The following is a 60,948-nucleotide window of genomic DNA, read 5'->3' as shown; positions in this document are numbered from 1 at the left end:
CCTTCTTGTAGATGGGCGTCACATTTGCTAACCTCCAGTCAGCTTGGACCTCCCCCGTTAGCCAGGACTGCTGACAAAGGATTCAAAGTGGCTTGGTGAGCACTTCCGCCAGCTCCCTCAGCACCCTTGGGTGGACCCCATCCGGCCCCATAGACTTGTGTGTGTGTCTAAGTGGTGTAGCAGGTCGCTAACCATTTCCCCTTGGATTATGGGGGCTTCATTCTGTTCCCCGTCCCTGTCTTCGAGCTCAGGGGGCTGGGTACCCCGAGAACCACTGGTCTTACTATTAAAGACTGAGGCAAAGAAGGCATTAAGTACCTCATCCTTTTCCTCGTCCTTTGTCCCTGTGTTTCCCCCCGCATCCAGTAAAGGATGGAGATTCTCCTTAGCCCTACTTTTGCTGCTAATGGATTTATAGAAACATTTTTTATTGTCTTTTACGGCAGTAGCCAGATTAAGTTCTAGTTGGGCTTTGGCCCTTCTAATTTTCTCCCTGCATAACCTCACGACATCCTTGTAGTCCTCCTGAGTTGCCTGCCCCTTCTTCCAATGGTTATAAAGTCTCCTTTTTTTCCTGAGTTCCAGCCAGAGCTCTCTGTTCAGCCAGGCCAGTCTTCTTCCCCACTGGCTTGTCTTTCAGCACATGGGGACGGCCTGCTCCTGCGCCTTTAAGATTTCCTTCTTGAAGAATGCCCAGCCTTCCTGGACCCCTTTGCCCTTCAGGACTGCCTCCCAAGGGACTCTGTCAACCAGGCTCCTAAACAGGCCAAAGTCTGCCCTCCAGAAGTCCAAGGTGGCAGTTCTGCTGACCCCCCTCCTTACTTCTCCAAGAATCGAAAACTCTATCATTTCGTGATCGCTGTGCCCAAGACGGCCTCCAACCATCACATCACCCACAAGTCCTTCTCTGTTCGCAAACAGCAGGTCGAGCGAGGCACCTCCCCTGGTAGGCTCCCTCACCAGCTGTGTCAGGAAGTTGTCTTCCACACACTCCAGGAACCTCCTAGACTGTTTCCTCTCCGCTGTATTGTATTTCCAGCAGACATCTGGGAAGTTGAAGTCCCCCACGAGAACAAGGGCTAGCGATCGTGAGACTTCTCCCAGCTGCTTATAGAATATTTCATCTGCATATCTTTAATAAGGAAAGAAAGAAACAAAATAAAGTATAAAATCTGTCCTAGAACATAGCACATAGTTTTTGTTTGGATAAATCAGGATGCCTTCTATATTGCAAGTCTGTGAGATAAATTACTTGTTACTGCAGCTCCAATATCAAGCTACAATCCTTACCATATTTGTTATCCCCTCTATCCCCCTTTTCATTTGACAGCATTCTGTAAATATCCAATCTGCTGTTTTCTTGTGATCACAGTAACGAGGGATTTTAGGAATTTTTTTGCCTATATCACTGTGGAAACAAGATATGTGTATGCGTGTATGATGATTGCTCCTTGTCTAGAGTAAAAGCCTGCATTATCTGTACAAGCTTATGGCTAACTGTTCTGCATAAGATATGGATATCTTATTCCTAGTCAATTCAATTGCATTGATGTAGTTGCACATAACTATCTGTAAAGTAGGTTTTATGAAGCCAATAATGCACATATAATACTTGAGGAATTGCTTCTGGTTTGGTTATATTTATTTTTCCAAACATTTTGTTTGAGAGAAAATGAGATTGCTATCTGCTGTTTCCTTATTTTTTGCAGGAAAGCAAAGGGTTGTTGACTTCCTCTCCCCTCCCTTCCTTCCTTCTTTCTGAAGGTACTGTACTCATCTGAAAAAAAGAGAACGAAATGATTGTTCCTGTTCTCTTTCTTAAGTCATTTGAAACACTGTCCCTGCTAGTTTTCTAAGTTTACTGCAATCTCTGCACAGGGGGGAGGGGGGAGAGAGAGAAAGATCGATTACCAACATGAGAGCAGGTAGAGAGTTTAGGGCAAGACTCATTCCAGCTTCAATAACTGGTAAGTTAAGTAAAAATGCTTTTATAATTAACTCTTTAGCAGTGCAATATATATGATTTTTAATTAAGAAAAGGCATTTATCAGATACACATTTAACTGATAAAAAGATAATAACCATATGCATTGACAAGCAGTATATTTATGCTATAGATATCTATAGCCTGGTTTTTAGATACTGGTGCTAATAGCATGCGGTTTAACCAATGCAGACAAGAAAATGTTTTCCAGTGAGGCTGATAATATTCATAATATAATCTGCTGTGAATTTTGCATATAGGGCTTCTCCTAACAGAATCTTGTTACAGGCTTCACTAACTTTATCCTGAATGTTTTGGCAAGCTTCACTGGGCCATTGCTCAAATAAAGAGAGAAGCTGTGTCATATGCAAATTGATATATTTCATATATCATCTGCCACTACTGAAGTCTGCACCAACCTGTGCTGTAGTGGGAGAAAAATTACTAGTGGGTGTTTTTTTTTTTTTCCTTCAAACGGTATTGTGTTTATGATTACATGTGTTTATCTCTACTCATCCGTGTATACAATTAGTCTAGAAAAAGTGACATTTAAGACATGCTAAGACAGTTCCAGGTTCTCACTTGAAGAAAAAAAGAAAAAAAGTTCATGTTGCATAGTATGTAACAACACCAAGGTTGATCACCAGCATCAGTAATAGGATGGACTCAAATGTTGTCTGTTTATTTGTCATTTACATTGTTGTAGATACCAATAATATTTTTCATGTTGGGCATAAATATATTAGAACGATCAGAAGTGGTGCATAAAATGAGTGATTGAATGTAAGAGTATGTTTCAAATACTGGAAGAGAAAATCCCCCCCCCCCAATGCTTTTATAAAAGCAGAATGTAGAGGTGGGGGAAGAATTAGGACAGGTGATCATTTCTCTGCAGAAGGAGAGCTTGGTCATCTTTCGACCCAGTATTTCTTCAAGCCACGGCTTTCTGAAGTGCAAGGTCCTCTACAGGATGCCTGGAGCCCGGACAGAGCAGCTCCAAATGGCAGGTAGGCATTGCAGAGACCCGGCGGGCAGCTCGAGCTGCCCCTCTCCCACTCCTGCTCCCACTCCTACCAGGGCACCTGGGCTGCGCTTCCACCTTGGGACAGCCCTCTGCTCCCACTCCTTGCTGAACCAAGTAGTAGAATGGATTTTCTTCCCCCTCTATTTGGTGCCTTTCTGCAAGTTTTTCCATAGGAAGGAGTGATCTACCCCAAATTCAGCCCGATTTCTGGGTAAATTGTAAATTCCCTTCGCTTTAAGAGCAGCACATGGGTTCTGCCAAAGGAGGTGGAAATAACCTGTTTCTCAAACTCCGTAGCTTAATGTTGCAGCTCAGTCTAGTTTGGTACCAATTATTAGATTCACTTGATAATACTTAACCCATAAAGAATTCTCTGCTAATAGCAAGAAAATTCCAGATGTTGCTGTGAAAACCACTTGCCATATCTTTCGCTCGGGATACCTGGGTTTATGTTTTACGTGACTAAATACTGATTCAAATTAAGTAGATGATTTGGACAGCTATTTTGGCAGTTATGTGTCAAACATCTGGAAAACCACTTTTTACTTCAAGTGAGAAGTAGAGGAGTCTCCTAAACATTCAAAAATATTTAAGCTCTGTATTTGTTGTAGTATTTTGCTCAAATTGCAGAGTGTTAGTCTGGATTGCAGTCACTTGGAAGTTTTGATCTGGTTAGTTCAGAAGTTCAGTTTACCATGTAGGTAAGAGTCAGTTGCAGCATTTAAGTACAGATTTTGTTTTTGAAGATACTAAACATTAATGTATTATTGATTTAGACCATGTATACGATAAATACTTTCTCTGAGAGATTGTCTGAAATACATAAATAAGAATATATGTGTTCATATTCATAGTAGGTGGTCAAAAGCGGTAAATGCTATTTTTAAACCCATTCCCCAATAATGAGCACACAGAAAGAGCATTTTTAAAAGAATGCTTAATAATTTGACGGTAAAAAATAGACTTTGAGTTTTGAACTTCATTCTTAGATTTCACCTTTCAGGTTTATTTTTCCTTCAAATAATACATTTTTGCAATCATTTGGAGTTTATTTGTTTTCATGTTGTATATTTTATTGCTAGGATAACTGTAACATGATTTAGTATAATGGTAATTTGTTACACAATTAATATCTTTCTCCAGGAGTCAGGAAGAGGAGATTTTTGGCTGGTGTGTTATCCTTATCCCACATTGCTGAGATATTTATAAGCAGAGAATGGTATAGTCTGAGGCCAGATTGAGTACAGATCCACTACCAGCTTATGGCACAAATTAAATGTTTGTGAAATCAGTTTTCAGTTATTCACCTCAACGTTATTAAAAAAAAAAAAATCATTGAAGCAATAAACCAAGAATAAAAAACAAGAATGAAAAGAGATACTCTGTTTATTTTGCTTAAAGTCTCATTGCTGCTATTGCTAAGAGCCATATTTATGTATATAGCACATATATATATTATATACTATATATTTATGTAAGAAGCACAGAGGGATGAATCATGGTAGAATACGGTTTACCCCAGATAGCACTTATATTGTTTCCAATCTTTGATATTGCAAAGCCTCAATGATGCAGAAAGACATCTATCTGAATGGACCACGCCACTCACCCAGATATGTCAGCAGAATATGCTGACATATGCTGAGAAACAAAAGCGGTAAATGCTGCATAAGATAATAGGGCTTTTTTGCGCTGATGGTTTAAGGATACAAGTGAGGCAAAGGTGCATAAGGATAGGTAGCCTCTTATTAGTTGATGAGAAATAATCCATAGCTTCTGAGCACTAATGAATGTTCCCCAGTAGTAACTGATCTAATGAAACAAACTGCTCCTTCAAACAGACCTTGCAAGTGCTGTGTAGACTGCTACAGATAGTTGTAAAATTATTCATTTGTTTGATGGACTAATTTTATACCCCAACCAATTTTTTAAAATAGACCAACTGTTAATACCAAATGAACATTTTCTTCTTAAATGCAGTAGTTTTCCCCATTCTAGTTTACCATCCCAGAAGACCAATGAAAAGGAAGGAATGTCAGCTTGGAGAAGAAAGAATTATAGAGAGACAAATAATGTGAAGCCTTTAAAAAGAAAGAAACAAGTCTGAAAAAAAGATGACTTACGGCTATCCTCTTTCTTGCTGAAAAGCTAATATTCTGGAACTGAGACTGCAGCTTTCCACTGCTGTAAAAAATTCAATGGAATTTTATGGATGATATTCAGATTTTCATCCAGTAAAGAGGTCTAAGTTAATACTTATTGGTTATTTAAAACATGCACTGAACTGCATGCTGGATGTCTGATTTTTCTTTATATCTATCTGGCAAGGACCAGTCCTTCTTGCCTGGTTTCTAAAATACTAATGAGCCAATGAAAAATATTATTTAATCTTTGTTTTAGTTCCTTCCAAACTTAATACCTTTGTGACTTGTTTTTGTAAAACAAATGGTTTTATACTAGTGTTACCCTGATCTTGATAAGCAAAACACAGCATTTTCCTTCTAAACCAACAATGCTTAATGTATTGTAAAGACTTCCACTGACACTGGAAGCAATTAAGCTAAGTGATCAAATGTTAAAAGAAAATATTTTCATGCTCTGGAGGTTACAGGAAGAAATTATGTGAATATTTGCATTTTTTTTACTTTCGCTCCTTATTTCCTGCTTCATATGTTAGAAAGACATATTATTAATTATTTGAATGAAGGATGAAAAAATTATTATTCTTACTTTCTCTCCCCTCCCTCTTCTACTGTGAAAGCTGAAACACTGACACGTTTTCCTTCTACTTTGTGGATGTGCATGAATTAATGTGTATGATTTTTGGTTTGATTTAAAAGAAAAAACTTAGGATATAAAGTGTGTTTCCTGAAAACCTATTTTCCCCTTGCCAATATTCATAAAAAGTAAACCTGAAAATATCCAACTTTCCAGCTGCTTATGCTTATTAGAAACACCAGAATTCTGGGAACACTGAAAAACACAAATGGTCATTGAATCTGAAGGTTCATTTAATTACAAAAAACTACAAGGTAAACTGAGTCTCATATATTGATAACATCACTTTTCTCTAATGAATTAGAGAAAGGTGCAACTAATTTGAAATTGAAAGCAAGGCTATGAGAAGGGTCATACATTTTTAGTTATTCTTAGACAATGCTGTACTACAAGGAATACTAATGCATGGCAAGCAGGCATTAACCACACAGTCCTCTGTTTGGAGGCCTGATGAAGAATAGAAACCACCTAATTTCTCTGCATAGAAAGAATTTCACAGGGTGGTGTTCCCAGGGTGGAGGAGCAGGTGTGAGCTCTGGGATGGGAGCATATGGCTTTACCCCTTATCAGGGAACAGCTTATTCTGACACCAGGTGCTCTGATAAGCCACAAGTGTGTTGGCTGGAGTGACAAGATGACTTCCAGTCTTCCTCTTTCTCTTCCTCAACTGTGCAAAAGCCACTTATGCTTTAGCCTTCTCTGATCGGGGTTGCAGTGTAACTGTTAGACTTTTTGCAGCGATGAAAGACCTTTTGTTTTGTGGAGTGCTCTATGCTGGATCTGCTACTACTCCTCTGGAAATGGTTAAAATCCAAAGGTTTCCTAAGGTCTTTGTAAATTGGAATGAGTCTGTCTCTTACTAACATCCAATACACTAGATTTAAACCAAATTTAAATATACCCATTCTAAAGATATCAGGGAAGAACACATTGTGGAATATAGTCACTATTTCAGGTTTAGTCCTCTCTCTGATCTGCTTTCTAAAGCAAGTAGCTCCTTGGTGTTTCAGCTCTAGATAAAATTATTTGAAAGTGTTATTTGAAAAGGGGGTGTCTTTCATATAGTACTTCCAGGTAGCAGGATATTTTTCTACCTGTCTAATTTTTCTTAAAAGTATTTAGAATATATGTGTAATGAAAACAATATCAGGAGGTGAAAAGGAAAGGGATGACCTGTTTTTAGAGTATCAGTCAGCTTCTAAGGAACAGCAGAACTTCTTTGAACCATCTGGTAGGCACCAGCCCACGCTGGGTTGATTCTCTAGTGCAGGTTTCTGAAGTCATGAAGAGCATCCTGTATTAGTCCAAAACTACTGTCCTGTGATAGGAATTACAGAAAAATGTAGAGAACCTCCTGGAAGAGCAAGTTGACAACAGGGTGCTCATAGGTTTACCAGAAACTAAAACCATCCTTTTATAAAGGTGCAGGAAAATAATTTTTTTTCTGCAGCACCACAGCAAGGAATCACACCAGCATGAATGTTATATCAAACAGTTTTTCTGCATAATGCTCCACTCACAATATGAAGTCACCAAGGTTTCCAGAACCATTTTATATGTCTGTAGGTAGCATTTTGCCAAGATGCTATGAAGCAGTCACATGCATCAGAGAAATGGTGCTGACCGACTCCTCCTCCATATCTCCTCTCTGCCAGAGAAATCAAAATACTAATTAAAGTCTTTTAACCCTTTGGGGGGTTTTTCCTATCCCACAAAAAGGGACACCCCCCCCAAGCTTAAGCCACAGGTAAAGAAATGTGATTGAACAGATGTCACTGGATTCTGCAGGCAAATGGTCAGGACTCGGGATTCCCTCTAATGACTGCAGTGAAGATTTTCACTAGTTTGTTCACTACTAGACACAGAAAAAAATCCATGAACAAGCAAGCACCCAGTGGAAGGCACTGAACGTGGTTAGGCCAGTAAGAACAGTATTCACACGACAGTTTATCCTTGGGTATTGTCCCCCTGCCCATAGCACAGCCTCGCCTGCCATTCCTCCCAAAACACAGCAATAATTTCTATCAAATCTTCTAGGCTTTTGTACGTGGCACTTGGCATTTTTCCAGGGAAAAAGCTCTGAACAGAATGATTTATTTAGTTAGTTATTCATTGGGGGGGGGGGGGAACTGAGAGAAAGAGTTATATTAATATACAAGGGTTTTTTTTACAAAACTTCATTTTATATTGCTGCTTGGCCATTCTTAGACATGGGGTAGAGTCACAGTGGTTTGATGTTTTTTTTGGTTTCCTTTTTCTTGCGATGAAAATCTGAATTGAGTTAGTATCCAGAACAAGCCTTTGGCATCACTAATGGTAAAGGATTAGTACTAGAGTGGTTTGGGAAACGTTCAGAATTTCAGATTTCAAATTATGTTCAGTTTCCTCTCTCTTTTTTTTTTGGGGGGGGGAGGGGGCAAAAAGTAATTTCCTATTTGTTTGTAGCTCTAGTCTCTATTCCAGTATCTGCTGATGACATTTGGCTAAGTCTGATCTGCCATTCCCACTCTGTATGCTAGTTTATTGAATTCCGTAAAACTGGCATTTTTAAATCTGTTTCAATTTAAAATAATTAATCTCAGGAATTTCTCCCTGTTAGTTGATTTACATAGAGGTTTGTTTTCCAAATGATCAAAATCACAGAAGCAATATAAAATTTTTTTTAAATTTCAGATTTCCTTTAGTTGTCGCAACAAACTAATGCTTATTTTTAAAACTTTTTAGAAGTTAACAGAATAATTAAGTGCTATATACAGGATGCATTTTGGGGATCAGAGAGGGAAAGTATTTACTTCTTGCTGTTCAGTCAATGCGAAGATTCAAGTTTGGCATCACAGGTGAAGGGCAAAGCCAGAGAGGAAGTTACCTTAAATTACTTCCTTGCAGGCACTTCATATGATCAGTCAAAAAATACCATTTTATGCTGGAACTGAAGAACTAAGCACATTGCTCTTTAAACAAAATAAAATAAATTTATTTTAAAAAATGAACCCTCATTTCGATGCAACTGTGAGATGTATGTGAAGGTGATCTTTTTTCTGAACAATAAACACATATTTTAGTTCAGCATGGTTTGAATGCTTTAAGACATATTTTATGCTGTGGCGGTCTGGAAAGCAGAGCTCCTTAATCACAGTGCAGACATATCAAAAGTAGTTTCCTCCCAATGCCCCAGTAATTTGCCTTAAGAACCATTTTTAACTGTCTCATTGCCCATGCTTCTTAGTTTTTTCTACTCTTGTTTGGGTATCAACGGGATAAATACAGTGGTGTCCTAGGAATGGCACTGACATCTCTAATTCTTTTGCTGTGTTTCCTATTGAACTTCTGTTCAGAGGGAAATGACTAAGTCACTACTGAGACAGCTTAATTGCAAATAAGTAATAGAGGTTAACAGGGATTAATTAGTCTTTTCAGCCAAGCAGCTTTTTCAGTAAGAAGTCTGCTCAAACTTCAGCTGAAACCAAATTTATTAATCTTTCTGAAATGACTAGGAAAGCATCTGGTAATTCATTTTAAGGAACTGGACACCAAGAGAAGTGTTCAGTAGCAGATACATTTTTCCTAATTCTGTCAATTTCTGGATGAAATCCTCTTCTTTTGGTTCTTGTAGGATATAGCATGTCTTACTGGAACACGATACCTACCACTTCAGCAACCTTCAGTTTCACTATGAGTTTTGAACTGTGTGAAACAAATAATTGAAAGCAAAATAAACACAGAAAGCAAAATAAACACAAAAAGCAAAATCTTGGTCCTGCTGAAGACTAACAATACTCCCCATGTTTAAGTAAAACTAGACTTTCATTAAAAAATTAATCTGTTTTGGAGACTTTATATGAAAACTCTCCCATACAATCCTCTTCTCCTCCGCCCTTCTCCAAGCATATGCACACATTTTACCTGGTACTTACCTGTTGCTTTACACATACAATGCTCAGAAGGTGCAATTGCTTTCCCATACATTAACTTCTAATGGTGTGGGAGCATGTCAGTGGGCTGGCTTGAAGAACCAAGGCTGAAGGTGGCCCTCAGCTACCCTTTAAGATAAAGAGGTGGGAGGAGACCAGACCATCTCTCTGGCCTCCATAGAAGTGATAACGACACTGGGACTATAGTAGGAAGGAAAGCTAATCTATTTCCTTTTTGAAGGTCATGAATGCCATTGAAAGGTTTACTTTCAAAACAACACCCCAAGCAGGACAGCATGAGGGTCATGGAAGGGCATGCTTTTTTTGATCATTCTAATTCTGGGTGTTCTGCATAGCTCTGTTATTTGTTTTAAAATAATGCTACTGCACAGCTCAAAAACCCTCTCTCTCCACTTCACTGTATAGTGTTTAATGATTGTGCTTTGGAGGTAGAAAGATTCTGTCCAAAGTGTTCTTTCAAGGACTTCAATATTACTATTTTACCACCAGATCCCTTCTTATATTTATATTATTTATTTGTTCTTCAGTTCACCATGTCTCATAATATCTGAATGGTGAGGAAAAAAAAAATCCTAAAACTGCATTAGTGCAATTTTTTAATATTCCAGAGGAAAAATTATTTAATACATCGGATTGCCAAAAATGCACTATTTTAATTTGCAGTGGCAGATATGGAAGTAGACAGGAAACAGGGATGGAGTGATAGGACTTCTATCAACAGTGATTAAAGTGACTCCACATACTTTATAAAGGCAGGGGCAGATTCATGGTTCCAGCCTCTGACATGAGAGCTCTTTATCCACTTAAGAAAAGGAAGAAATTTGTCTTATTGGCATCACCTCATAACAGCCAAATCCTAAATCTTGTTCTCAACTACACCCCAGATTTTCCATAATGATTTCAGTACAATGTGGATGATGCCAGGGAGAGAACGACCTAGTTGCCATTACTGAAACTTGGTGGGACGAATCCCATGACTGGAGTGCGGCTATCGATGGCTACAGGCTGTTCAGAAGGGACAGGCGAGGAAGGAGGGGCAGAGGGTTTGCCCTCTACATCAAGAAATGGATAGACTGTGAAGAGCTGTCTCTCAAGAATAGACATGAGCAGGTTGAAAGCTTATGGGTAAGAATTAGAGACCGAGGCAACAAAGGGAACCTTGTGGTTGGTGTTTACTACAGGCTGCCCGATCAAGGGGAGCCTATTGACGAAGCCTTCTTACTCCAACTACAGGAAGCATCGCACTCACAGGCTCTCGTCCTGCTGGGGGACTTCAACCACCCCAACATCTGCTGGAAAAGTAGCACGGTGAGCTGTAGGCAATCCAGGAGACTCCTGGAATGCATTGAGGATAACTTCTTAGGCCAGGTAATAGACAGCCCTACAAGAGGGGATGTGTTACTGGACCTGTTGGTCACCAATGCAAGTGAGCTAATCGGTGACGTCAAGACTGGAGGCAGCCTGGGCTGCAGTGATCATGCACTGGTGGAGTTGGCAGTCCTGAAGGATATGGGTCAGGCGAAGAGTAAAGTCAGGACCCTGAATTTTAGGAAAGCAAACTTCCAGCTGTTCAAGGAGTTAGTCAATGGGACCCCCCGGGAAACTTCCCTCAGGGACAAGGGAGCAGAACAGAGCTGGCAGACCTTTAAGGATGCTTTCCATAGAGCGCAAGAGCTCTCAATCCCCAGGTGTAAGAAATCAGGAAAGGAAGGCAAGAGACCAGCATGGATGAGTGGAGACCTGCTGGTCAAACTAAAGGGCAAGAAGGAAATGCACAGGCAGTGGAAGCAGGGACAGGTATCCTGGGAAGAGTATAGGGACGCTGCCCGGTTGTGTAGGGATGGGGTCAGGAAGGCCAAGGCGCGGCTGGAACTGAACTTGGCAAGGGACGCAAAGCATAATAAGAAGGGCTTCTACAGGCATGTCAGCCAGAAAAGGAGGGTCAAAGAAAGTGTACCCCCCCCCCCCGATGAGCACGACTGGCAAACTGGTAACAATGGACGAGGAGAAGGCTGAGGTACTCAACAACTTTTTTGCCTCAGTCTTCACTGGCAACCTTTCTTCCCACACCTCTCGAGTGGATGGACCGCAAGATGGGGACTGGAGGAGCAAAGTCCCTCCCGCTGTAAGAGAAGATCAGGTTTGAAACCACCTGAGGAACCTGAACATGCACAAGTCTATGGGACCTGATGAGATGCATCCCAGAGTCCTGAGGGAACTGGCAGATGTAGTTGCCAAGCCAATCTCCACCATATTTGAAAAGCCATGGCAGTCAGGTGAAGTCCCTGGTGATTGGAAAAAGGGAAACATTGCACCCATTTTTAAAAAGGGTAGCAAGGAGGACCCTGGGAACTACCGACCTGTCAGCCTCACCTCTGTGCCTGGGAACATCATGGAACAGATCCTCCTGGAAGCGATGCTAAGGCACATGGAGGACAGGGAGGGGATTCGAGGCAGCCAGCATGGCATCACCAAGGGCAAGTCCTGCCTGACCAACCTAGTGGCCTTCTATGATGGAGTGTCCACATCAGTGGACAAGGGAAGAGCTATGGTTGTCATCTATCTGGACCTCTGTGAGGCCTTTGACACGGTCCCCCACAACATCCTTCTCTCTAAACTGGAGAGGTATGGATTTGATGGGTGGACTGTTTGGTGGATGAGGAATTGTCTGGATGGTTGCATCCAGAGGGTAGCATGGGAAACTAAAAAGTCCTTGGCTAGTGTAAGCATTACCTAGCAACAACTAAAACATCGGTGCGTTATCAACTTTGTTCTCATCCTAAATCCAAAACACAGCACTGTACCAGCTACTAGGAAGGAAATTAACTCTATCCCTGCCGAAACCAGGACATGGTCAACGGCTCAATGTCCGGATGGAGATCAGTGACGAGTGGTGTCCCGCAGGGGTCCATATTGGGACCGGTACTGTTTAATATCTTCATCAATGACATAGACAGTGGGATCGAGTGCACCCTCAGCAAGTCTGCAGGTGACACCAAGTGGTGCGGTTGACATGCCAGAGGGACGGGATGCCATCCAGAGGGACCTGGACAAGCTTGAGAAGTGGGCCCGTGTGAACCTCATGAGGTTCAACAAGGCCAAGTGCAAGGTCCTGCCCCTGGGTCGGGGCAACCCTCGGTATCAGTACAGGCTGGGGGATGAAGGGATTGAGAGCAGCCCTGCCGAGAAGGACTTGGGGGTACTGGTGGATGAAAAGCTGGACATGAGCCAGCAATGTGCGCTCACAGCCCAGAAGGCCAATCGTATCCTGGGCTGCATCAAAAGAAGCGTGGCCAGCAGGTCAAGGGACGTGATTCTCCTCCTCTACTCCACTCTTGTGAGACCCCACCTGGAGTACTGCGTCCAGCGCTGGGGCCCTCAGCACAGGAAAGACATAGACCTGTTGGAGTGGGTCCAGAGGAGGGCCACAAAAATGTTGAGAGGGCTGGAGCACCTCTCCTCTGAAGAAAGGCTGAGAGAGTTGGGGTTGTTCAGCCTAGAGAAGAGAAGGCTCCGGGGAGACCTTATTGTGGCCTTTCAGTACTTAATGGGGGGCTTATAAGAAAGATGGGGACAAACCCTTTAGCAGAGCCTGTAGCGATAGGACAAGGGGTAATGTTTTTAAACTAAAGGGGGGTAGATTTAGACTAGATATAAGGAAGAAATTTCTTTACGCTGAGGGTGGTGAAACACTGGCACAGGTTGCCCAGAGAGGTGGTAGATGCCCCATCTCTGGAACCATTCAGGGTCAGGTTGGACAGGGCTCTGAGCAACCTGAGCTAGTTGAACCTGAGCTCATTGCAGGGAGGGGTTGGACTAGATGACCTTTAAAGGTCCCTTCCAACCCAAACTATTCTATGATTCTATGAATTACGACAGTTACTTAGGATGAATTACTGCCATTGTTTAATTGAGTAATTAACTGAGCTTGCCAACCCATCGTTCATTCTAATAAATAGTGAGGGCAGGATGAAATTGCATTTCCACCTGGTCTGCTGGTTCCAGTTAAGCTTTGCGTGTGCTCCTGATGTCACCATCCTGGCCAATCTGGTCTTGTCAGCACTGAAGTCTGGGCAGGATCTGGAAATTCAGTATACCCATGCCCAAATGGGGACCCAGTCCTGTAAGAATATTTATATGAAACAGAATATACACTAACGGCATCAAATTCAGTGTAAAATATAACAGCCATGAAGTGGGAGACTGATTCATTTCCTTCCTCCCCCCTGAGGGATTTGGACCCCCATCTCTAGCCTCTTAAGGGAGTGCCCTAACTAGAGCCCTGGGCTGTGAGGGTAACCCTGCTCTCCTTTGGCTGGAGCTGGGCCATTATGCAGCCAAAAATGCAAGTGCCAAGGGGCAGGGAGCAGAGAGAAGACAGACGGGGTAGTTAGGGGCTGCAGACTCCATCCTCTCTAGAGATAGGTCTGGGCCCCACTCCAGGTGTCACTTCTGCAGGTTTATTGAACGTTCACAAAAGTACTTCACCCTCCTGTGTGATTGCACTTATGGCTTGGCTACGAAGTCAGGCTCCTTTCAGTTCATTCTTCCTGGTAACCCTTTCTCTGCAGTGCCAAAGCTCCAGAAGAAGGGACTCAGGGTCCAGTATGGGTGAGTGCAATTTGTTAAGGTACTTTTCTAGGCCTGGAATATACTCAGCCTAAACTCAGACCTATACTCACTTTCTGGACAAAAGCTCTCAGCACTCAGCCTTGCTTTTTTGTTTTCTTTTCAAAACAGATGAAACTAGTCTGGGGTACCTAAGACAATTTATTCTTGACATGAACACAGGAGCGCCTTCAAAAACAGCTGAGTGCCACATGCTGGTTAGCCTGCTTGTACATTAAAAAAAATGTAAGCAATTAAGACTATGCAGTTCAAGGGTTATCAGAAAAAATGATCCAGCTTTGCAGTGGCAAAAGATCAGTTTCAAAAGCTGGGAGAAATTTAAGCAGGATGGCATCAGCTGTTCAGGGAGTGATGGGGAGATGGAAAGTGGGGCATAAGTGAAATGACTTACAGTACACATGGGTTTCAGGGTACTTTAAGAAGAAACACCCAACTGTCTTGTTAGGCAACAAAAAAGTAATGGGAATGATAGCAAAGGTTTTGCTAAACTAAGGACAGAGCACACATAAAAGCAATGAGAGGGATAGCAAACCATTATGCTAAACTGAGAAAAGAGCACTCATACTGGAGAGAAGAAAAATATCTACAGCTACCTTACTACAGCACCAGGCAATTTTTTTAAAAATCTAATAAATGCCACCATTGAAAAGCAAATTATGCCATAACCCACTCTATAAGCATATCTGATGCCACCAACAGTGCCCCAGCTTTGGCAGCGTAAGTGGTGGGACTGCTCCAGATTGTCAGCGGAGGAAATCTCAGAATCTAGTTTAACATTTTCAATAACTATCAAAACAAAAATTATCTGTAAGTTATAGAAAAGTGAATGTGCATTCATTTTGATATTATTTTAAGCATTTTCTCTATTACAAGAAATACCAAAGTAACTATACTCCTGTAAAAGTGCTTATAGTGTCTTGCTCCCTGAAAATAGAGTAGAAAAAGAAATTACACATTTATCCAAGATGATTCCAAAAGCCACTCTGTAAGCAGTGCAGGCAAGTGGGTATGTTTCCTAAACATCTGTATTTCCCAGCTAAAATAAAACAAAAATGATATAAGTTAAAATGTTAAAATTTGGGAATAACAAATATTCCCAGGGAAGGTATTTCTCTTGCACAGCTTTTTGAGAGAAGACCCATTTCTTCATATTGGTATCATCTCCTAGACAATATGAATGCAGCTACACTGCATAGGAAGCCCTTAAAGCAGACGGAATATCTAAAATGATCGAACCTCAAACATGAAGCAAGGGAAAAAAATAAGGATTATTTAATATATGAGATATCTTTGAAAGTTCATTGCTTGTTGCATCTGTCTACTGTGTCATGTTAAGCTGTTTAAACATTTCAGATTTTTTAATCAATTAAGCTTCTTAGGTGTGTAATTGTATGATTTCCATTAAGTTTGTCTGCAAAGATTACCATCTGTTAACATATTGTCTCAGGATATAAGGTATTTTTTTCCATATTTATACAACAAATTTGTCAAAAGTATCAAATTTTGGTCATGGCATAGATGGGATCATATCTCATTGGACAACAGAGCCCATAACAAATTACAAGGAAATTTGGGAAGGATTAGTTTCAGAGTTCATTGGAAGTCTTCCCATAAGCCTTAGTGAGCTCTGAATTATGCCCTAGGAAAAGTTACCAAGGTTATCATCAGTTTTACTTTACCAAGCGTTTGCTGTTGGAAAGAAGTTGTTTTATCCTGAAGCCTGATATCAGCAGATGAAGGTAATTTCCCAGGGAGAAGTGAAAAGACACCGAGCTCCTCAGTACTATCATACTAATGCAGGAAGAAAACACCTGATCTGGTCCGCTTCTCATTTACAGTCATTCCAGATCATTTTCATGAACAATTGTTTACTTGTTTCCAATTCCAATTCTATTAATGATGGTAATCCAAAAGGGGAAGAGAATTACCTTTATCATGATAGCGTTCTCCATTTCAGCAGACATCTCTGCCTCATAAAAAGTATGGGACAAGAAGTCTTATCTCAGAAGACAATTAAGCTGATGATTAAATCATGGATTTCATTTGACACAAGGTCTACATGCATGTGAGAGAGAGAAAAAAATGTTTGTAGAAGTGGTATTGGAAAAGATCTGACTAAACTCCACAGTCTATTATTCCCAGCTTAGGCCTGTTTTTTTAAAGCCTCCCTAACATTTGTGTCTCCCTAATCAGTATCCTCACTCATTGATTTTGGATACTTTCCCTAAATCCATGCTTATTTTTGCAAAGCAGTCCAAATTTCTGCCTTCTCCCAGCTCCACACTGTAGCAGAATAAGTGCTCTCTTCATTTAAAATGTAAATCATCTTTTAGGTTCGCTTCAAATAATGTAGCATAAAGACTTCAAGGCTGATTTGGGTATGTTAACATATACTTAGTTTATATATAACATATACTCAGCTTGAGTATATTAACATACACTCAGTATATGTTAATGGAGTCCATTTTTCAAATTTGTGTGCTTGAAATGTGGCTATTGATGCCTGGAGAAAACGGATGGAAAACACACCTTGCACGGACTTCTCTAAAGAATAAGAGAGTAGGGTTGACACTGATTTTAGAGAAGTTCTGGTATGGATTTGAACATGATCTTTTACCTCCTGCCCTCCTCTAATGACTATAGTCACTCAAGCCTAGAGTAAATAAAATGCCTTAATTTGATAAAAACTGTACAAATAACCCATTATAGAATAACAATGGCAGTTTGAACTAATATCTAGAGAGCTTAGTATTGAAATAACTCTAAATCTTTTGAGCATATTTACAGCTTCTGCATAATTCACCAAGGCAGCACCTACAAACAAAAATCTGACTGTACAAATGACAAGCAGATGCATGGATTTTACAGATATGGAACATTATCATCATCTAGTCCAACTTCTTACTCAAGACAGGCCATAAAACCAGCAAAACAGACAAGATACACTTGAAAATTAGAGATGAAAAAAAAAATCCTCTTGATTATTTTCCAACTCTCTGAAATTATGAAACTCCCAATAGAAAAGGAAATGGGGAATGGCAACATTATTGTGGGACTTCACTCACACACAGGAAGCAGCATGAAAGAAGACATGAAAACAAGCAGAAGAGAAAGAAAAAAGGGGCTTATGAAGGGCTCATGTTGCCACTGAAGGAAACTAGCAGGGAAAATTGATCAGATGTGTACTAACTGAAAATACTTGGTTACCAGTGATGGATACATTCATGTTTGTACAGGTATTCCTGGCATTTTCAAAGTCTGAAAAATACCTCAAAGCAGTGTAGATTCAGTAGGGAACACTGCTTTGCTGATGAAATGAGATTAATTCAGCATAGTGAAGCCCCTTTGGTCAGATCCCGAGACTGATGCAAGTTTTGCATAAATAGCGACTGAGTGAAAACTAAGTGAAGACTTTGGTGTTTAGTTCAACAGCTGTATGACTGAATACATTTAAAACCAAAAACTATACTGAAGGGTGAACTGAATGAAGGAGATCCCATTAAACCTATTAAGACAAGCATAACCACCTCTATAATAAGAGTTTACAAAAGTCAGTGACTAGAAAAAACAGCTGGTTGTTCAATAAGGCTGGAGCTCTCCAACTGCTCAACTTTAGCTCAAGAAATGTAATAGTGTGTAATTTGTCACTGATCCTCACCACATCCTGTGCAGAAACAGCTGTTAGATTTCATTCTTTCCTTATGCCAATATTTCAGGCCTCAAGAGGAGAGCAGAAATCTACTCAGAGTGCACAGTTTCTACAGTCATATATGTTCATTTAAACACGGAATTTCTCTTCCAGCCAAGAGCAGCTGTTCAGCCTATTCAGCCACCTTTAGCCTTCCTACACTTTCCTCTGTTTCATCTTTTGAAATAGAAAACACAAGTGCAAACCTCATAATAAAGTAGCCTGTTTGTCAGAGGGTACATATCACTTTCACTCATCTTGGTCTCATTTCAGTTTTTACCACTGTGTTGCCCAAGAGCAAAATCAGAACAGTAGTAGTCAGTGTTTAAGCTGGAGCAACTTCATAACCTCCCATTTTTATTGCTGAGCTTATATTTATTCTATAGATAGAAGGCACTTTCATACTGGAAGCAGAACCTTGGTTCTATTGAAGTCTAAAGAAATTTTGCTGTTGACATCAGTACAGAATATTAACTGGGGACTATAACAATGTGTATGCTTGTAGAGTGAATAGCATGACACGTACTTTTTTAAAAATCCTTTGTCTGTAGAAATACGATGAGTGGAAATGAGAAAGTAAATGGTGATTCATATTCTGTGTTAAACTCTCTTCCCCTTTCATGGAAGTTAACAACATTATTAGCTGCTGCATAGATATTCTACTTTGGAAATACCTCAACAACTACCTGAACTCACTGTAGCCTTTCTTTTCTTTTTTAAAAGGGCAGGGAGAGAGATTATTTGTGGTTCTATTTTTCAAAATAGTGTATTTCCAAATATACTTATTTACATAAAGAAAGAAACTGTGAGGATGCTTGTCTGTTCTAAAGAAATTAACTTTTTTATAAGCTCTGGAGGTTTAGGGTTTTTTTATGTTTAAGTGCCAACATAGCATGGAAACATCTGTCTCAGTGAGGTTTCCAGACCAAGTTTTCAAAACTGAAAAGCTGAAATACTGCTGATAAAAGCTAGAATTTTTAATGTCTATCCAGGTTTAAACTAAATGTTTAGAATCACACACCGCTGCACTAGATAGCATTCCATCTTAAATAACTAGGTGCTGGAGAAAGAAAGAAGTTTTAAAGTGCTTATATAGGAAAGACAAAAGGTCCCCAGGAGATATTTAATACAAAAATCCTTCACTTCAACCCCCCTTATTTATTGTTGAGTACTAAAATGAGATCAGCTACTCCAGAGTCAGATAGAACAAAATTAATGGGGAACTGTGCTATTAAAAGCTTTAAAGTTATCTACTGAAGTTATTTAAAGAAGGGACTGCTCCTTATCTATTTCTCGCATGGTGGTCAAATCTGCAGTCTCTTCTATGGTTTCCTCAGGACTCACATTTTTATGGAATTAAGTTCTGATTAATGTGAAGATCATGCCTCCATTCAAATTAGCAAGGGTTTGCTACCAACATGAAAGGAGATGAGAAGAGAGGCTAGATTTAATCTTTCCTTGATGAATTTCTACATCATGGGGCTTGGCAGTTTGAAGGGAAAAAAAAGCAGCAATATTTAGACTGTAAATCTGTACTTTCCCTCCTCTTTTAGGTGCCCTTTTGTTGGATTATACAGCACCTCTCTGACTGAGCTGGTCACTGACTGTTTAAACGCTTTCCCTTGTAGGCTTGGTCCCGTGATATGTGTAACTGTGGACAGTGGAATAAAACTATACGCTCAGTGAAAGCAACCAAAGGTTAGTAGTGCAAGGAAATTATTTATTTCTAGTAATTTCAAGCAGTTCTACAGCCTCTGCCATAACTTCGTGTTCCAGATAGACTGAAATTTTGCATAAAACAGGCTGTGGAAGAAGGGAGGAACCGGCAGCCAAGAGACAAGAGAGCAATTAGACACAACACGCTGTCACTTCTGTGTATTTTTGGCAGCATTTCAATAATCTAACAAAGCCAGATACACAAGATGAAAGACATTTGAAGGACAGGTCCATACTTTGAAGGGGAGATTTTGGTCTACAGGCATATTTTATGTTCAAATTGTGCGAGTTTAACATTGCTCAAGATGAATTTTGAAAAACTTTTTTTCCCTTTTGGAAAGAAGTAGAGTCTTTTTTGGTATTCAGAGGATTCCCTTCCCCTTCTCCCTTTTTAATAAGTCAATCCTTTGTACCCAAAGAATCTTCAAGATCTAACTGTTCCTTATTTTGCCCAGGGAGTTAAGGTGACAAGGAAACATAACAAAATGCATACTCCCTAACAATCCTCTCTGATGGAACACACACACACGCGCGCGCGCTTATATATATTTTTTTATATATATACACACGCATAGACACACATATATATTTGTATATATAGAGTGTGTGTGCGCGTGTGTGTGTGTGTATACACACTACTGCCAATCAATGAGCTAGGGACTGAAAGTCACATCCTGGTATAATTATTAGATACTTATCCCAGTTTTAAGCATTTTTTTTTTAGGCTTTTGCCCTATCACAGGTGTTTTTAGAGTCATCATTTTAGAGATCCTACAATTTTCACTTCAATTACTATTCCTTCTTTGTGCATTGATTGATCCCTTTGTCTAAAGTTTCCATCTTAAAGTTTTGTCACTGAGCCTTTGGCTTCACACAGTATCTCAAAGATAATTCCACAGTCTACCCTATTAGAAGGAAGTAATCTGTTTGCAAGCAGGTTTTTAAGATGCCTTCTCTCGTCCACAGACTAACTAGGTCAGAGAGATGTGCTTTTATCTATCTTTAGAAGCAGATTTGTCCAGCACAGAGCTTCCTGAAATGAAACAGGAGTGTCTTTAATACTCTAACCACCTTCATGCTCTCCACTCAATATTTCCAAGAATGGTTTTATAAATAGCATCAACATGTCACAGGTAACAGAGGGAAAGTATGTCTAGTTTTCCAACCTAACCTCCACCTGGTTGGACAGATGCATGTACACAGACACACAGACACACACACACACACTTTCAGATAAGTGCATCCCTAGAGAGCCAAGGCAAAAGGTAGAAGCCTTATTTAAGATGAACCAAAATTCATAATCAATATTTTAGATTAACCCCAAATTCAGAAGAAGCTCCCTGTACAATCAGTGGAATATAAAATTTTGCCAGAGGACAATTATTATTCTGCCTTGTCACACTGTACCATAGAAAGGATCAGAGCATTCTTAGGTGCCAATTACTCTGGAGACCTGAGGGGTTGTTGACATTAATTCTATATTTAGTTTTAAAGTGGGGGTTTTGCCCACCTGTTTAGAAACAAACAAACAAAACCCTAGATTATGTCTACAAAACTGAAAGTAATTCAGAGAGTGGTCAAAGGCCTTTCCTCCCCCAAATCTGCCAGGTAAATATCTCTGGGATTAAAACAAAGAAAACTAATTAATCTCTGCCGCCTTATTACAATACAAAGTGAGAGAAGCCAGGAAACATGGCGCAAAACCTGATGGTACACAGTGTCCTTAGATCACTTGGCCATTGTTTTCTCTCACAGCAGCACATGTTAATGATACAAAAAAGTTTAAAATTTTTTGGCTTTGACTTTTCATGTCACAGCCATAATAAATGTGCACATTATTGTTTGTATTGCCATATTCTTTAGATGCGCCACCAATTTCTAGAGCCTGTGCATGCACAGCAAAGGACAGGATTTTGCCCACAAATAGCCTGGCTGAATTAAATTAAGCAGAAACATTGCCATACAGATTCATCTGCTAAGTAGTGTGTCATGGTACAGCATGTTTATGTTGCAAAGATGTTGTATGGGTCAAACTTGATTTAAACCACCAATTCTACCACAGGAAGACCAAAGCTTCTTTGTTCTCCACTAGCCAATTTAATTCTGCTTTAAAAGGCATTTGTCTTATATGGGCCTAAGACATCCTTAGCTGCATTTAATTAAAAAAACAACAACCTCCAAACCAATAAACTAGACAATAAAATGTTAACCCCAGGAGAACAGGAAGAAAAAAAGAGATTTGGGGTTTTTTTGTTTGTTTTAAGGAATTTGGGCAACACAGAAAAAATTAAATATGATGAAGAATGAAGAAACGAGTTTTAATGTGGACAGTACACGAGCCTCTCCCTTTTCCTGCTGCCTGCAGCCGCTGAGCCCTGTTACAAAGCCACACAGAACGACTCCATTTGGTAAAGAATTCAGACCACACCTCTCACATTTCCACTATGGCCCTCCTCCTCTTGGAGACGTGGAAACTTTCCAGGGGTCCTTGGAAGGAGGGTCTCGGAAACGCAAGAGCATGCCAACAAAAATGCCTCCTTCTATCACTCCTGAGGGTTCCTCATCACCACCAGACAGACCTGAAGATCACAATGATATAGGCTCTTCCAGTCTCCCCTTGGTGTTTCAACAGCCAGTACAGCCCAAATACAGTTCCCAGATGATCGACCTCTGCAACTTTGGTTTTCAGTTCTACAGAACTCTGGAGCACTTTGGAGCCAAGCCCATTAAGCAAGAACCAGTGAAGCCTAAGATGGCATGGCCCAGTAGCCCAGCATTCATGCAGGCTCCTTACCCTTATTATCCTAAAGTCCATCCTGGCTTAATGTTTCCTTTTATTGTGCCCCCAAATTTTCATTTCAGGAACCCCTTTCAAATGAAAAGGCCTCCAGAGCCACCCTTCAGGAGGGCTGAAGTAAGAGGAAGTGGTGAAAATAAACAGAAAGTGGAAAGAGTAGATGTCAACCTTCAGATAGATGACAGCTACTATGTTGATGTGGGGGGTGAACAGAAACGCTGGCAATGTCCCATGTGTGAGAAGTCCTATACATCCAAGTACAATTTGGTCACCCATATCTTGGGGCATAGCGGCATTAAGCCACATGCTTGCACCCGATGTGGCAAACTTTTCAAGCAGCTGAGCCACTTGCACACGCATATGTTGACACACCAGGGCACTAGGCCACATAAGTGCCAGGTGTGCCACAAGGCTTTCACTCAAACCAGTCACCTTAAGAGACACATGATGCAACACAGTGACATCAAGCCTTACAACTGCAGGATCTGTGGCAGAGGTTTTGCCTATCCCAGCGAGCTGAAAGCACACGAGTCTAAGCATGAGAGTGGCCGAGAGAACATTTGTGTGGAGTGTGGTCTGGACTTCCCAACCTTGGCCCAGCTGAAGAGACACTTAACAACCCACCGTGGCCCTATACAGTACAATTGCACTGAATGTGATAAGACCTTCCAGTACCCAAGTCAGCTGCAAAACCACATGATGAAGCACAAAGACATCCGTCCGTATATCTGCACTGAATGCGGCATGGAGTTTGTGCAGCCTCACCATCTCAAACAACACTCCCTAACTCACAAGGTAAGCCATCACAAGTTGCACTGTCACCTTGCATTGGAAGGTAGCACAAGGATTACAGACTACTAAAGATACACGTATCTCCTTGGAAAGAAGGTAATCAGTCTATAGAGCCTCATGCTGGCCCTTTGCCAGTGGGAGAATTTTATGCAGAGCAAAAGCCCCAACAGCACTGGCAATACTAGAAGCTAGATGTCTCTGTCAGTCTTAAGAAAGTACATGCAAAAATGTTTTGTTATAAACAGGAGTTAAATTAAAATACCTGTATTACTTCCCAAAATTGTATTCACATCTCTGTTTCTGGGTTTTATCTTCAGAATGACCTTCTGTAAAATAATATAATTTCGTAGAGCTGTCTAACCCCCCTGAAATTTTAACAGAAATTTTCTACTGAGAAACAGATCTATTGCTTTGCTTCCCTTAACTGGGAAGTAGGTGGATGTGCAGTAGGCTGTATGTATGCAGCAAAAGAAAGTATATTATTACTCATCAGAATTTGAAGAATCATTATAATGAGACATTTAAGGAAAAAAACAACCTAAGAAAAATTCCCCTTTGTGCATGTTATCCAGAATGCCAGTTAATAAAAGTGGACAAGCAGGACCATAATCCCAGCCAATTCATATCAAGTGGCAGTCTTGCCACTGCTGTCAGTAATGACAGTGGTATCAGTTTTGACTAGGAGCAGGCTTTGGAACACATCCAAAAGGATCACTTTAAAAATAGGAAAAATATGTGTGTTCCAATCAACAATGTCTGAAATTAGTTTATCCACCTTTACAGCAATGTTATTAAGACAAGTCAAAAACCCACGTTTTATAAAAATTTGCTTCCAGTCTTGCATATTTTTTCCTTTAACACTTGAATGTTGGCTTTTATATGAAAACCAGAAAGCTACAGCATTTTAGTCTAATAGACACATTTTCTTTTAAAAAACAACCACCTCTACTTCCACATTTGCTTGTTCTTCCCTACTACACTATTATAATTTCTGCTCTTTCTGGAGATTCCCTGGTCTTTGGATTTACCATGCAAAATTCTATTAATTCAAAACTTGATAGTTTTTTGTCATAGGAAATGCAATGCCCTTGAGCCTTTAGAGAGCTTCTGCTTCTTTGTCCACAGCTGCAGCTGTGAACATAATTAACAGTACTTAGCTGCCCAAATATAGCCTCACATCAGATAAGCAGACACTTAGAGTTGCTGTTGGTGTTCACAGTTTTAGTTTTGCAATTAACTATGAAAACCACTTACTGGTACAAAAGTAGAGATTGTTTCAAGTCATCTTTGTAATGGGGGCTTGCAGGAGGAGTAATTGCTCTTAGCACTTCACTAGTAAATCCTCATTACCTTCAGCAAGTTAAACTCTTAAAGTGTTTAGTGGTAAATTCATTGATTTTCATAGCATCTAAATGACTTTTTGAGGAGCTGGCAGTTAGACCACATGGGTGTGACCAAGAATATTGAATTACGCATTAGTAAATTGACCAGATGGCATACAGGGTGCTAGAAATGCTCTGTAAACACCAGATTAAATGGGGTCACTCCATTAGAGTTAGTGCAAGTTCCACTAAGAGTAAATAGTTTTTTCTCTTCCTTGAATGTAACGTACGTCCTTATTTGGTGGCATTGCTTGAATACTTCTCAGTTATTTCAGATTATTTTCTATAGCTTTCTTCAAAACAGGGACAGGTCTTTTTTAGAAGCCAATGATACTCAATTACCATAGGCAGGCACTACTTTAGTCTCTTAACTGGTTAGCTTTTATTCTTGGTCAATAAGTGTACACATTTGACCAATATTTTACATAAGCAGCAGAGTAGGACAGAGAAGCTCTGCTACTACGTCTCACTGATTTGTAAACTTACTGATGGAAACAAAACTCATTATTACATTAAGCTTACATTTTGTTTTCACTCTCTGCTTCTCAGATTCTTGTAAGAATTTGCCAGGAAAAAATACATAAGTATCTATTACTTTAGCAAATGATGTTAAAAGCAAAATAATTTATTACCTGCTTTGCTATTGCAGAATGAATAATTCATATATTGCTGTACTGAAGATGAAATTATCTAGAAAATATTCCATCTACAGAATTTTCTGATTTTTTTTCTTTTCTTACAGGGTGTGAAAGAGCACAAATGTGGAATTTGTGGCCGGGAATTTACTCTGCTGGCCAACATGAAGCGACATGTCCTGATCCACACCAATATCAGAGCCTATCAATGCCATTTGTGCTTCAAGAGTTTTGTGCAAAAGCAGACTCTCAAGGCCCACATGATTGTTCACTCTGATGTTAAACCCTTTAAATGCAAGGTAAGTGTATCTCCTTTGGCAGCAGAGGCATAAACCCACTGGATATTTCTGTGATGTTATCACCTGGTGATATGGTAGAATTAGAAAAACAAGACTTGCTAACACATTCTACAGTTATATTTAAATTAGCATAAAACAGTCTAGTTTCCTTTCTTGATCCAGGTTCTCCTTAGGTAGCACAAAATAATGGAGGTAAATATCTGTGATTTACTCCCTTCCCCTTCAATATCAGTAACTTTCATCCTCAAATATTTTTTTCCACTTAGTGAGCATTTAAATACCACTGCAGTTTGAGGACAATAATCATACCTGACATTTGCTTAGTACAGCCATCCAAACAGAAGTCTAAGTGCTTAATAGCTTGAAACACTAACTAAACACATAGATCAACTCGTGCACCCTGCAGAGGACCATGGAAAAGCAGCAGCCACAACTTCACACAGTGATGCTATGCAACAGATCAGGGAAGGACTCAAAGAAAGCCACAGCAAAATTGAACTGCAGAAAGGATTTGAATGGGCCAAATGTAATTACCAGACTGAAATTCAGGGCAGGACATCAGTATCCTAACGAAACGGCCTCTGAGACCATCTGGCCTTTTTAGGATCCTCTGGGAATTCCAGTTTGCTACCTCCCTCCAGCACATCAGAGGCCGACATTCCCTTTCCATCCCCTCTTCTCCCCCATCCCCATAAACTTTTGAGGCTTTGGCTTTCTTGACTGTGCTCATCTCTAATTTCTTCCTTAAGAATGTTTATATTCTTATTCAGTATTGGACACTACATCTGTTCCTTTTGCTGCCTATCTGGTTCATTATTGTAGTCATACCTTGTGAAGTCAAAGGCTGTAGGTTTTATTCCAACTTTGATCTGCTCTAAGAGGGCTATAAATATGGAGTGGAGCGTATTATCCAGTTTATGCCTAAGTAACTGAAGATTGATCTGGAAGCAATTTCTAGAACTCTTTCATCCAACATCTTTATGGAATTAAATATTTTCTTAAAAGGAGTCTTTCATTGAGAAGCAAAGCTGGATGAAAAATTTTAAATGGAATTATTTTCTCTTGAAAAATGTAGAACTTCAAAATGTCATAGGAAAATATGGCTTTCAGTGATAATTTTAATAGGAAAATGTCAAAATGAATCTTTTTTACTTCCTCATTTTGCTTTGATAACTTTGAAACATTTCACTTTGAAAAAATAAAAGCAAAGCCAGCCAGGAACTGGAGTACCAACAGTATGTTTTCCAGCCAGTAACAAAAGCTCTACAGGAACACCTGTTTTTCTTACTTTTTTTACTTCTCTCTCCCCACCCAATGTTCCTAGGAGGAAAGAAACAAGTAAGCACAGTGAACCAGTTTCTCCTATGGCTGAAGGGGTATGAATCAACATCAATGCCCCTGAACAGAGTGGAGATCCTAACTATAAGCAAAGAGAGAATCAGAAATTGCTCTTTGGCATTAGGAACATCCCTTGCCTCTCTGGCAGAGCCCTTGAAAGACTTGAGCAAGTATTTCTGCCTGGTATTCAGAGGGTTAAGGCAATGACCAGATAGCAGCCTTTTGGCACCAAGCTCCTCCTCAGCAGAAGGAAGGATATAACTGTATGAACAGCCTGCTTAACAATGGTTCACATGTCCCCCGGGAACTGCCTGCAAATAGATTTCATCTTGCTTTCTCTTGTACTTTTCAAAGCTTCCTGTTTTCTCACGGTCCTTTTGGACAGTTTACAGTCTTTCTCCCTCTCCTTCTCTCTTTGAGGAAAGGAACACCCTTATGAAAAAAAAAAAAAGAAAAAAAGAAGAAGAATGCAAGGGAAAGAGAGCACAGCAGTAGCCTTTCTACTTCACCACATGCAATGGTTTTCTTTACCTTTTTCTCACAGCAAAAAACAACCATGAGGCTTTCCTATGTGTCTAATCACAGCTAAGCACAGACTATCTGAAGTGAAGGAGTAGCAGTTGTCCCTTCTGTTTCCTCATCCAGCTGCAGTCTGGATCTGTGTTTGATTTTTCCCTGAAGAGTGAACTTCTCTGTAGCTTTTAAAGGCCTGAGCCTGTGCTTCCTTGTTTATTTCTGTTTTAAACAAAAACACTGAAGAGTTCTGAAGGAGTTGCACCAACTGGTGTAATAGTGCTAATTCTGATTTGCAGAGGAAGCTCCTATGAAATTTACAGTTGCTTTTAGTGCTGAAGTCAATAATGTTTCAGACCTGTAATAAAGAATGCAATGGTTTTCTCCAGCCTAGCGAAATGCACTTTGCAGCAGATGTTTTGAACTCCACTTTTTCCCATCTAAAATCACAGGTTTAGATCAGGAGTCAAAACCAAAGAAAATGTGAGAGATAAGTACTTTGGGAAGAAACAAAACAGACTGACAAATCTAGAAGGGTGATACTTCATGCAGTGGCTTAGGAAGACAAAATCTAGTGTTGAACTAATTCAGCTTTTCTAGCAAACTGTACTGAAGTCCATTTCACCAGCCAGTGCATCAAAGTGTGTTCAGCACTTGCAGCTGAGGTCTTTCTCTTCAGGGCTTGAATTTTATTTTGTCTAAACTAGAGAGCCTAACAAAAGGTCCACAAGTAAACCATGTCATTCCTGCTATCCCAAGATCTCTTGCATGAGCTTTGCATCTCCCTGAGTGCTAAGGTGCTCTGTGGTGACTTCTGCTGGAGCTCCCTCCCATGCAACTGGCTCTGGGTCATCTTTCACACTCTGCTCATCAGTGCTCACACCCCTGTCCTGTCACAGAGGAAGAAAATCTTGTACACCTTCCTAATTTGGTCTGCAGACTCAGGCTGTTGTTTAAGCACTAGCTGTGAACCCCAGCTAGCTCTGAGTTGCCGTCTTTCAGCATGTGAGCCTGAAACCTGCTCCCTTCGCCCTCTGAATCATGGACATTCATCTGAAACTTGTCTTGTGCCTTTTGAAAGGGTCATCTTACCCAGATACCATGCCACACACAGCCATGGTTCTGAAAAAACAATTTTCATATCTGCATTTCTTTCATTTTCCTGCCACACCTCTCTATTCTGGTACCTTTTCCTCATGTCCTCAGAGGAGATTTCAGGACAGGAACACATTACACATTCCCAGGACTGTGCATGACTTTGGGAAATGGAAAACCTACCCCCTTTATTCAGAGACACAAAACTTTTATGCTGTAAGGAACTATCCTTTAGGAAGTCCCCTCCCTTTTCATTATGAAGAAAGAGAAATAAATATTGCCTTGACAGAAAAAAAATGCTCCTACCAGACCCATTTTACTACTCAATACCTTATAAAGATATAGATTTGCATGAAGTACTCTAGCCATTCACCTGTTCAACCTGATTTTCCTTGATTACCAGTTTAGACAGAGAAATAAAGACCTAGTTATCAGAAAACAAAAGCTGGTGAGAACACAGGTCAGCCAAGCAGATAACGAGAAGCCTTCTGCTAAGAGGTATTAGAGAGGTATTATTATTTGCATTCTTATAGCCAGAAAAATATTGACACATCATAGATCGTTCCAGCAGCTGTCAAGATATATTCAGCTGGTGTTCTTCCTTGTGAATTTTCTGTGCCCATCAGTGCTTCTTCTCCTCTTTGTTTCCTCCCAGCACTTTCAGAATGCTTTTTGGTGCATTCATTTCACTGAATATAAGTCATCCAGCAGATTAGCTTTCTTTGAATGAAAAGAGAGACAGTCCTCTTTCCTAAGTGGATGGATGACCCTTGGAATCTGATATCTTACTTTTACAAATTAATAGCTCATTTTCAGTGGCTATTCTTTTTTCTTTTTTTTTTCCACTTTGCTGATAAATTTATTTGCTAGAATGTTCATTTTAGCAAAATCAGAGAGCAAATCACAGAAGAGATCTAATGAAGCTGAAGTAAATATTTTTTTAAAAGCAAGTGAATATTTCCAGACTTTTCCTTTTTGCAACATTGACTCAGCTCTAGTTTTTATTTAAAAACAATACCACTGCAAATTTTTATATTAGTGAACTGCTTCCATTTTCCCTCAAGAGATGGTTTAAAAAGCAAAGGATACAGTACTACTTCACTGAGGATCATTCCACTACCTACATTTCATCCAGATATTCCAGGTGATGGCTTTGTGAATTTGAATCAAAAAGTACTGTAGCAGACCTTCTGTACTACCAAAATAAATTAAATCAGAAGTTAGATTGGACCAAAAATTTGGTGGAATCTCAGTAATTGCTTTTTAATCATTTTCTTTCAGATGAGTACTCTGCTTGATATAAGTTCCAGTTATTCAGTAATGGAGATTCTGGCTCATATAGTAATAAAGATCATAAAAAAAAAATTCTGATAGTAAAAGTATTTGTCTAAAAACATTCCAAAAAAAGAGCTTAAGTAGAAAGCACACACAGAAGTTTGCAGAGGATGGAAATAGCCACTTGAATGTGAATAAAATTATAAATCCTGATAGGGAAAGACCAAAAGACAAGTAAGACTAGAAGCTTGTAATAGTGATGTCAAACTCTCATGTCTTGAATCATAGAATCATTTAGGTTGGAGAAGACCCTTAAGATCATCATGTCCAACCATTAACCTAACACTGCCAAATCCACCACTAAACCATGTCCCTAAGTGCCACATCTACACATCTTTTAAATACCTCCAGGGATGGTGACTCAACCACTTCCCTGGGCAGCCTGTTCCAATGCTTGACAACCCTTTCGGTGAAGAAATTCTTCCTAATATCCAATCTAAACCTCCCCTGGTGCAACTTGAGGCCTTTCCTCTCGTCCTATCACTTGTTACCTGGGAGAAGAGACCGACCCCCACCTCGCTACAACCTCCTTTCAGGTAGTTGTAGAGCACGATGAGGTCTCCCCTCAGCCTCCTTTTCTCCAGGCTAAACAACCCCAGTCCCCTCAGCCGCTCTTCATGAGACGTGTTCTAGACCCTTCACCAGCTTCGTTGTTCTTCTTTGGACACGAGAATATACTTGATTTATAAGGGACCAGACTACAAAAGGACTCATCTAGATAAACAACAACAATGAAAAAAACCCCTTATTGTTTCATCAAATGGAAACCTGTATGATCAATGGCTCGAGCTGTCAGGAACACAGCTTCAGGGAAAGCTGAGTCATTCTTGCAGCCCCATGACTGTTTAAATTCCAGCTTACTCACCAGAGACACTGAAACACAGAAGCTGGTAAACAGAAGATAAGAGGATCAGAGAAAAATGGAGGAGCAAGAAACAAAGACAAAAAGGAATTTCTTTTTCTTGCTTTAAGCAAAATGTACAGCCATTTCATTTCCACTTAAGGAGAATTAATATTCTGCTTGAGTGTTTCACAGAAATCCTTCATTGGTTTTATCTTGTATCTCCATCTCTGTCTGGCATTGTTCTTGATTAAAGGCTAGATTTATAAACTACAAATGAAATGGTTCACCAGGGCAGAAAGTTATACTTTGAATTTCATTCAAGTTAAGAGCCTTTCAGGTTATGTACTTGAGCCTCTCCCCTCCTTACAACAACATCCCCTGATTTTGGGGAATCCTTGACTGCATGTCTCTCCTAGTCACCAAATTTAAAAAAAATGACAGCAGTGCAGAAGGCTAGGATAGATCAAACTCAACCGCATATTCTTGTCTGTAGGTTTTTTGCCTGTATCTTTGAAAAACAAATTGCAGCCAGAAGCTGCCAGGGTTCAAGTTGAGAAGGCTAGGTTCTATTTCCTTTTAAAATGTTCTCCTTGGAGGTACCCCTACGAAAAAATAATTTTCATTTTTACTGTTTTTGACAGCTGTGTGGAAAGGAATTTAACAGAATGCACAATTTAATGGGACACATGCACTTGCACTCAGACAGTAAGCCTTTCAAGTGCCTCTACTGTCCCAGCAAATTCACCTTGAAGGGGAACCTAACCAGGCACATGAAAGTCAAACACAGCGTCATGGAAAGAGGTTTTAATTCTCAAGGTAATATTTTTCAGTTATTCTCTGAGAGGTTTGAAGGCGCATATCAGTAAACCCAAATGGGCTTTGTACCACAGATCTACGATCTCATACCATAGATCCAATGCGATTGGAAGAGATTGAATCCCATAAGCCTGGGAGGTTGTTATTAACTATCTATATTACTCCAGTGCTATAGTTCAGAGATCCCCAAGGTAGTGACGCTTGTCTCAGAGACCTTTCAGACTAGATATCTGATGACACAGAGGTACAGACCAAGACAGAGTAGTAGATGGAGAGAAAATGAGACAGTACTTGTGAGCACAAAGGAAATAATTTTAGTGCACTAAGTTGCTGTTGCCAAGCGTTAGGGAAAATATAGTCAGTAGTGTTAGAGCAGAGGATTTATCAAGCCATACCTAACATTCTTGTACTTAAGCCCAGGGCTGCCCATTACTGTGGGGAAGGTGCAATATCCACAGCACCACAGAGCTTCTCCCAGCATATGGGTATCCCTGAGACACAAACGGGAGTGAGCTGGTGGAGACTCAGCCTTAGTGAGACTGTGGCACATGTAGTTGACCAGGGGAATGATACATGGCTGAAATGGCACTGATCTTCCTGACTGAGGGTGTAGTTCCATTATTTTTTAATAAATTTTACAGTTTGAGGGGGGGATGATTCCCAGATGTTGATAGACCACAGCCTAGCAGCCATGAACAAGCAGACATTTTTCCCCAGGCACATCTGGTTAGGAGTTTATAGTTTTTCTCTCATGTTTGAGGTACATCCCCATGGTTTAAAACATGGGGATAAATCGTAAATACAAGCTGACAGAAGCAAAAAATCTAGATTTCACGGGTCTTGTTCACTGCTTATTGGATTCTAGTCTGGAATGGAAATGGAAGCCTGAATGGCTCTACATCCAAGAGCCTTTCTGCTTAAAATATGTTTATTCTGTGATGTATTGAAATAGCTGATGTTAGATAAAGGCCTGTGCTGGTTTTGACTAGGATAGAGTTAATTTTCTTCATAGTAGCTTGTATGGGGCTCTGTTTTGGATTTGTGCTGGAAACTTGATAACACAGGGATATTTTCGTTACTGCTGAGCAGTGCTTACACAGAGTCAAGGCCTTTTCTGCTCCTCACCCCACCCCACCAGGATGTAGGCTGGGGATGCACAAGAAGTTGGGAGGAGACACAGCCGGGACAGCTGACCCCAACTGAACAAAGGGATATTCCATACCATGTGACGTCATGCTCAGCATATAAAGCTGGGGGAAGAAGAAGGGAGGGGGGACATTCGGAGTGATGGCGTTTGTCTTCCCAAGTCACCGTTACGCGTGATGGAGCCCTGCTTTCCTGGAGATGGCTGAACGCCTGCTTGCCGATGGGAAGGAGTGAATGAATTCCTTGTTTTGCCTTGCTTGCATGCTTGGCTTTTGCTTTGCCTATTACACTGTCTTTATCTCAACCCATGAGTTTTCTCACTTTTACCCTTCCTATTCTCTCCTCCATCCCACCGGGGCTGGGGGAGTGAGCGAGTGGCTGTGTGGTGCTTAGTTGCCGGCTGGGGTTAAACCACAACAAGGCCATAAGCTCAGACCCAATTTACAAAGAAGCATGTGGACAAGAGGAGGCGCTCCTCCCTCATCTCAAAGTATATGGATTTTTGACCACTCAGGGTATCCTGCAAAGCATTTCCTACCTCTCGCCCAACACATACACTTCCTAATATCAGCCTCACGTGTGCACACATGCCAATGCTGTCTTAAGAAGTGGGGGCATTAGGGGGGATTGTTTTAAGAGTTTGAGTATCCAAGATATTTTGTTTGTTAAGACTTTCTGGATAAATAACTCCTTCATGGGTAAGATTTCTTGGTGTTCCTCAAATTCAGGCTTTAGGGCAGCCTAGCACATATGGAAAACACATACTCTAATGATATTTGGGATAAAATTTACAAAGATCCTAACAGATAATAGTATAAATGGCTCTTTTTTTCCTGTAAATCTCCTACAGCACCATCATAGTTACACAATTACTTGTAATTGAAGACAGCCTAAGTGCTTTTCAGTGTACAGAGATTCTTCAGCCCTTAACGCTTATCAGACATAAGACAATTTGTGAGGGCTGCCACCTGCTCATGAACCATTTTAACAAATACAACCTGTTGCAAAGTAGCAGCTGTATCTAGTGAGGCTGCATAAATCCTGCAGAAACTGTATTCAATTACTGAGGAAAAAAACAACCCAAAACTAAGCAAGTAAAATAGTGGCTCTCATAAATTTTTGCTATTGGGTAAAATCCTCACCCCAGTACTGTCATCTTTCTTTTAATTAAGATGGACTATGCCTGCAGTGTCTGAATCTTCTTCTGTGCATCCTGATGGTCAGAGCACATAGAATCATTGAGGTTGGAAGAGACCTCTAAGATCAACCGTCAACCCACCACCACCATGCCCACTAAACCATGTCCCTAAGCGCCTCATCTACAGGTCTTTTAAATACCTCCAGGGATGGGGACTCAACCACTTCCCTGGGCAGCCTGTTCCAATGTTTAACCACTCTTTCAGTAAAAAAATTTTTCCTCACGTCCAATCTAAACCTCCCCTGGCGCAACTTGAGGCCGTTTCCTCTCGTCCTATCGCTAGTTACTTGGGAGAAGAGACCGGCACCCACCTCGCTACAGCCTCCTTTCAGGTAGTTGTAGAGAGCGATGAGGTCTCCCCTGAGCCTCCTTTTCTCCAGGCTAAACAACCCCAGTTCCCTCAGCCGCTCCTCATGAGACTTGTTCTCCAGACCCCTCACCAGCCTCGTTGCCCTTCTCTGGACACGCTCCAGCACCTCGACGTCCTTCTTGTAGTGAGGGGCCCAAAACTGAACACAGTAGTCGAGGTGCGGCCTCACCAGGGCCGAGTACAGGGGCACGATCACTTCCCTACTCCTGCTGGCCACACTATTTCTGATACAGGCCAGGATGCCATTGGCCTTCTTGGCCGCCTGGGCACACTGCCGGCTCATGTTCAGCCAGCTGTCGACCAGCACCCCCAGGTCCTTTTCCGCCAGACAGCTTTCCAGCCACTCCTCCCCAAGCCTGTAGCATTGCACATTTAAGTCCACAGATGACTCCTGAGTGATGTCTGGGTTTCCAGCAAGAGGAACAGAAAGGAGACGCTCTGACAAATATTAAGATAAACTAGATCCAGGACCACACTCAGATTTATGCTGCACAACTCAAAATCATAATTTGATTATAATGATTTCTTCAAGCTGAAGCACTGTCTAGTGCATATAGCTTTTCAGTGGCACTAGATGAGTGAGCAAAAATCAAGGAGAGTGGAGGTCATAGACTGATGAGACATGACTGTGTTTTCATTTTTAAAGTAGAATCATAGAATCACAGAATAGTTTGGGTTGGAAGGGACCTCTAAAGGTCATCTAGTCCAACCCCCCTGCAATAAGCAGGGACATCTTCAACTAGATCAGGTTGCTCAGAGCCCCGTCCAACCTGACCTTGAATGTTTCCAGGGATGGGGCATCCACCACCTCTCTGGGCAACCTGTGCCAGTGTTTCACCACCCTCAGCGTAAAAAATTTCTTCCTTATATCTAGTCTAAATCTACCCCCCCCTTTAGTTTAAAGCCATTCCCCCTTGTCCTGTCACAACAGGCCCTGCTAAAAAGTCTGCCACCATCTTTTTTGTAAGCCCCCTTTAAGTACTGATAGGCTGCAATAAGGTCTCTCCAGAGACTTCTCTTCTTGTCGTGGTTTAACCTCAGTCGGCAACTAAGCACCACGCAGCCGCTCGCTCACTCCCCCCCGACCCCGGTGGGATGGGGGAGAGAATTGGAAGAGCACAAGTGAGAAAAACTCGTGGGTTGAGATAAAAAACAGTTTAATAATTGAAATAAAATGAAAATAATAATAATATAATAATAATAATACACAAAGCAAATGATGCACAGTACAATTGCTCACCACCCGCCGACCGATGCCCAGCCAGTCCCCGAGCAGGGGTCCCCCCGTCCAGCTTTCCCCAGTTTATGTACTGAGCATGACGTCACATGGTATGGAATGTTTCTTTGGCCAGTTTGGCTGTGCCCCTCCTCCCAGCTTCTTGTGCACCTCCAGCCTTCTCAGTCGGTAGAGCATGGAAAACTGAAAAGTCCTTGGCTAGTGTAAGCATTACCTAGCAACAGCTAAAACATCGGTGCGTTATCAACTTTGTTCTCATCCTAAATCCAAAACACAGCCCTGTACCAGCTACTAGGAAGGAAATTAACTCTATCCCTGCCGAAACCAGGACACTTCTCTAGGCTGAACAACCCCAACTCTCTCAGCCTTTCCTCATAGGAGAGGTGTTCCTTCCCCTTGATCATTTTCGTGGCCCTCCTCTGGACCCACTCCAACAGGTCCGTGTCTTTCTTATGCTGAGGGCCCCAGAGCTGGACGCAGTACTCCAGGTGGGGTCTCACCAGAGCAGAGTAGAGGGGCAGAATCACCTCCCTCGACCTGCTGGCCACGCTTCTTCTGATGCAGCCCAGGATATGGTTGGCCTTCTGGGCTGCGAGCGCACATTGCTGGCTCATGTCCAGCTTTTCATCCACCAGAACCCCCAAGTCCTTCTCGGCAGGGCTGCTCTCAATCCCTTCATCCCCCAGCCTGTATTGATACTGGGAGTTGCCCCGACCCAGGGGCAGGACCTTGCACTTGGCCTTGTTGAACCTCATGAGGTTCACACGGGCCCACTTCTCAAGCTTGTCCAGGTCCCTCTGGATGGCATCCCGTCCCTCAGGCGTGTCGACCGCACCACTCAGCTTGGTGTCATCTGCAGACTTGCTGAGGGTGCACTCGATCCCACTGTCTATGTCATTGATGAAGATATTAAACAGTACCGGTCCCAATACGGACCCCTGCGGGATGCCACTCGTCACCAATCTCCATCTGGACATTGAGCCATTGACCACTACCCTCTGGATGCGACCATCTAACCAATTCCTACCCAAAAAGTAGTAACTTTGAACCAGAGGGTCCATAGAACAAATATGTTAACATGTTTTTAATCTCTTTCACTCCCCTGGAAAAAAATGTACAAAACCTGGGACTTTGATTATGGCATGTGATGATTTAGATCAAAGTGTTAATTTAAAAAAAAAAATAGGAAGGAGGAAGTGGGTAGGTTCACTGGCAAAAATAGTTTACAAGAGGCCAGGACACTTCACTTTTATTCCTAGCTCTCTCATCAAGTGCCTGGCATGTACAGCACAATGTTTTGTGTGTCCTGACCTGGCTGTGAAGTGGATACGATAGTACTTCTTTTAACAACATCTCAAAGGAGATGCCATGAGATGTAAACAGTAAAGTAGTTGGAAATAGCTGGGTGGAAGACAAAGGTAAAATATTAAATAGAAGGCCATGTCATGTTTTTTAACCATGTATCACATAATAAAATTTGCTGTATATAAATTGTTCCTTTTCTCCCCCCTCAACCACTACAAGGTTTTGGAAGAAGAATTTCTCTGTCCCAGACAAATATCTTGAGAAGCTTGGAACAGGAAGAACCCTTTGATCTTTCCCAGAAAAGCCAAGGGAAGGGAATCTCATTTCATTCGGATGGTGAGAGTGCCAAGGGAACCGCATGCCAGGAAGAAGAGGAAGACAACTGCTATGAGACAGAGCATTACAACCCTGGCATGTACCATCACGACAAGAACAAGCTGTACGTGGCTCAAGATCTGTCTGGCAAACCTGAGTGCATGATGAAGGACTGCAATGAGAAGGAAGAAATGCTAAGTGAGGGAGGATTGGAGAAGAGAATAGGAAATTCGGACAAACAGGAGAGCCAAGGAGAGAGAGACCTTGCAAACAGCAAAGAACGCCTCAGCTTTAGATCCTTTGAAAAGGCCAGACTTGGCCATTCTCTCTCTGATTACTTGTATTTCAAACACAGGAACAAGAGTTTGAAAGAATTACTGGAAAGAAAAATGGAAAAACAAACAATGCTTATAGGCGTTTAAATGGACATTTTAAAACAGCTGGAAAATTGGAACCAGATAGCTTTTAGCATGAACTGTAATTTACCAAAGCCTGGAAGTTTGTAGTAGTCTTTAGAAATAAACAAGCCAAATGAATAAAAATAATTTAAGGTAAAACATGTACATTAAAAGAATAAAGGAGTCCAAGGTCACCAAGAAATGCAATAGATATTGAACACTAACATTTTTATACTTATCCAATTGATGTAAAAGCAGACAATGGGGTGGGTACAGAAGTTTATTTTCCTTTATCTGGGGTGGTAGAGACTTATACACAATTTTCTAGTTATAAAAAAGCAACATACTTTAGTGTTTGATTTATTATCTGACTAAATATATATGAACTTTTCTAACCATAGGTCTCAAAAAATCTGAAAATGCTAAGTATTTCACAGTATAAGCAAGAGTACTGTTAAGTATGGTGTGCATGAAAGTGCTGTCACTCTCAGAACTAACACAATCCAAGCACTTTCATTTGCTGAAGTTACTGTTTTAGTTCAACCACTTACAATGAGAAATGGGAAACAAATTAAGAAGAAATGCTAACGTCTTGTGAGATAGTGAAGTGCAACTCTGCAAGGCTTTGAAAGGACTGGAATTTTTTATGGTCACAGAATCTTTTCCTCTGGCACAAGGAATGTTCATGTTTTGCTATGTTTCAGTCAGTATGGGAGTATTCAGGAATTCTTCAAGTGAAATAGCATGAACTGCATTGACATTTTGTTCTACTGTCTGCTCAGACCAATACATTTAATCATCATCAGCAGCGTGTAGCATTTGCAAGTCTTGCTGTAATTACACATAAAGCAATAAGAGTAATTTCATTGAGAAAATGATGTAATTTTTGCCGTTTATCTTGGCTAGCAAGGATGATTTTGAAATTCCCAGGTCCGATCAGATTTTATTTTAGAAGGGATGCCAAAAAAGAGCCCTTACAGAGCAAGCAGTACCTCGCAGAGGAAAACTGTTTTTAGATTTCCTCTTAACTGAGTCGGAAATTTTCCCTTATTAACGTGGCTTGACCAGTAAGCTCCAGGCCTTTCAGAAGAATTCTATTAATGCAGTTTTTAATGAGTCATTCCCAACTTTTCATCCTCTGATTCCCATACAACTATATGTTCATAACAAATATATATATACACAATTATATGTTCATAAAAGCACATTCCATTAAGCACATTCCATTAATTGCATGAATAGTTTGACCAGTGCCTTAATTCCTGCATCTTCAAGATATACGACAAACAGCCCCAAGCCATCCTGTTGCTTTTAAGGAAATAAAGATTTAATAAGTAGTTTAATTATGCCTACGTCATTTTGACATCCCAGCTCAAAAGGTTAAAACTTATATATATCATAGAATCATAGAATCATTGAGGTTGGAAAAGACCTCTAAGATCATCGAGTCCAACCGTCAACCCAACACCACCATGCCCACTAAACCATGTCCCTAAGTGCCTCATCTACTCGTCTTTTAAATACCTCCAGGGATGGGGACTCCACCACTTCCCCGGGCAGCCTGTTCCAATGTTTAACCACTCTTTCAGTAAAAAAATTTTTCCTCACGTCCAATCTAAACCTCCCCTGGCGCAACTTGAGGCCGTTTCCTCTCGTCCTATCGCTAGTTACTTGGGAGAAGAGACCGGCACCCACCTCGCTACAACCTCCTTTCAGGTAGTTGTAGAGAGCAATGAGGTCTCCCCTCAGCCTCCTTTTCTCCAGGCTAAACAACCCCAGTTCCCTCAGCCGCTCCTCATGAGACTTGTTCTCCAGACCCTTCACCAGCTTCGTTGCCCTTCTCTGGACAAGCTCCAGCACCTCGACGTCCTTCTTGTAGTGAGGGGCCCAAAACTGAACACAGTAGTCGAGGTGCGGCCTCACCAGGGCCGAGTACAGGGGCACGATCACTTCCCTACTCCTGCTGGCCACACTATTTCTGATACAGGCCAGGATGCCATTGGCCTTCTTGGCCGCCTGGGCACACTGCCGGCTCATGTTCAGCCGGCTGTCAACCAGCACCCCCAGGTCCTTTTCCGACAGGCAGCTTTCCAGCCACTCTTCCCCAAGCCTGTAGCGCTGCATGGGGTGGTTGTGGCCCAAGTGCAGGACCTGGCACTTGGCCTTGTTGAATCTCATACAATTGGCCTCGGCCCATCGATCCAGCCTGTCCAGGTCCCTCTGCAGAGCCTTCCTACCCTCGAGCAGATCAACACTCCCGCCTATGGTACATCATTTCCAAATATTACTTTGTTCTTCACTTACCTGCCAAGATCTTGATTTGAAATACCTTGTTATCATCATGCTCAATATATAGCAAGTTATAATTAAATATTAAGTCATATACTTATGGCTTGCTAAGGCTAGAGGCCTGTAGCTGCAGCTCTCTGCCATTATAAGAAACCTCTCGCCTTACGGAAGTAATTCTCGCACCTACCAGTTAATCAGCATTCACAAGGCAATAGTCCTTATTCATCATATAAAACTGGGTTTGTGTAGTCCGAGGTTGCAGAAGATGGTTTCATTTTTCAGGGCTCAAACACAGCATAATAGATTCTGAATGAAGAGCAGAGAAAGCTATTGATATAAGAAGCTTTAACGTACAGATCACTCTTCTAAATGTAAATAACTCTACAGCTGATGTACATACTTTTTTAAAATAAAAAGGGTATACCAAGTTGATGTGGAATGTAGGTCACTTTAGGACTAGAATGAATGATGTCTTTCAAAATGAGGTATATTTCAGAGGTACATAGCCATGTTTTTTCAGTGATGAACTGTTTTATCATATACATTCAACTTCCTTGCTTCCACTGCAAGATAACTCCTCTTGAAAAAGGAGCCATCTTTCAAGGAAAACATTGTGGTCAAGCAGAAGAATCAGAAAACTTTCAGGAATAATGTGTACAACTGCATTCTTTCTCAGTCTAGAAGGGAAATGATCAGGTAGCAATTCATCATGAATTCAGTCTAGGAAACTGTCTTTTAGAAATGGGAACAAGTCCTTCAGTTACCTTCTTGGCAATATATTGCCTCTGCCTGACAAAAGCTCCTATTTTAGAACGTATACAGCCAAGAGCTGGGAGCCACTGACTCTCAGAAATGTCTCTCTCAAGGTGATGTAGTTCCCAGCTGTGCACCATTCAAGATCAGTCCACTCCACCTTTGCAGCCATATAAGTTCCTATAATAAAAGTCGAACCTGGTTGCAATTTCTATAATGGTGGTCATGCAGATGAGTTGAACTTAGCAAGCCACTTCAGTGGGTAGAGCAGAAAGGCATGCAGCCCTTGTATAGCCCTGTTGTCTATAAATTGGAAAGTGTTACAGGACAGCTAGACAATCCTTATCAAGAAAGAGACAAATGGTTACATATCAAGAGCATTCCAGGCAAATGGAACAAAGGACACATTTTCAGCAGAGCTCAACTCCCAGCAGATAACATCATAACCACAAAAATGACATCTACTGGAAGTATGCAGTCCAGAATTCCCTTACAGACCTCATAAGGGAAAGTGTCAGAGGTTTCCTCAGGAAAGGAACTCACTGCAAACAATTCTGGGTTGTCTGAATGGTTAACCCAAACACTTTCAACCACACCTTCACTGCAGCCAATTTATCCACTTCTACAATCCCACTTCTCATTGGAGCAAAAGCAACTATCAACAACATACATCCAGGTAGAAAGGAGTAGAGGTCCCCAGAATGGCAATGATATTTGGGAATAATTCGTAATGTAAATCCCTTTTCTTGCATTCTTCCTAGAAAGTGGAGAATATTTCATTACAATGAGGCCTTGAGACTGTGCCCGGTCACATAGTCACACTAAGCTAATTCACAAGCACCCACAGCTAATTTATGTTAGAGTAGTAAAGAACTCATCTAAAACTGTAAGTGACCAGTCAGAGGAATTGCAAACAAAACCATTACTGAGATAAGGAGGCAGTGCCAAGTGACCCAAGCAAAAGGATTAGATGATAGTCCTCCCTACTGCAGAACATAATACAGCTGGGTCTAAGACACTTATAAAGAGGCCCCAAGTGAAATAAGAGCCTTCATTGTGAAGCACCTTGCTTTTCAAAATATATAACCAAAAGTTATTATAACCATATATAACCAAAGTTATTTTCACACTATTTACATTGGCACCATTTTGGGAACAGAGAGTAACAGCCTTTGTTTTTTAATAGCTTTGAAAATGCTTTATAGAAATTTGCTCTCATAACCAAGTTATTTCCCATTTTCGAAGGATTAGCTTCCTTATTTTGCTTTGAATAGAGGCCCAGAAGTCCTGTAGAGACATTGCCTGTGTCCTGGACCTTGGGACACTCATTGTCTTTTTTCCTCCTTCCTAATCTGAGTCTATCTACCTTTTTCTTGCAATGTCATGGGAAAAAAAAAGTATCTATCTGACTCTTCTCTGCTATTTGGGTTTTCAGCTTGTGATAACACATTAAATTAAAGACCAGTCTCCACCATGTCTATATTAAATCACATCCATACCATTTCCCTGCATTATTATATGAAGCCTAACTTCATCCTCTTGGAGAGCATCAGAGCAAATAAGAGTGACCACAAACTCATACAACTGAGATGCTTTCCAAACCAGATGCTCAAGAAGCCTTGCTGAGGAATGGTAAATTGGCAACACTATAATGAGTCTGGGCAAGTGAAGGCACATGGTTTGTTAAATTAGAGGCTTTTCTGCTGTAAAGGGCAGCAGGGAGAATTCTGCAGGACACTGTACAGAACAGAGTAGGTGGATGAAAAGTCAAAAGTTGGGTTAATAAAATTTGAGGGTAAAGAAATACGATGTATTTACTGAGAAAGTGAAGTTGTAGGTAATCTTGGACTGAGCTGTTTTGAGTCTGGCCACCAGGACTCAGCCATCTCCTTGTGAACCTGAGTTCTGGCTGCTGGACAGCCTCCAGTCTGTGAAGGCAAAGACAGGTGCTATGTGCTCAGCAGCTCAAAGGATAAAACACTTTATGATAATATTAGAATAGAAGTTTATCCTGTGCTGTGTCCTATAAAACATGTTCTTGGAAAGTTACTGGAAAGCTACCACACTCACATTTTTACAACTCTGTATTGGTTTAGTGGCTATTCTCTGGTTTCTCTCTTCATACGGTGCTGCTGTACTCTGCTGTTATGAGTGTACAGTTAAGAAGTAATATAAGTACTATATTAATTATTCCAAGAAGTTTTTTATAATTATTAACAGTTTTGAAAATGTCATGTCTGCTTAGCTGAACAAGATGTAACAGAATTAACATTTTGTACTCCTAACAGATTTTGCAAATGATGTGGTGTATATTTATTTCACACAGAACACTGGGTTCCTATTTAAAGCCCCAACTCAAAAAATGGACCAACTATCTGTGAATATTTAGTTTCTGGCTTTCTATCTCAATAGTAAAAGCATGTATGATGTATTGTATTAATTTAAGCAAATAAATATATACTGGAGATGCTGCTGTCCTTTGTATTGAAATAGATCTGGAGTTCTTGGCACCCTAGCTATTTTATATAGTAAATGCACGGGGCTGGTCTGACAAGGTCATACTTCACTCAGCACCACTGAAGAGTGGTCCTTGTAAAGGGAAGCCTAAATGAATGAAAGAGGACTAGTTAGGAGACAAAGGCAGAAGGGCTGCCAGGTCCTCTGAGACAGAAAGATCACTTTATTACTACAGACTGCAGGGAGGACATAAAGAACGCTCTGGAATTATTATGGTATTTGTTAACTTAGCCTCAGACAAGCTAAAAAAGAAAGATGCAATCCTTATCTTAAAGACGTTTAAAAGATCTGCATCCTGCAAAAAGAGAAGAAAAAACCAACCAGATGTGTTATAAAATTGAAGTTAAGAAAGTAGGAATACCTTTATAATTTAAGGAATAAGCAGAAGACTGAACTCAGAGGCTCAGAGTTTCTTTTTCTAATGGAAAGCATCACTTTTAAGCGATGAGTAAACTCTTGGATTTCTTTGTTTGTTTTAATGAGATCCTGATGGAATTGGCATCATCAGACTTCACAGAGACAATTTTAAGCTTTTAAGTTTTTGAACACAGAGAGAAAGCAACTGGAATGCTGGCTATAAAATAACTCAAGTAATAAAATAGAGATATTCAGTTTCTAATTCTCAGAGGTATATACCTTAAAAAGTGCAAGAAGGCTTATACAAACACTAGAAATACATGTAAGAGGCTAAATGAAACAGAACTAAGCCTTTTTTGCTTTCTTGTTTTCTTATTTTCTTCTTTTTTCCTTCTGTTTTGATTGCAGGTAAACTATGAAGATTATAAGCTAGTTCTACATGAGGAGGTGGATATGTTTCTTTAGCTGGGGAGTGACCTAGTGCATTTCCATGTGACTCAGTATCAATGATACTCAAAGTTTCCTCTTTGCTAGCTGCAAAAATATAATTTAGAAAAACATATGTTTGGTCCTTTTAATTTTTGTTGAAAACTGAGCTATGCTCACTTATGTCTTCAAACAAGCAGAAAGGAAGTAGAAGAGAAAGAGTCTCTCAGATGTTCCCAGGGGGCATTTCTATGCCTGTAGTGAAATGTGGGCAAAGGCCCAGTATATCTAAAGTATTGTCATGGAGACAGCAAAATTAATACAGATGTTATGACAAAAAGTGATGGAGAAGAAAAACAACCCTAGTTAGATGCAAATGAGATGGGATATCTCTGACAAGAGCAAGTCACTGTCAAGTTGCAGTGTGTTAGACCTTCAACAGATCAAAATCCCAGTTTAAGTAACAAGGCTGCATACACAACCCCTTGCCAAATTTGTCCCATTAATACACTCTATGGCTTGTGTAGTGTGATACAACTAAATGTGTTTGCCCACTGGTTCATGATGCAAAGATCTGATCTAAAAACACATGCAGGGTGTCAGTAATTTCAGCACTTGTAAATGATGAAACACTAAATAGGGATCACTGCTGTTCCCGAATAGAATAGAATAGTTCAGTTGGAAGGGACCTACAACGATCATCTAGTCCAACTGCCTGACCACTTCAGGGCTGACCAAAAGTTAAAGCTTGTTATTAAAGGCATTGTCCAAATGCCTCTTAAACACTGACAGACTGGGGCATCGACCACCTCTCTAGGAAGCCTGTTCCAGTGTTTGACCACCCTCTCAGTAAAGAAATGCTTCCTAATGTCCAGTCTGAACTTCCCCTGACACAGTTTTGAACCATTCCCACGCGTCCTGTCACCAGATACCAGGGAGAAGAGCTCAGCACCTCCCTCTCCACTCCCCCTCCTCAGGAAGCTGTAGAGAGCAATGAGGTTGCCCCTCAGTCTCCTTTTCTCCAAACTAGACAAACCCAGAGTCCTCAGCCGCTCCTCATAGGACATGCCTACTCATATTGAGCCTACTGTCAACCAGCACCCCCAGGTCCCTTTCTGCAGGGCTGCTCTCCAGCCACTCCTCTCCCAGTCTATACTTGTGCCCAGCGTTACTCCATCCCAGGTGCAGAATTCGGCATTTGTTCTTGTTAAATTTCATGCCACTGATGATTTCCCAATGCTCCAATCTATCTCGATCCCTCTGCAAGGCCTCTTGTCCCTCAAGAGAGTCAACAGCACCTCCCAGTTTGGTATCGTCAGCAAACTTGCTAATGGTGCATTCAACTCCCGCATCCAGATCATTGATAAAAATATTGAACAGAACTGGCCCTAGGATTGAGCCCTGAGGAACACCACTGGTGACCGGTCGCCAGCCAGATGCAGCCCCATTCTCTACAACCCTTTGAGCCCTGCCCTTCAGCCAGTTCTTCACCCAGAGCACCGCGAACCTGCTCATCCCACAGTTGGACAACTTGTCCAGAAGGATGCTGCGAGGGGCAGTATCAAAAGCCTTACTAAAATCCAGAAAAACTCCATCCACCGCCTTCCCTTCATCCACTAGGCGCGTGACCTTATCAGAGAAGGAGATCAAATTGGTTAAACAGGACTTTCCCTTTGTGAACCCATGTTGACTGCGCCTGAGGATTGCGTTGTTCTTTCAATGCCTTTCAATAGCACCCAGTATGATCTTCTCCATAATTTTTCCAGGAACTGAGGTTAGACTAACAGGTCTGTAGTTTCCTGGGTCTTCCCTCATGCCCTTCTTGTAAATTGGAATAACGTTGGCTAGCTTCCAGTCAGCGGGGACCTCCCCCGACTCCCAAGACCTTTGGTAGATGATCGAGAGGGGTCCTGCTGTAACATCCACTAGCTCCCTCAGTATGCTGGGATGAATCCCATCAGGCCCCATGGACTTATGAACATTCAGCTCATACAGCCGATCCTTTACAATTTCAGTGTCCACAAATGGAAAATCACTGTTCCTGCACTCATGGTCCTCCAAAAGTCAGAGGACCGGGCAGCCCAAGGTCTATCAGTATTCATAAAGACTGAGGCAAAAAAAGCATTGAATGCCTCCTCTTTTTCTTCATCCCTATTAGTCAGGTGACCATCTTCAACAACTATCGGTCCAATGTTTTCTTTAGGCCTCCTCTTGCTATTAATGTACTTAAAAAAGCCCTACTTCTTGTCTGACACAACACTGGCCAGTTTCAACTCTAGTTGAGCTTTGGCCTTTTGTGTCTTCTCCCTGCATATGCAGACCACAGCTCTGTAATCTTCCTGCGAAGCCTGACCTTGCTTCTAGAGATCGTACAATTTCTTTTTCCTCCTGAGTTCCACGAGGAGTTCCCTGTTCAGCCAAGCTGGTCTTCTGCCCCGCTTGCTTGACTTTCGACACAATGGGATTGCCTGCTCCTGTGCTTCTAAAAGGTGCTTCTTAAAAACTGACCAGCTCTCGTGGACCCCTAAGCCCTCAAAAGCAGATTCCCAGGGGACTCTGCTAACTAGCTCCCTGAGTAGCTTAAAGTTTGCTCTCTTGAAATCCAGGGTAGCAACTCTGCTGACCTTTTTTCTCACTACACCAAAAATTTTAAACTCGACCATTTTGTGATCACTGTGGCCAAGACAGCCGCCTACCATCACATCTCCCACGAGTCCTTCTCTATTCAGTAATAACAAGTCTAGGAGGGCACCTTCCCTACTTGGCTCACTGAGTACTTGTGACAAGAAGTTATCTTCCACAAACTTCAAGAATTTCCAAGACCTGCTCGTCACAGCAGTATGGCATTCCCAGTTGATGTCTGGGAAGTTGAAATCTCCCATAAGGACTAGGGCTACCGATCCAGAGATTTCTCCTAATTGCCTATAGAATAACTCATCAGTGCTTACATCCTGGCTGGGCGATCGGTAGTAGACACACACCACGACATCTGCTTTGTTTTCCATCCCCCTGATCCTCACCCAGAGGCTCTCAACCACATCATCGCTAACTGTAAGGGCTGTACAGTCAAACCTCTCCCTTACGTATAGTGCGACACCTCCACCTCGCCTGCCCTGCCTATCCCTCCTGAACAGCCTGTAGCCCTCCATCCCAGCACTCCAGTCGTGGGACTCATTCCACCAAGTCTCGCTAATACCAATGACATCATAGCTCTGGGAACTGACCAATGCTTCCAGTTCATCCTGTTTGTTTTTCATACTGCATGCATTGGCATACAAATCTTGACAGTTTTTAAATTCCAGCACAATTAACCTGCAAACTTCATAAACCCCAAGGTGTTTGGATGTTTCCATAAAACATACTTGTGGTGGGTTGACCCTGGCTGAACGCCAGATGCCCACCAAAGCCACTCTATCATTCCCCCTCCTCAACTGGATAGGGGAGAGAAAATATAATGAAAGGCTTATGGGTCGAGATAAGGTCAGGGAGAGATCACTCACCAAGTACCGTCACGGGCAAAACAGGCTTGACTTGGGGAAATTAATTTATTGCCAATCAAATCAGAGTATGGTAATGAGAAATAAACCCTAAATCTTAAAACACCTTCCCCCCACCTCTCCCTTCTTCCTGGGCTCAACTTCACTCCTGATTTTCTCTACCTCCTCCCCCCGGGCGGCGCAGGGGGACGGGGAATAGGGGTTGCGGTCAGTTCATCACACGTTGTCTCTGCCGCTCCTTCCTCCTCAGGGGAAGGACTCCTCACACTCTTCCCCTGCTCCAGCATGGGGTCCCTCCCACGGGAGACAGATCTCCATGAACTTCTCCAACCTGAGTCCTTCCCACGGGCTGCAGTTCTTCATGAACTGCTCCAGTGTGGGTCCTTTACACAGGGTGCAGTCCTTCAGGAACAGACTGCCCCAGCGTGGGTCCCCCACGGGGTCACAGGTCCTGCCAGCAAACCTGCTCCAGCGTGGGCTTCCCACGGGGTCACAGCCTCCTTCGGGTGCATCCACCTGCTCCGGCGTGGGGTCCTCCATGGGCTGCAGGTGGATATCTGCTCCACCATTAACCTCCATGGGCTGCAGGGGGACAGCCTGTTTCACCATGGTCTTCACCACGGGCTGCAGGGGAATCTCTGCTCTGGTGCCTGGAGCACCTCCTTCCCCTCCTTCTTCACTGACCTTGGTGTCTGCAGAGTTGTTGCTCTCACATATTCTCACTCCTCTCTCTGGCTGCTGTTGCGTAGCAGTTTCTACCCCTTCTTAAATATGTTATCACAGAGGTGCTACCACCGTCGCTGATTGGCTCAGCCTTGGCCAGCAGCGGGTCCGTCTTGGAGCTGGCTGGCATTGGCTCTGTCAGACATGGGGGCAGCTTCTAGCAGCTTCTCACAGAAGCCACCCCTGTAACCGGCCCCCCCCATACCAAAACCTTGCCATGCAAACCCAATATAGCTTGGAATAGAACTATTTTTATATTACAGCATCCCAATAGGCTTCGTTCATATATGTGAAGCTGCTGGGCTTCTGTAGAAATGCAAGAAAATATAGACGCCAGAGCTCCACTGGTATAACTTGTTGTGTGTTACTTTGCTTCAGCTGAGCTCTGATTATTTCTGCTGTTAGAGGATTTTCCATTGGGTTCCAACACCAAAGACCCAGTCTGTAGACTTTGTAAATGTGGTTAAAGGGGCAGCTGTTTGTTTCTCATACTGCGTGCACTGGTGTACAAGCATTTCAGATGTTCTCCTAAACCCTCAGTGTTCCCTGGAGCAGTGTAAATGCTCCCATTAGCATTGCCACCCTGTCGTGGTTTAACCTCAGTTGGCAACTGAGCACCACCCAGCCGCTCACTCACTCCCCCCTCCCCTGGTGGGATGGGGGAGAGAATCGGAAGAGTAAAAGTGAGAAAACTCACGGGCTGAGATAAAAACAGTTTAATAATTGAAATAAAATAAAATACTACTACTAATGATAATAGTAATAATAAGAAGAAGAATATACAAAGCAAGTGATGCACAATGCAATTGCTCACCACCCACCGACCGATGCCCAGCCAGTCCCCGAGCAGCGGCCCCCCCGGCCAGCTTTCCCCCAGTTTATGTACTGAGCATGACGTCACATGGTATGGAATGACCCTTTGGCCAGTTTGGGTCAGCTGTCCTGGCTGTGCCCCCTCCCAGCTTCTTGTGCACCTCCAGCCTTCTCAGTCGGTAGAGCATGGGAAGCTGAAAAGTCCTTGACTAGTGTAAGCACTATTTAGCAACAACTAAAACATCGGTGTGTTATCAACATTGTTCTCCTCCTAAATCCAAAACACAGCACTGTACCAGCTACTAGGAAGGAAATTAACTCTATCCCAGCCTAAACCAGGACACACCCTCAGGTGGTGCCATGCCAACCCTTGGCTTACCCTCAGCTCTCCTGATGGTATCCCCTTCCCCCATCGATCCTAGTTTAAAGCCCTCTCAATCAGTCCTGCCAGCTTATGAGCAAAGGAGCTTTTCCCCCATCAGGACAGGTGGATCCCATCAGGCCCCAGCATACTTTGTGCCTTGAAGACTCTTCCATGCTTATGAAAAACAAAGTTTTGGTGGAAGCACCAGTCCTGGAGCCAGGTATTGATGTCTTGGGCACACCTGTTTCTTCCAGTGTCTCTCCCCATTACTGGGAGGATTGAGGAAGACACTACCTGTGCTCCTGAATCCTTTAGCATTCTTCCCAGGACCCTGAAATCTCTTCTGACTGACCTTAGACTTCTTGTTGCAACGTCATTAGTACCCACGTGAAAGAGCAGGAGTGGCTAACAGTCCAAAGGCTGTACTAAGCTCATCAGTTGTCTGGTGACATCCCTGATTCAGGCCCCGGGGAGGCAGGAAACTTCTTTGAAAAGAGGGTCCGGTCTGCAGATGGGTGCCTCGGTTCCGCTCAGGAGGGAGTCACCTATGACCATAACTCGCCATTGTTTCTTCTCAGCACTAGTCTTAATGCGGCTCTTGATGCGAGGGGTTGGTTGATCTGACCTTGGTGAGAGTACTTGCACAGATTCCTCCTCTTCTATCTCATCATGTCCTTCATCTACCATACCCAGAGCCTCATGCCTATTCTGTAAAGGTAGCTGAGAGGGTAAGGAGGGGTTCCTCTGACAACTCCATGCAGTAACCTGCTTCCACCCCTCCCTATCCCTTGTAACGCTACCTTCCTCCTGGCACAAAACAGATACTGGACCTACCTCAGTAGTCGCCATGGTGAGTTGGCTTGTGTGTACCAGAGATGGCAGAGCACAGCTCCATTGGTCAATCTCCCTCTCAGACTCTCGGATGCTCCTCAGTCTGCTCACCTCCTCCTGAAGCTCGGCCACCAGGCAGAGCAGTTCATCTACCTGTGCACACCTCCCACAAGTGTGCTTGCTACTGCCCTCCATCTTTGGGAGTAGCCCCATGCACATCCTGCAGCCTGAAAGCTGGGTGGTCACATGCTCTTACAGGAGCTCTGTCTGTGTGGCTGCATTGGTTCTACCGGGTGCTAGCAGCTCAGAAGCAGCAGAGGACGTGGCTTTTTGCTGGGTGGTCACCATGCTACCGCCACTGCTGCTGCTCCTCACACTGCTCCAGCGTCCGTTGTAATTATATGTAATATATGATGCAATATATGTATATGTGTGTATATGTATATGTATTACATGTATATGTAATATATGTAATAATGTAATAATTTTTGTGAAGCTAGAGTGAAACTGCAATTATTTTTACTGATGGATTCAAACGTTTGAAAACTATGAACTTGTAAGTAAGGCCAAAGGGCTTTCTGTGGAAAGAAAATGTTCTACTTGCATACTCCACTGAAAGCCAGCTGGTGCTTTGTGCACTTCCTCTCGCTAATGATAAATGTGATACTGCATTTCTGGCATAGAACAACTTTTTGTGTGCATAAACCTATATATTGTAGTTGTATGCTATAAATTTCAGCAGCATGGACAGAAACTGGGCAAATACACAGAACAGTATTTTGCTGTTTCATGGGACCAGATAGTCATACATGCACTTTGAAGCATGGTAGATGAAATAATATGAGATTGGTTTACAGTATTGCAAAGCATTTACTGCTGGAATCAGACCTGATATTACAGACATCATCATGCTGAATCAGCAACAGCAGAAGGCAAATGAAGGCAGGATAAAGCAAGAACTGTTCAAGCGTTGCAAAAAGAGCTGTATCTCAAAATCCCATATATCAAATATAGAGCAACAAGTTCAAGCAAACTCTATGTACATAGGAGAAATCTTCTGCAGCTGGGGATCTAGACAGCAAGTGCTAGTTATGCTGGCTATTCTACAAAAGAAAATCTATGAATATACTGCAGAAAAAAAGAATGTATTGCTAGGAAATAATCATAGAATCATAGAATCATTGAGGTTGGAAAAGACCTCTAAGATCATCGAGTCCAACCGTCAACCCAACACCACCATGCCCACTAAACCATGTCCCTAAGCGCCTCATCTACTCGTCTTTTAAATACTTCCAGGGATGGGGACTCCACCACTTCCCTGGGCAGCCTGTTCCAATGTTTAACCACTCTTTCAGTAAAGAAATTTTTCCTCACGTCCAATCTAAACCTCCCCTGGCGCAACTTGAGGCCGTTTCCTCTCGTCCTATCGCTAGTTACTTGGGAGAAGAGACCGGCACCCACCACCTCGCTACAGCCTCCTTTCAGGTAGTTGTAGAGAGCGATGAGGTCTCCCCTGAGCCTCCTTTTCTCCAGGCTAAACAACCCCACTTCCCTCAGCTGCTCCTCATAAGACTTGTTCTCCAGACCACTCACCAGCCTCGTTGCCCTTCTCTGGACACGCTCCAGCACCTCGACGTCCTTCTTGTAGTGAGGGGCCCAAAACTGAACACAGTAGTCGAGGTGCGGCCTCACCAGGGCCGAGTACAGGGGCACGATCACTTCCCTACTCCTGCTGGCCACACTATTTCTGATACAGGCCAGGATGCCATTGGCCTTCTTGGCCGCCTGGGCACGCTGCCGGCTCATGTTCAGCCCGCTGTCAACCAGCACCCCCAGGTCCTTTTCCGACAGGCAGCTTTCCAGCCACTCTTCCCCAAGCCTGTAGCGCTGCATGGGGTGGTTGTGGCCGAAATGCAGGACCCGGCACTTGGCCTTGTTGAATCTCATACAATTGGCCTCGGCCCATCGATCCAGCCTGTCCAGGTCCCTCTGCAGAGCCTTCCTACCCTCGAGCAGATCAACACTCACGCCCAACTTGGTGTCGTCTGCGAACTTACTGAGGGTGCACTCGATCCCCTCATCCAGATCATCGATAAAGATATTGAACAAGACCGGCCCCAAAACTGAGCCCTGGGGAACACCGCTCGTGACTGGCCACCAACTGGATGTAACTCCATTCACCACAACTCTCTGGGCCCGGCCGTCCAGCCGGTTTTTGACCCAGCGCAGAGTACACCTGTCTAAGCCGTGAGCCGCCAGTTTCTCTAGGAGAATGCTGTGGGAGATGGTGTCAAAGGCCTTCCTGAAGTCCAGGTAGACCACATCCACAGCCTTTCCCTCATCCACTAGGCGGGTCACCTGGTCATAGAAGGAGATCAGGTTGGTCAAGCAGGACCTGCCTTTCATGAATCCGTGCTGGCTAGGCCGGATCCCCTGGTTGTCCCGCTCATGCCTTGTGAGCGCCCTCAAGATGAACCGCTCCATAATCTTCCCCGGCACCGAGGTCAGGCTGACAGGCCTGTAGTTCCCCGGATCCTCCTTCCGGCCCTTCTTGTAGAAGTTGTCCGGGACCTCCCCCGTCATCCAGGACTGCTGATAAATGATGGAGAGTGGCTTGGCGAGCACCTCCGCCAGCTCCCTCAACACTCTCGGGTGGATCCCATCCGGCCCCATAGACTTGTGAGCATCCAGGTGGCGTAGCAGGTCATTGACTGCTTCCTCTTGGATTATGGGGGGTTCATCCTGCTCGCCGTCTCTGTCTTCCAGCTCAGGGGGCCGAGTACCCTGAGGGTAACTGGTCTGCCTGTTAAAGACTGAGGCAAAGAAGGCACTGAGTACCTCAGCCTTTTCCTCATCCTCGGTGACAATGTTCCCCCCTGCATCCAATAAAGGATGGAGATTCTCCTTGGCTCTCTTCTTGTCATTAATATATTTGTAAAAACTTTTTTTGTTGTCTCTAACGACAGCGGCCAGATTGCGTTCTAGCTGGGCTTTTGCCTTTCTCATTTCCTCTCTGCACGACCTAACGAGATCCCTGTACTCTTCTTGAGTCGCCTGCCCCTTCTTCCACAAGCGGTAAACTCTCCTTTTTTTCCTGAGTCCCAGCAAGAGCTCCCCGTTCAGCCAGGCCGGTCGTCTTCCCCGCCCGTTCTTCTTACGGCGTACAGGGACAGTACATGTTTCACCTCGGCAATTGTTACTTAAAATTTACTGAGTCCATTGTAATTGCATGTGACATAAATAAAATAAATTCTTTACATACTGTGGATGTAATGAAGTATACAGTTAATGTTTCTCATGTATCAGGAGGACAGCTGCAAGTTTGTCATTGACCCCTGTGAGAGACTGAAAGAGATAATGTCTCAAACATTGCGGGAAAACAAGTTGTCCTGGTTTCGGCAGGGATAGAGTTAATTTCCTTTCTAGTAGCTGGTACAGTGTTTTGGATTTAGGATGAGAACAAAGTTGATAACGCACCGATGTTTTAGTTGTTGCTAGGTAGTGCATACACTAGCCAAGGACTTTTCAGCTTCCCATGCTCTACCGACTGAGAAGGCTGGAGGTGCACAAGAAGCTGGGAGGGGGCACAGCCAAACTGGCCAAAGGGACATTCCATACCATGGGACGTCATGCTCAGTACATAAACTGGGGAAAACTGGCCGGGGGGGCTGCTGCTCGGGGACTGGCTGGGCATCGGTCGGCGGGTGGTGAGCAATTGCACTGTGCATCACTTGTTTTGTGTATTATTATTATTATCATATTATTATTATCATCATTTTATTTCAATTATTAAACTGTTTTATATCTCAACCCACGAGTTTTTTCTCACTTGTGCTCTTCCAGTTCTCTCCCCCATCCCACCGGGGGAGGGGGGAGTGAGCGAGCGGCTGCGTGGTGCTTAGTTGCCGACTGAAATTAAACCACGACAGTCCTTTTTGGCGCCCAACGTGGGGCACGAAGGGTTTGAGATAATAACAGATTAACCGGAGTGTATTAAGGAACTTATATCTGTTAATAGTTGTGGGTCACAATGTTGGTTTCTCTGTTCTCGATATTGATTTGTATAATCTGCATCGCGCTCTTTTTCCTGCTGTACATGTTAAAGATTGGTGTTGGGTTTTGCAGTTTGCTGTGGTCTGCAGTGAATAGTAATGTCTCGCTTGTGAGGTTTGTTTTTAGAACATTGACCTTGACGTTAGTGTGGTATGTAAATTTCGCAATGAAGCCGTTACTGTACCACGGAGACCATTTCGTGGAGACAACTAGCAATAACAGAGACTTTTCTGAGAGTTTTTTTACGGAGGAAATACAGAATGGCAGGGTCACTACCTTCTTCTATGATGTGTCCTCCTTCATTACAGTAATTTTTCAGTATTTTGAGCATCCTTGGGCAGTTAAGATACTTCTATTAATACTTCTTGGGAATACTGTTTCGGTTTTGTCTAAAGTTGGTAAGCAATTTAAGAATATCATCCAGAGATCTGCCCCAAGGCTGGATAGTCATGAGTGGCAGGGTGTGTGGGATAGGATGGGCAAGTACCTAGGCCAATGGGCACCCCCAGTGTTTTGGAACTTCACCCCTGAGCAAGTGCGGAATCCTGAAAAGTTAGTAGAATATTTGGAAAAAGTATGCTGTCACCCTGGCAACTCCAGAGAGATGCAGCTCATTGCGACGTGCTGGGGCCTGGCCCATGCCTACCGAGCCCTGTTCAACACCATTCAGTACCCTCAAAGGGAAGAGAAGGTCTCTGGCTCTGACAGTAAAACGACACGCACTGCGGCCACTCAGACCCGGGCAACGCGCCCTGCGGCCACTCCGACCCCAGCGACATGCCGTGCAGCCACTCCGACCCCGGCAACATGCACTGCAGCTACTCAGACGCCGGCAACAGGCCCTGCGGCCACTCAAACCCGGGCAACACGCACTACGGCCACTCCAACCCCGGCGACAGGCTCTGCGGCCACTCCAACCCCGGCGACATGCACTGCAGCCACTCAGACCCCGGCGACATGCACTGCGGCCACTCCAACCCCGGCAACAGGCCCTGCGGCCACTCAGACTCTGGTGACATGCACTTGCACTGCGGCCACTCCAACCCCGGCGACATGCACTGCGGCCACTCCAACCCTGGCGACACGCCCTGTGGCTGAACCAAAGAACCAGCCTGTGCCGGTATCAGTCGCCCCTGTACACAAGAAGAAATTTTGGAAGCGGAAGTCGGCTCGTTTAGTAAGGGAGGAAGAAGCTGCTTCTGAAAGGGAACCGGAGGAAGAACTGTACGACTACCCTGGAGAAGGGCCATCACGAGAACGGGAGGAGGAGAGCCGGCCGCTGACCAGGGAGGAGGAAGAGAAAGAACTCATAAACGAGGCAATGACCACCCGATCTCTATCCCTGAGTGAGCTGCGAGATATACGAAAAGATTTCAGCCGTCGTCCAGGTGAGCATATTGTCACTTGGCTGCTCCGATGCTGGGATAATGGGGCCAGTAGCCTGGAAGTAGAGGGTAGGGAAGCCAAGCAGCTGGGATCCCTTTCTAGGGAAGGGGGCATTGACAAAGCGATTGGAAAAGGGACACGTATCCTCAGCCTTTGGAGGCAACTCTTGTCAAGCGTGAAGGAAAGGTATCCCTTTAAGGAAGATGTCATATGTCACCCAAGCAAGTGGGCCACCATGGAGAAGGGTATCCAGTTTCTGAGAGAATTAGCTGTGCTGGAGGTGATTTATGATGACCTGAACAATGAACAACTATCCAAAGATCCAGACGAAGTCAAGTGCACACGACCCATGTGGCGGAAGTTTATAAGGAGCTCACCATCGTCATACGCCAATTCATTGGCAGTGATGACCTGGAAAGATGGAGAGGAACAAACAGTGGATGAATTGGCTAGTCAACTCCGGCAATACGAGGAAAGTCTTTCTTCCTCCCTCATCTTGGCTGTGGAGAAACTGTCCGAAAAACTGTCCCTGGAGATCCAGCAACTCAGAGAGGATAGGTCCTACTCCCCACCTGTACGGACCAGTATCTCGGCTATTAGGAGTCAGCGTTCTTTTGCTCAAGAGAGAGAATATAAAGGGTACACACCACGGGGCACCCTATGGTTTTATCTGCGTGACCACGGAGAGGACATGAGGAAGTGGGATGGGAAACCTACCGCAGCCCTAGGGGCACGGGTACGTGAATTGCAAGGGAAAACAATCACAGAAAGAGGTTCTTCCAGGAAAATTGCTGCTCCAGTTTCCAGCGGGCAGTTCCCCAGAGAGAGTAGAAGGGCTGATCTTACTCTTGAACTTAATGAAGAAACTTCTGACTCGTACGTACAAGAAATGAGAAATGAATACTGTGATGAGGATTAGAGGGGCCCTGCCTCCAGCCAGGGGGAGGAAAGGGACAACCGGGTTTACTGGACTGTGTGGATTCGGTGGCCTGGCACATCAGACCCACAGGAGTATAAGGCTCTGGTAGACACCGGTGCACAGTGTACCCTAATGCCATCAAGCTATATAGGGACAGAACCCATCTGTATTTCTGGGGTGACGGGGGGATCCCAACAGCTAACTATATTGGAAGCCAAAGTGAGTCTAACTGGGAATGGGTGGCAGAAGCACCCCATTGTGACTGGCCCAGATGCTCTGTGCATGCTTGGCATAGACGACCTCAGGAGAGGGTATTTCAAGGACCCAAAAGGGTACCGGTGGGCTTTTGGTATAGCTGCCTTGGAGACAGAAGAAATGAAACAGCTGTCCACCTTGCCTGGTCTCTCGGAGGACCCCTCTGTTGTGGGGTTGCTGAAGGTCGAAGACCAACAAGTGCCAATCGCTACCACCACAGTGCACCGGCAGCAGTATCGCACCAACCGAGACTCCCTGATTCCCATTCATGAGCTGATTCGTCGACTGGAGAGCCAAGGAGTGATCAGCAAGACCCGCTCACCCTTTAACAGTCCCATATGGCCAGTGCGGAAGTCTAATGGAGAGTGGAGACTGACAGTAGACTATCATGGCCTAAATGAAGTCACGCCACCGCTGAGTGCTGCCGTGCCAGACATGCTAGAACTTCAATACGAACTGGAGTCAAAGGCAGCCAAGTGGTATGCCACAGTTGATATTGCTAATGAGTTTTTCTCAATCCCTTTGGCAGCAGAGTGCAGGCCACAATTTGCTTTCACTTGGAGGGGCATCCAGTACACCTGGAACCGACTGCCCCAGGGGTGGAAACACAGCCCCACCATTTGCCATGGACTAATCCAGACTGCACTAGAACAGGGTGGAGCTCCAGAACACCTGCAATACATTGATGATATCATCATGTGGGGCAACACAGCAGGAGAGATCTTTGAAAAAGGGAAGGAAATAGTCCAAATCCTGCTGAAGGCCGGTTTTGCCATAAAACAAAATAAGGTCAAGGGACCTGCACAGGAGATCCAATTTTTAGGAATAAATTGGCAAGATGGACGTCGTCAGATCCCAATGGATGTGATCAACAAAATAACAGCCATGTCTCCACCAACCAGCAAAAAGGAAACACAAGCTTTCTTAGGCGTGGTGGGTTTTTGGAGAATGCACATTCCAAATTACAGTCTGATTGTAAACCCTCTCTATCAAGTGACCCGGAAGAAGAACGATTTCAAATGGGGCCCTGAGCAACGACAAGCTTTTGAACAAATTAAACGGGAGATAGTTCATGCAGTAGCCCTGGGGCCAGTCCGGGCAGGGCAAGATGTAAAAAATGTACTCTATACCGCAGCCGGGGAGAACGGCCCTACCTGGAGCCTCTGGCAGAAAGCACCAGGGGAGACTCGAGGTCGACCCCTAGGGTTTTGGAGTCGGGGATACAGAGGATCCGAGGCCCGCTATACTCCAACTGAAAAAGAGATATTGGCAGCACATGAAGGGGTTCGAGTTGCTTCAGAAGTGGTTGGTACTGAAGCACAGCTCCTCCTGGCACCCCGACTGCCGGTGCTGGGCTGGATGTTCAGAGGGAGGGTCCCCTGTACACATCATGCAACTGATGCTACATGGAGTAAGTGGATCGCACTGATCACACAATGGGCTCGAATAGGAAACCCCAGTCGCCCAGGAATCCTGGAAGTGATCATGGATTGGCCAGAGGGCAAAGATTTTGGAATATTGCCAGAGGAGGAGGTGACGCGTGCTGAAGAGGCCCCAATGTATAATGAACTACCAGGAAATGAGAAGCAATATGCCCTGTTCACTGATGGGTCCTGTCGTCTTATGGGAAAGCATCGGAGGTGGAAAGCTGCTGTATGGAGTCCTATGCGACAAGTTGTAGAAACTGCTGCAGGAGAAGGTGAATTGAGCCAATTTGCAGAAGTAAAGGCCATCCAGCTGGCTTTAGGCATTGCTGACCGAGAAAAGTGGCCAGTGCTCTATCTCTATACTGACTCCTGGATGGTGGCAAATGCCCCGTGGGGGTGGTTGCAGCAATGGAAGCAGAGCAACTGGCAGCGCAGAGGCAAACCCATCTGGGCTGCCGCATTGTGACAAGATATTGCTGCCCGGGTGGAGAACCTGGTTGTAAAAGTCCGTCACGTAGATGCTCACATACCCAAGAGTCGGGCCACTGAAGAACATCAAAACAACCAGCAGGTGGATCGGGCTGCTAAGATTGAAGTGGCTCAGGGGGATCTGGACTGGCAACATAAGGGTGAGTTATTTCTAGCTCGGTGGGCCCATGACACCTCAGGCCACCAAGGAAGAGATGCAACATACAGGTGGGCTCGTGATCGAGGGGTGGACTTGACCATGGACACTATTGCGCAGGTTATCCATGAATGCGAAACATGCGCTGCAATCAAGCAAGCCAAGCGGTTAAAGCCTCTCTGGTATGGAGGACGATGGCTGAAATATAACTATGGGGAGGCCTGGCAGATCGATTATATCACACTCCCACAAACCCGCCAAGGCAAGCGCCACGTGCTTACAATGGTGGAGGCAACCCCCGGATGGCTGGAAACATATCCCGTGCCCATGCCACTGCCCGGAACACTATTCTGGGCCTTGAAAAGCAAGTCCTATGGCGACATGGCACCCCAGAAAGAATTGAGTCAGACAACGGGACTCATTTCCGAAACAACCTCATAGACACCTGGGCCAAAGAGCACGGCATTGAGTGGGTGTATCACATCCCCTGTCATGCACCAGCCTCTGGGAAAATTGAACGATACAATGGACTGTTAAAGACTACGCTGAGAGCAATGGGTGGCGGGACGTTCAAACATTGGGGGACACATTTAGCAAAGGCCACCTGGTTAGTCAACACGAGGGGATCTGCCAATCGAGCAGGCCCTGCCCAGTCAGAACTTTTACGTACTGTAGATGGGAATAAAGTCCCTGTAGTGCACATAAAAAATATGCTGGGGAAGACAGTCTGGGTTATTCCTGCCTCGGGCAGAGGCAGACCCATCCGTGGGATTGCTTTTGCTCAAGGACCTGGGTGCACTTGGTGGATAATGCGGAAGGATGGGGAAGTCCGATGTGTACCTCAAGGGGATTTGATTTTGGGTGAGAATAGCCAATGATCTGAATTATGTGATGTTAAATACTAATTAGAGTTATAATAGTTATACTAATAATACACAGATATACTAATCATACTAATAATATTATATGCCATACTAATGTTATTACAATAAGAATCACCCAGACTAATGAAGAATAACTTCAGTGAAACCAAGCAAAGCACAGTGATGTACCAGAACTGACTTCAACATGAAACAATCCAACACCACATACCATCTCCATTTTTCCTGCCCTGAAAGATTATTATGACAGATGGAGCCCGAAGTCATGGACTAAATGAACTCACCGAACATTTTAGAGGGATGGCCCACAGACGAAGGGAATGATATCTCTGTGTGTGTGTGTGTGTGTATATATATATATATATAAAAAAAGGGGTGGTGATTAATGAAAATGTACTGGAAAATATGAGACTTGAGCATGACGCAGATGGTATAGAATAAGGGGTGGATATTGTCCTGGTTTCGGCAGGGATAGAGTTAATTTCCTTTCTAGTAGCTGGTACAGTTTTTTGGATTTAGGATGAGAACAAAGTTGATAACGCACCGATGTTTTAGTTGTTGCTAGGTAATGCTTACACTAGCCAAGGACTTTTCAGCTTCCCATGCTCTACCCACTGAGAAGGCTGGAGGTGCACAAGAAGCTGGGAGGGGGCACAGCCAAACTGGCCACAGGGACATTCCATACCATGTGACGTCACGCTCAGTACATAAACTGGGGAAAGCTGGCCGGGGGGGCTGCTGCTCGGGGACTGGCTGGGCATCGGTCGGCGGGTGGTGAGCAATTGTACTGTGCATCACTTGCTTTGTGTATTATTATTATTATTATCATATTATTATTATCATTTTATTTCAATTACTAAACTGTTTTTATCTCAACCCACGAGTTTTTCTAACTTGTGCTCTTCCAATTCTCTCCCCCATCCCACCGGGTGGGGGGAGTGAGCGAGCGGCTGCGTGGTGCTTAGTTGCCGACTGAAATTAAACCACGACACAAGTCATGGTCTGCATAGTAGCGATAAACCTTAAACAAGAGGTCAGATGACACAGGACGCGGAGGGCATGCCGGAGGGTGCGCAGTTCCATGTTCTGATAGGCCCAGCATGACAACACACCATATATGGCCAGAGGTCATACAGAGTTTATCTGAGGAAGGGGCTCACGACCACCCCCCACAATGGCACCTGCACAAAGGATCAGGAGCTACATAACTCCCTGAGAGGCGGGGACTAGACTGTAAAAGGCACAACTCCAAGGAGCCGTGCGCGC

The 60,948-nt window shown here is 43.1% G+C and overlaps 1 protein-coding gene across 1 annotated transcript; it reads left to right on the top strand.

Moving 5' to 3' along the window:
• Positions 1 to 1,880: 1,880 nt before the first annotated feature.
• Positions 1,881 to 37,887, top strand: LOC143171936 (zinc finger protein 366-like). Its single transcript, XM_076361123.1, has 6 exons — positions 1,881 to 1,967; positions 19,664 to 19,733; positions 22,016 to 23,343; positions 25,465 to 25,656; positions 31,423 to 31,597; positions 37,073 to 37,887. Exons 2-6 carry the CDS (start codon positions 19,679 to 19,681, stop codon positions 37,588 to 37,590), a joined length of 2,268 nt encoding a protein of 755 aa, XP_076217238.1. The 5' UTR covers positions 1,881 to 1,967; positions 19,664 to 19,678; the 3' UTR covers positions 37,591 to 37,887.
• The last annotated feature ends 23,061 nt before the right edge of the window (positions 37,888 to 60,948 follow it).

This window comes from Aptenodytes patagonicus, chromosome W (genome assembly GCF_965638725.1).
Source record: "Aptenodytes patagonicus chromosome W, bAptPat1.pri.cur, whole genome shotgun sequence".
Taxonomy (NCBI): domain Eukaryota; kingdom Metazoa; phylum Chordata; class Aves; order Sphenisciformes; family Spheniscidae; genus Aptenodytes; species Aptenodytes patagonicus.
The sequence above is the reverse complement of the archived record's forward strand: the minus strand, read 5'-3'. Positions and strand labels throughout refer to the sequence as shown.

Bases quoted from the DNA above. Each gene is read 5' to 3' on its own strand.
- LOC143171936 (XM_076361123.1), top strand. From the start codon at position 19,679: ATGTGTAACTGTGGACAGTGGAATAAAACTATACGCTCAGTGAAAGCA. The intron at 23,344-25,464 runs GTAAGCCATCAC...CTTTTCTTACAG, and splicing joins AACACTCCCTAACTCACAAG to GGTGTGAAAGAGCACAAATG. The intron at 31,598-37,072 runs GTAATATTTTTC...AACCACTACAAG, and splicing joins AAGAGGTTTTAATTCTCAAG to GTTTTGGAAGAAGAATTTCT.